The sequence below is a fragment of the Ammodytes marinus genome (genome assembly GCF_949987685.1).
Source record: "Ammodytes marinus genome assembly, chromosome: 14".
Lineage (NCBI taxonomy): Eukaryota > Metazoa > Chordata > Actinopteri > Uranoscopiformes > Ammodytidae > Ammodytes > Ammodytes marinus.
Window position 1 is genome coordinate 19,640,215 of NC_137218.1, and position 71,459 is coordinate 19,711,673.

General features: G+C 40.4%; 5 protein-coding genes and 1 long non-coding RNA gene across 22 annotated transcripts in view; 2 read left to right on the plus strand and 4 right to left on the minus strand.

The window, feature by feature from the left end:
• Positions 1 to 1,473: 1,473 nt before the first annotated feature.
• On the minus strand, positions 1,474 to 3,702 carry LOC307261090. Its single transcript, XR_013845206.1, has 3 exons — positions 3,251 to 3,702; positions 2,364 to 2,440; positions 1,474 to 2,274 (listed from the first exon to the last, which is right to left on the minus strand). It is a non-coding gene; the product is annotated as an uncharacterized lncRNA (long non-coding RNA).
• Positions 3,703 to 11,729: 8,027 nt separating this feature from the next.
• zc3h12b (zinc finger CCCH-type containing 12B) lies at positions 11,730 to 22,664 on the minus strand. The gene is made up of 5 exons (XM_080041326.1): positions 21,961 to 22,664; positions 21,663 to 21,802; positions 21,142 to 21,376; positions 20,927 to 21,033; positions 11,730 to 20,641 (listed from the first exon to the last, which is right to left on the minus strand). The coding sequence occupies exons 1-5, from the start codon at positions 22,530 to 22,532 to the stop codon at positions 19,200 to 19,202; spliced, it is 2,496 nt and encodes an 831-aa protein (XP_079897452.1). The 5' UTR covers positions 22,533 to 22,664; the 3' UTR covers positions 11,730 to 19,199.
• A 4,408-nt stretch (positions 22,665 to 27,072) lies between these two features.
• Positions 27,073 to 33,538, minus strand: LOC307260929 (APC membrane recruitment protein 1-like). Its single transcript, XM_080041304.1, has 2 exons — positions 33,099 to 33,538; positions 27,073 to 32,134 (listed from the first exon to the last, which is right to left on the minus strand). The coding sequence occupies exon 2, from the start codon at positions 32,037 to 32,039 to the stop codon at positions 28,986 to 28,988; it is 3,054 nt and encodes a 1,017-aa protein (XP_079897430.1). The 5' UTR covers positions 32,040 to 32,134; positions 33,099 to 33,538; the 3' UTR covers positions 27,073 to 28,985.
• A 421-nt stretch (positions 33,539 to 33,959) lies between these two features.
• Positions 33,960 to 44,111, minus strand: gab3 (GRB2 associated binding protein 3; the record flags this gene model as incomplete). Of its 2 annotated transcripts, none has more annotated exons than XM_080041330.1 (10): positions 33,960 to 34,736; positions 35,058 to 35,177; positions 35,575 to 35,659; positions 35,756 to 35,846; positions 36,234 to 36,486; positions 36,898 to 36,947; positions 37,132 to 37,592; positions 38,083 to 38,239; positions 39,853 to 40,153; positions 43,959 to 44,111. In XM_080041330.1, the coding sequence occupies 10 exons, from the start codon at positions 44,109 to 44,111 to the stop codon at positions 34,620 to 34,622; spliced, it is 1,788 nt and encodes a 595-aa protein (XP_079897456.1). In that variant the 3' UTR covers positions 33,960 to 34,619. The 2 variants fall into 2 exon arrangements, with proteins under 2 accessions (XP_079897456.1, XP_079897455.1); XM_080041329.1 differs by having other exon boundaries at positions 33,960 to 34,739.
• A 3,933-nt stretch (positions 44,112 to 48,044) lies between these two features.
• aifm1 (apoptosis inducing factor mitochondrion associated 1) lies at positions 48,045 to 59,468 on the plus strand. Of its 16 annotated transcripts, none has more exons than XM_080041309.1 (27): positions 48,045 to 48,267; positions 49,577 to 49,707; positions 49,934 to 50,039; positions 50,210 to 50,233; positions 50,663 to 50,707; positions 50,866 to 50,934; positions 52,127 to 52,198; positions 52,981 to 53,052; positions 53,351 to 53,422; positions 53,663 to 53,734; positions 53,902 to 53,991; positions 54,185 to 54,256; positions 54,385 to 54,462; positions 54,564 to 54,644; positions 55,091 to 55,212; positions 55,316 to 55,446; positions 55,572 to 55,662; positions 55,846 to 55,930; positions 56,013 to 56,089; positions 56,527 to 56,635; positions 56,736 to 56,843; positions 56,967 to 57,055; positions 57,141 to 57,281; positions 57,490 to 57,632; positions 58,404 to 58,528; positions 58,721 to 58,911; positions 59,012 to 59,468. In XM_080041309.1, exons 1-27 carry the CDS (start codon positions 48,180 to 48,182, stop codon positions 59,081 to 59,083), a joined length of 2,556 nt encoding a protein of 851 aa, XP_079897435.1. In that variant the 5' UTR covers positions 48,045 to 48,179; the 3' UTR covers positions 59,084 to 59,468. The 16 variants fall into 16 exon arrangements, with proteins under 16 accessions (XP_079897435.1, XP_079897444.1, XP_079897443.1 ...); XM_080041318.1 differs by having other exon boundaries at positions 54,388 to 54,462; XM_080041317.1 differs by having other exon boundaries at positions 52,130 to 52,198.
• Positions 59,469 to 61,186: 1,718 nt separating this feature from the next.
• LOC307261034 (glycine receptor subunit alpha-4-like) overlaps positions 61,187 to 71,459 on the plus strand; it is a gene marked incomplete at both ends in the record, with an annotated part of 15,226 nt that continues 4,953 nt past the window's right edge. The window contains 3 exons of the mRNA XM_080041471.1: positions 61,187 to 61,245; positions 61,691 to 61,818; positions 62,597 to 62,664. Of these exons, the coding sequence (XP_079897597.1) occupies positions 61,187 to 61,245; positions 61,691 to 61,818; positions 62,597 to 62,664 (255 nt within the window). The remainder of the gene's footprint in view (positions 61,246 to 61,690; positions 61,819 to 62,596; positions 62,665 to 71,459) is intronic.

Consider the following 71,459-nt stretch of genomic DNA (forward strand, 5'->3'; position numbering starts at 1 on the left):
AAATAGGGGCTACGAGTTCACAAATCGTTGTTACGGGTGCACAGATCCTATCCTGTGCATCGCAACTTCAAAGAGTCATGCGATTGACACTTTTGCTACAATCATTGCAGCACAGTTGGTGCAAAACACATTTGCACACCCGTGTTTCATAATGTGAGAACATGCCCAACATTTGTGCATTCGTAAACCCAAATGTGAACTAACGCATCAGAAGTTGCACATCTGTGAAAAATGTCCTCACAAATAAAATTATATCGAGCACAGCATTTTAATGAGCGAGCACAAATCCATCGATACAACTGCTCGAATCTGTTCCTACAAGTCTAAACTGAGGGTTTTCTCTGCTCGAATCTGCTCCTGCAAGTCTCAGCAGTGGGTTTTTTGCAGGTAGATTTGCACCACGTCCAGCTGCTATGTTTGGTGCAAAAGTATTTCGTACCTGTAGAACAGAGTTGTATCCGTAGAAGGTGGGCGGGACAACATTGTCGTATCATCCAATGAAAGCGCCGGTTGGGACCTGTGACGTCAGCATTTAAACAGACTGAGGGAAAGCCTGTTTCCGTCGTCTCCCTCATATGTCCATGGCTGGTCCATGGTCGTCTCTTTTCACCAGAAAATGTAGGAAATGTAATAATAAGGGAATTGAATAAGAGGGAACTACAGCGGAGCCTTATGCCAGTAGTGAAAGTCATAAACAAGTTTACTTTAGCAGATATAAGGGCCAGCGTCGACGTCAGTTAACGTCTGCTGTGTGATTGGCACTGGTGTAACTGTTTAAACCTGCTGTTTTTCTCTTTAAAACCTTTACATTTTAATAAAAGTAGTTTTATTAAATAGAGAATGAATTTCCATTATATATTTTTTTAACCTTTATTTATACAGGTATATCCCATTGAGTCCGAAGACTCTTTTGCAAGGGAGACCTGTTCCCATTTACACGTTACCATTCACACACATTCATACACCGATAGCAGGTTAACTATCGACAATAGTTTATTGTCCCGCAGCCGCTGTCAAGGCTCCTGGCTGTTAAAACTATCTATGGTTAAAAGTTAAAACACACCACACGCAGGGGGTGAGGAGGACGTTGCAGGCATTGAGGACCAAAGTAAATAAAGTAGGCCTACATATCTTGCTGCAGAGTATTCAGCATGTATCTAAATCCAGAAATATGCTTATAAATCATACACTTAGTCTTCTAAATGTAGTAAGCTTAATTAATTTAAACGTGTGAATAGTGAAGTGAATAAGTAACCTACTCTACAAGGCAATAGAAAAGTATAGAGGACACATTAAAACTGAATTGGAATAATTGTTCCTCTATCTCACATTTTCCATGTGAAATTATCACTACTTGTATCACAAACTGATAATTAGATGATCAGGTTTAACTGTGTGCTTATCCCCAGACAGTTCTGCTATACACCTTACCTCATGTGACGTGTCCAGAAGAACAGGGTACAAAGCTTCATATAACCTCATTTCAGTGATTACTTTAATTAATCACAATCACAAAGTGTCACACCATAACATTTTATGCAGTTTAGAACATGTTAATTCAGATCACGTGCTGCATTAATAAGTAGGTCTGCATGCTGCTAAAGCAAGACTAATAAATGCCCTATATCAATTATATTTATGATTTGCAGTTATCACATCAAAGCACAATCAGTACAAATGTATAGTAAAAGCTTACCCCACAAACAAATCACAAGATTTGGACTTTTTAAAATATTTGTGGATTTACTAAACATATACATACGGTCAAAATGAAAAATACAAATCAACCAGTTTAAAACTATAATGCACTCACAATTGCATACCTCCAAGTAAAGTTGTGTATGGCGTTATTTTATTAAGAGAAAATGAACAAAATACCCAAAATGCTCTGGCATGTGCCGGAACAAGACTTTATAAAACAAAACATAAAACTAGTAACTTAGTCCTTGGTCTGTAGCCCAACTGTTTACCATATTTAATCAAAATCTCCCCTACCTTTTTAATATGTCAAACAAATAAACATGACTGAGTATGTCACCTCATTTACTGCAATCAATATGATTATGAATTGAGTATGATCTGACTTTGTCTAGATTTATAATAATCACAATCTAAAAATTGAAAACAAATTGTGTGTAGAGTGTAGAGTCAGACTGATGTGCTGTGACTGCCAGGTGAGTTCCACGCTGCTCCATCTTCGGAGATCTTCTCAAGGCAGCAGGAGCAGTGAAGTCTTCAGTTATCTGGAGTGTCCTTCCCTCAGCAATGCATACACTGGGGACGGAAACAATTGTTAGATCCCATTAGTGATGTTATAGTAAACACATGACGGATAATAGTTAGGACTGACTGTAGCTGCTCACTGTACAATGGCTTCTCCCTGACAGGGTGGAAATCCCAGACACTTGTGCAGGCCTTGTGCAGGACAGCCAAGATGAGTCTGTGGAAAAGCAGATTGTGCCATTCAGATGTTAAGATAATGTCACAAAGCTAAAAACTAATCAATATAGTTTATTATAACAGCCCTGCAATTCATTCTCTTCGTGGGGGGTATCTTGTCATTAGTGACTTTTAAAATGAGTTGTAAATGTTTTTTTTCAGGCTGGAAAAACAGATATAAAATATGATTTAAACACGATGGAGCTGCACAATTAAAAAAAAATCCTTTGCATAATGGGACGCTTGTCTACCTGTTTTTATTCAGAAACAGCAACATGATGTTGAGACGGGCTGAGCAGAATAGTATACTGCTCACATGTGTTTATTTGGATCTTCATAGCCACTATTAAGACAGAAAACGCTCTATATGAGGTCGACACATGCTAACATTACATCCTGATGTAAAACTAGTAGGCTATGTATGAAGGTGCCGATGTCCCAGAAAAGCAGACATACAGACACGCTGATTATTATTATAGCAACAAGACTCCAGTATTCAGCTGACTCATATTTCCCTGGCTAGCGCCGGGATTATTTTAACTGATTAACGGAAGGATTCATTGGTCAGCCTTCTTATTTTACGTTAACAGTTAATTATTAACATCCTTAGAAGTGACCAAATGCCTTAAAAAACGGTACATCCTTTAAAAGAATATGCTAACGAACATTAGCTGTTATACCCATTATGACTTGTTAGCTAGTGGTTAGCTATGCTGCCTGCAATACATTATAACCACACGTTGCTTCTCATCATTGAACGTATTATACCGACCAACTTTGAAGTTTAAAAACATAAGAAAACCAGACTTACAGTTCATAGTTTCCGTGGGATGGCTCCGTGTCCTGTAGGCTCTAGCTAAACCCTAGGTCTGTGTCCGACCGTGTGTCCGTGACCGTCAGTCCAGACACTGCTGCGGCTCCGGACAGAGATTGTGAAGCAGCTCAATTGTTTATTAAACCACCGCAGGTCCTGGTGTTTAATGGGTATCCCCTCCTCAACGTCACCGTGTCACATAATAAGCCTCCTGTCCTGTCTAAAATGATCGGGAAACCACCTCAAAGCTAGCTAACGCGGCTTATTTACTGTTACAGACACCTTGGACTACTTTTCCTCAAAGGCTGGAGTACATATAATGTAATTCTCCATTACTTAAAAAATGCAATGTAAAACTACAGAAAAAGAGTTCAATTCACTACTACCTACTACTTCGCATTAGTTTGATAGTTGTTGTTGCTCATTTAGTCATTTCCTACAATTTCTGGTGAAAAGGGACGAAGGAAAAAGGCTTTTCCTCCGTTTGTTCACATGCTGACGTCACGGGTCCCAACCGGCGCTTTCATTGGATGATGCGACAATGTTGTCCCGCCCACCTTCTACGGATACAAATCTGTTCTACGCATACGAAACACTTTTGCACCACATTTACCACCTGGGCGTGGTGCAAATCTACCTGCAAAAAAACCCACAGCCGAGACTTGCAGGAGCAGATTCGAGCAGAGAAAACCCTCAGCTGAGACTTGTAGGAACAGATTTGAGCAGTTGTATCATCGATTTGTGCTCGCTCATTAAAATGCTGTGCTCGATATCATTTTATTTGAGAGGACATTTTTCACAGATGTGCAACTTCTGATGCGTTAGTTCACATTTGGGTTTACGAATGCACAAATTGGGGGCATGTTCTCACATTATAAAACACGGGTGTGCAAATGTGTTTTGCACCAACTGTGCTGCAATGATTGTAGCAAAAGTGTCAAGCGCATGACTCTTTGAAGTTGCGATGCACAGGATAGGATTTGTGCACCCGTAACAACGATTTGTGAACTCGTAGCCCCTATTTTGTGTCCACAATGGTAGAAAAAATATTTACGACTTCAAATTTACTGTTACACATTTGTGACTTTGGAGTACACATGCAAAACAAATATTTACGACTTCAAATCTACTGTTACACATTTGTGACTTCAGTTTACGCATTCGAAATCTGCAGTTACATGTGCTAAAGACTTATGCACCACATATACCTTCATACCAGACAACCAACACCTAGGTTGTGCCTATAATAATCCTAAATGATCCTTCAGATCCTTAAAATGTCTTAAAAGGCACTGAGTCAGTTAATTAATAAAAAATACAAGGCCTTAATTAGTATTTCAAAGTCTTAAAACAATCGTTCTAAAGTCTTAATGCTATAGACATGGATCCTAGGATTGTAGGCTATCATTTATTTTCTGATGTTGTAATTTAAAAGTTAAAAATAATTGGTCCAGTGTGTGTTTATTAGTTTTTTAAATTTTTATAACATACAAATGCCTCTAGCATAAAAGGTCACACAGATGTTGAGACATTTTAGGGACACATTATTTCTGGCTTGGTGTGTATTTTGAATGACCTGAAATGAAAAAATTACACACCAAAATAAAAAAACATAGGCTATTTTTTCAACACTTGAAGTGGATCTTCATTGGACCGAAGAGGTCATGTTTAAGGCAAACATGTCCCAAAATAGTTGACGTTGTTGTTGTTTTTTTCAGCAGTTTGATCATTGTAAAGTTGGTCTTCTTTAATTTCATTCAAAGTGGAATTAAAAAGGTCTTTAAAAGCCTTAAAGGTGGAGTCAGCGGTTTTGGAGAATGCTTGTGAAATCATGATCCTCATGATCCGTTACCTGTCTGTACTGTGTATGTGTGTGTGTGTGTTTGTGTGCGCTGAAAAGAAATCCAGTGTTATTACACAGCCAAGGCTCTGTAAACTAGTATGTAAACAAAGGGGGCCCACCGTAGCTAGCAACATGCCCTTTTAGAGAGCATGTCTATTAATACTGGATTTTTTTTCAGCACACACATTATTGACAAGTAGTGGATAATGAGGATATTCACTCATTTTGACAAAAAAGTGATTTGGATAACAAGTCCTTTTCAGAATCGCTGACTCCACGTTTAGATATTTTTTTTATAATCGATAAGTGGTGTTGAAGCAATTTTTTATTGATTAGTTTATTTTACTCTTTTCCCTTCATTCATTATTTGATAATTATATGATTGTTTTCCCTCTCATCTTTATTTCTGATGTATCCTGTCTGGACTCTTGCTATGATTAAATCAGATGGGGGGTGACATCATAGGTGTTGGGCGAAACCCTAAACTTCCTGAAGGGTTTAAAATAAACCCATCATATCATTTGCATCATCCTGGTATCCCCCAGACTCAAAATAGCATTGAGTCATCAAGAGCCAGACTTGATTGATCCATTGTTAGTCTTCCTCTCAGCAGCTTAATTCATACAACTCAGACAAGGCCCTGGCATTACTCTGAGCAGGATGCTCTAGTCTTCTCTCCATGCATGAATGCGGACCATAATTATTTGTATTGTCTTTTGAAACTAATTAAAGATTTGTTTTCATATTGGACCTGAGTGAAGTGTTCTTCAACAAAAAAAAACTTATTCTACAGTGGTTCAATGGAGGGGTCTTAAAGCTCCCATATTATACACTTTTCGGTTCTATTATGCCTCGTTTCCACCGAGTAGAGCGGGTCGGATCGGAGCGGTTCGGTCCGGGTAGTTTGGCTTTTCATTTGCCAAAAGTTGGGTAGGGTACGGTTTAAGCGCACCTAACCGCTCTGAGCCGCTCCCGATCTCAGTACTCCTCCGTAGGGGTACTAGCCGCCTGAAAGCGGGCCGAAAATGCATGAGAAGGCGGAGCTACACACTGCCGTCATTTGATTGGTCGAAAGAATCATTTCCGCCATGTGTAGATCTCGGCAAGAGTGAAGAGAGTCTTGTGTTTTGGCGAAAATGTGAGCACAGCTCTGTTTATTGTGTGGTGTTTTTCCTCGTCAATAAATTAATCAGTTGGTTACACTGTGTCCCATAGTCACGTAGCTGCCGCAGCCAGCACTGTTTGTTCGCTCACTGTCTCTATGAGTTGCGCCGAGCGGTCTCTGTGTGTTTACGCCATAGATAGTAGTAAAATACACGCTCACAACAACACGGGGGGAATAAATAAAGAAGCGGCTGGTTTGAATCATTTCCGCCGTTTGTAGTCACCTCGGCTAGAGTGAAGAGAGTTTTGGCGAAAATGTGAGCGCGGCACTGTTTATTGTGTGGTGTTTTTCCTCGTCATTAAATGAATCAGTTGGCTACACTGTGTCCCACTGCTACGATGTCACGTAGCTGCTGCAGCCAGCGCTGCTCGCTCACTGTCTCTATCAGTTGCCCCGAGCCGTCTCTGTGCTCACAACACGGGGGGAATAAATAAAGAAGCGGCTGGTTTGACCAAGCAAAAACGAGAGACCGCTGGCTTGACCACAGTTCCACAGCCCGATAGTTTGACCCACTTTCTGGCGGCGGCTATCGCAGTCCAGCCTAAACCCCGCCCTACCAGTAAGGGTAGGGTCGGCGGTGGAAACAACACCGAGATTCTTAAAAGTGAGCTGTCCCGCTCTGAGCCGCTCCGATCCGACCCGCTCTACTCGGTGGAAACGAGGCATTATACACCATATTATATGGTCTTAGTGGTCCCTAATACGTTTTTCTTTAATTGTTTGCTGAAAAACAATTGGGGGTTTCAGAAAGGGGGAGAGTGAGAAAAGGAGAGATTGTTATTTTTTTTAAATATTTTGGCAGTCTCTAGGCACACCTTGGACCCATAGATATGTTAGAAAACATTTAAAAAGTGCATTTAGCATAATATGTGACCTTTAACAATTAAAATCTACAACAAAGGCTACTTTTTGACTAATAGAAAGCTCAAGTATTTCAATCAATCTATTTATTTTAGCATATCATTTCTTAGGTTGCCATATTTGCACACACACGTCTTGACATTGTATTTGACATCCATCATGTAATTCATGTACTGTGTGCAGCATGAAATCTGACTTGGACTTGGATCTGTTTGTTCTCTTTCAGTTTGGGGACAAAAAGGAAGAGGATGCAATGAGTAGTGCAGTACCATAGCGGCCACACCAGCGATCATGCAGAGACAATGCAGAGATGCTGCACCTAATCCAGATAAAGAGGGTTTTTGCTTCTGCATGTTGTTCCATTACTTTTTGGCAATAAGTAACTCCCAGGCTCTTTATAATACCAAATATCATAAGGAAAAATATCACAAATGTGGTGGAGACCATAACCTTACCACATACATTACAGATGCTGTGATGCTGTACATTGTGATGGACTGGTGGAACACATTTGGGCGCTTCTCTTTACTCTCCCTTGCTCTGCCAGGTTGTGCCGGCCTAAACTGTCCCACTGTCCAATAAACAAAAACATGTCTCCTTTTAACCACTTCACCAGTCAAAAGTGAATTTTCATGTGTGTCTAATGAATGCTTGATGCTTAAATTGTAACTAGGTAACCTGTCTCTGTCTGCTCTGCATTCCCTTCCTGCTCTTTCTGTCCCTCCTCTCTCTCACACACTCAAACTCACACACACACACACACACACACACACACACACACACACACACACACACACACACACACACACACACACAAACACGCCCTAAGTAGTCTCTTCCACCCCTGCTGCCATTTCCAGGTCACCAATTAGCGGACTTTGGTTTTTCACATTTTCCCACCATTTTCAGTTGGTGTTCCTTATGTTTTTAGTTTTTAACCTTACCACTGAGTATGTCCTCTAACAAATACATATCCCCCCACACAATTTTTTTTACAGTAGTAGAAAGAGTACATGAAGGAATCCCTGGAGAGCAGCTGGTGCTTCCTAGAGAAAGAGAGAGAGAGAGAGAGCACAGCACAGCACAGAGACGTCCCTGCCTTTCTTTTCTATGTTGACTCATCCCCACACACTTCCAGGGCAGGATGACCTCCCACAGTCTCAGCCCACCGACTGAGCTGCTCACTGCAGTCAAATTAAAAGGCAAGATGGCGGGTGTTTCTCCAGTGTCGAGGTTGATGCTGACCAGACCTGCTGTGAGATTGTGGCAAAATCCCCCTCCGCTGACCAAAGAGCACAGGCATGTCCCATCCTCTTTTATCATGATAACTGTGTTGAATGCATCACAGTCTAAACAAGTGTAAAAGTTAACTTTATTATCCAAACTGTCAGCTGTGCAGGATAAGAACTTGTGTGGAATTCAGTGTTATCTTGAGTCACCGTACATTATTGGATCGATGGTAGGAATGCATGATATGAAAGCATGGTATGAATCTGGAAAAAAATAGAAAAACTAATCTGGAACTGACTTAAATACTGAGTATTGTCTCTATTTAAAGGATGTAGAAACTATGGAGATTTCAATGTGTTAACATAAAGTAAGATTGTAGATTTGCATGGTATAATCAGGAAAGTCTGTTTACATGCTTGTGTGAGTGTGTTAATGGCACATGCCCTGCCCTGAGCTATTGCACCATTTAGCCAGCAGATAGTGTGCATGTGCTGTGTAACCTGTTGCACAGGAGGCGGGCTGAAGGCATTATATAGGCAAGAAATAGAGCAACAACATGGGTTTGCTTGTGTCAACTTGTGAAGTACCCTACAAGTTACACAGATTTCAAGTCGAGCTAAAGCTTTTATATTATCATTTCAGAGGTTTGAAGTGATGTTTGACATCATGTACATTAGCTTCTGATTTGTTGCTTGCGGAGTGACTTTTATTCAATGCCACTACCAAACTTTTGAGACCATTACACGAGCAGTCCAAAAACATTTTTATTATTTTGCTGCATTGTTCCCAATTTATTTTCCTTTTGTTTTAAATGTGAACTGTTTCAAGCCATCATCTGCCATAGAGCAGGCATTATGGTAGTAAAAAAAATCCAAACTGGATTCATGTAACTTTTATTTGTTTTGTTAAAGGGTAACTTAGTCTGCATGTGTAATAGTTATTAAATTGTTGGTACAGGAAGGCATGAATCCAAGGAAATGTTAAAAGATAGGTCAGTGCAGAGCCGGTCCGAGGCATAAGCGAACTAAGCGGCCGCTTAGGGCCCCCGACTGCCTGGGGGGCCCCCTAAAAAAAAAAAAAAAAAAAAAAAATTTTAGTTTTGTGTGTTTGATATTAACATCATATTATGCAAACGTGAGTTATCATACACAAAAAGGAATAAAATGTTTTGGTCTAGATAATTAATAGCCTAAAAATGTAATCAGTTCATCTGGGAGGAAATCCGAAATTATCTGATCATGTCACGTTCACATCCATGCACAGTGTGTATTGAGTTTATTTAAAAACAATTGGAAATGGGGCTGCCCTCAGTTGCCCATGCACTGTGTATAGTCTATAGCCTATTTCAGCCTTGTCTGTGGAAAAAAAGATACAGTAGCTGGACAACAGAGTCCTTCTGCTTCGTTCCTCACACTGCATTTAAATGCATTCACTATATTACAGAGAAATATGTCCCGTAAAAGAAAAAGAGCTCCAAGCCCAACCCAGAGGACCCTCCATAATATTTTATTTTATATTAATATTTTTATGGAAAATCCATGTGTCCTTCTTCAATAGCTTCTAATTCATCTGACCCAGTGTCTCCAAATTATTTGTTCACACAAAATTTCTCAGATTTAGCCTCTTAATTTTCCTCTCAAAGTGCACCAGATTCATGCATTTCACTTTAAAAAGGTTAAAAAAATCTCCCGTGGGGGCATACCCCCGGACCCCCTAGGAGGGTTTGAATCTCGGCTGTCTAATATTTTCGCACAGCCGCACAGTGGAGGCACTAGCGGAAAACACTGGGTGTGTGAATAATATTTCAGCAGCGCTATCATTGGAGAGGGGCCCCCTAATCATATTTCGCTTAGGGCCCCATGAAGCCTTGGGCCGGCTCTGGGTCAGTGATTCTTGAGAAGAAAAATTCAAACCCTATGTTTTGGCAAATTAAATTACATGTACTGTATGTATCCAACATATACTAAGCTACTGAGCTAAGCTTTGACACAACCTCCCAGCTTTTTTTTTTTTTTACCGTCAATGGCCTATCACCACCGTCAGATGTTTGTTTGTTTGTTTGTAACCTTTATTTAACCTCGAAAGATCAATTGAGGGGTGACCCTCTTTTACAATGACGTCGAGTTTGTACAGATACACAATATACAATGAGAATACATAACAAGTTTACACACACACACACACACACACACACACACACAGACAACAACAATTTAAAACATTCAGATCAATTGAATGAAAGATGTCAACTCAGTGTTGACATATTTAACGTTTCTTAAACATAACAAATGGAATTTATCTAGTAGCCATTTGGTTTTTCTGTTGATGTTAGGTGCTAGTATGAACTACTTCAGAAAAATAAAAAGATCAAAACATTTCGAATAACTTCTTCCGAAATAAGTAAGTCGGTGTTGACATATCATGGTTGTATCATGGTTGTGACACAGGACTTTCAAGATTTGGAATGTAAGGGGGCGCCCTTAGCTCAGTTGGTAGGGCGTCCCCCCCATGGGCCTCGGCCAGCAGCGGACCTGGGTTCGATTCCAGCCCGCGGTCGTTCTCTGCATGTCACTCCCCTCTCTGCCCCATTTCAACTCTGTCTCTACACTGACAATAAAAAAAGCATAAAAATGCCAAAAAAAAATTGGAATGTAAAATATTCTAAAACTACAACACTTATCAGAGCCTGTCTGACTCAAATGTACTCTGCAGAGGTAGAATTTGACAAGAGGTCCTTCAAAGTGACAGCTGCCCCTTATTTCGCCTGATTTTATTACATTTTACATAATGAAATGTCTGACGGTGTTGACTTACAGTAAAGTGGTCCCACTCATGTTATAAAACATGAATGTGTTGTAGAAAAACAATTTTTTTTGATATGAGAGATTATTTAGTGTTGCTTTTGATGAAAAAAGCACTTTTTAATCATTAAAGTACATTTTTAGTAGGTTTAATTGCATATGAAAGATTGAAACCTTCTGAGGACACACTGTTTTGGATGTCGTGAGAAGATAACAAGTGTCATATATTTGACATAATGATAAAATTAAATTTAAAGCGATAATTGTGCTCCAGACATTCTATTCTTAATCCCTAATAACATCTACAATTTTAAATATTTTTAGTTTTAAACATTAACAGCAGTTACATATGGAAGACGGCCTTTTGTCCCTTTTGTGTTCTCAAGAATCACTGAGGTACATATTTTCTTACCTTTTTTCCCACTTAAGGCATCAAAATGTATCGGTTTAAATATGTCACTATTCAGGTAAATGAATACAGATGCCACACACAACTTTCAACACAGTTGTGCTTTTGTATTCCGGTCATATCTATATAAAAAAGAAGACAAAAACACAGTTTGAACAGAACTTTACTTTATTTATGAGGAACACACTTTGTCATTGAGACTTACATTTTGTTTGAGCCCACGGACCCAAATAGTCTATTTTTGTATATGTTGGTCTAAAAAAGCAATGTTTTCCAGTCAGTGTGTGGATAACAATACTGCAGATTATCACAGCACAAAAAACCTTTGCCTTGTATTTACCTTTTTACATTGCAGACACAACGGTCTGCGCAAACAGGAGGCCTATACACTACTTCAGAAATGTGACCACTGCGCTTCTCAATGTTAGAAAAAACAACCAAGCAAGTGATTTATAATGTATTTGTGATTTAACCTGAGTATTAAACTGTACATATGCACAGTCATGTTCAAATGTGTGTACCTCTTGTCGTGGCATTGTGTTGTACATCAACAATTAAGTGTTCATATTAGCACAAATTGCGAAACATCAAGGGGTTCACATTATCTGACCAAAACTGTTTGTGCGTGTGTGTTTGAACCAATGATCATGACAGGAACAAAATGTGTGCACATCAAAATTCACTTTGGTCTTAGCCATAAACAACTGACACTTAACTAAAGTTAACACTATTATGACAATATCAGTTGACACTTCTTGAAAATAGCAGTAGTCTAATTCCCATAGGGCCAGCTAAAACCTTCAGACTGTTAATTTCAAACCACAGTATGCAAACTGGCTTCAAACACCAAAATTACAATTGAATAGTTCATTAGTAAAATAAATCACAATTCAACACACATCTGCTTTGTCATCATACAGGGTTAGTCATTAAATCAACTGCCAAACACTCCTGTAAATTCCTTTTTTAAAAAGGACTTGTCTTGAAAGAGCATTAAAAATCAAACACAAATCTGAGTAAAAAAACGGGCATTAAATACTGCCGTTCGCTTCCTGTCGATGTGATGACATCACCTGCTGGCACCCAGAAATCCAATTCATTTTCTGTATAATTTTTTAACCGTTAGACCAGTCACAGCTTTGTGTTTGTTTTATGTTGCGCTAACTTTACATTGTGTGGAAAATAAATATTTTTTCCCCTGCAATATGTAATTCATTGCATGACAACCCATGTGTTGAATCACAAGACAATACATTTGACAAAACCACCCAAGAATAACTTTGGCATGTTTAATTAGGCAAAATATATTCAAAAATATTGGAACTCCCACCAGATTAGCATAAAGAAGACATGTCAATTCTGAGGAAATTGATGCACTTAATCAAGGTGCACAGGCTACAACACATACATTATTTAAGTATCTGAACAATTAACCGAAGTAACTTACTGTTACATTTACAGTTCACTTTCTATGTATACACACACACACACGTGTGACTATTTACAGAGAGGACATGATGCTTACTGCTGTACACAGGGCACCTGTGCACTTTAATGTATAGCACATAAATGCCCCTGTAGGTTTACTACTGTACCCAGTAAGAATAAGTACATACCAATGGGCTACTCCCTGTGACACACAGTGTCACAAACATTATGGCATTGATTTTTTCCCCACCCATTTATTTAAATAAAACTAGTTTCCTATAATACATTTCATATTTTGTTACATTCAAGGTATAGATACAATTTGTATCAACAAGCAAGTCAATTCTAGACATTTGTGGCTTAGTTGTTTGCGGCACTTTCAAAGGGAGGGTGGGGAGAATGGAATGCCATTCTGGTCTTTAGCGTAACCTTTCAGCTAAACATTAAAGTACTGCATTGTTACATTGAAATACTTTTGTAGCGATAGTGAGGGCTTTACTTTTGGCTTGGAAATAGTCCATTACCCGGCAAAAACAAAGAATGTCTCTGGAAATTGTCTTAGGGACACAATTTAAATAAGTAATAAATAATGTAAAATAATTAAAGACATAGCAGAAAAATGCATGCCCCTACATTTCTCTTTCTTTTTATTATGTGTGGAAAATGTCAAAATGGAATTTGTGAAAGCAGAGTCTAACCTTTAGGATTAAGGCAGCTATACCATCAATACTATTTTAGCATGAAAGACATACATTTAACCACTGGTGTCCTTCGAAAGGGAAAATGCTGGAAACTTTTCCAAGAGTGCATTTTATCTAATCACAGATAAGCTAGTAATGTAGCACTCTTACAGAAATAGTAACACACAAGTGTGTGAGCAAAATCAGCAGTTACAACTAAACCATGTGTGCACATATTTATGAAGTCTGAAACTAATTGTGCTTAAACGATAATATAAAGATCTATCCAAGTTTAAATTGAATCAACATCAACATCATGTCCTGTAAATGGAGCCCAATCCAATGTTTAGCTATAACGTTCACCATGGCGATGACTATTCCAGTGTTCAAGTTAAAGAAGGATCTCACTATCGCTTAGAAACAGATAATACTGTATTGATGATACTGTATTACCATATTGGAAGTCAAACCAATAGCAATCCTTAAATTGTCTCTCCATCTACAACCATGTTGACGTTTCAGTTTAGTTCTTTTATCAGCAACGGCATACAGTAGTTCCGTCTTTTTGCACTGAGAACACAAATTTCTCAGAAACTAAGACAATTCCACCATCCCAAGGGAAAAAGGAGGGCACGCAAACTTTTAGCCAAATGCCAGAAACAACCTTGACAGCAGCCTTGCAATCTGATTGTTTCACATGAAGAAACATTTAGGCAGTATGTTTCACCTTCTCATGAACAGACAGCCGACCTTAAGTGGCCCTGTCTCTTTTCATGAAAAAACAAAGTCGGCAAAGCCCAGGATTCATTTGGGCAAAACACATTCAAATGTTTTTTTTTTTCTCTTTAAGTCTGTTCATATACCACCATGATTGTACCTAATCAATTTTTTTTCTAAACACCATTGATGAGAGAAAATCTGGCTCACAGAATTAGCCCTGTTAAAGAGTAATACCACTTAGTCTAAAATGTCTTCCTAAATCAAAAGGACAAATATTCAGGTCCGAGATCTCATCAAAACATTGTCTGAGGCTGCACCATTTTACTACCAATGGGAGTCCAACTTCATAAACTTTGTGTTCGAGCTCTATATGACTTGCCGTCTTTTTAAATCATTTATTAAGATAATAAAATACCTATCTCCCAGTATCTTGAGAAGTCTTGCAATCCAATAGTAGGCCTAAGTTTACCATACCTGAATCTAAGTGGCATTTCCCTTTTAAGTGCAATCAAAGTATGATCTTGCTAATAGGGCTGGCTTTACATGCTACAAGATTTATCTAATTGTAGGTTGAATGTTTCATATAGGTGGCACTTTGTCCTGAGGTTGGGGAGGATTAAAGAAAGTGAATCATTGAAATCACGGGAGTTGATCCTCTTGGGAGCATGGATGCCCCATTGGTTCAGGGTTATATATATTATTTATTATTAGGATATGACCAAGTCAAATGGTCGTTAAGCAGTTTAACATCTATTTTTGCTGCATCACGTAAAGCCACCCTAATAAACCAATTTTTTTCTAGATCTCAAGGTGCATAACAAAGATAAACACAAAAAATTACAAAGTTTTGCAATGCCATCTCCACATTTCAACTGTACATAACTAACTTTCCAGGTACTACATGTTACATGTAGGATTTTCACAAAATATATCACTGCAAGATCAGAGCAGACTCTTGCCAGTAACCACTGGTTTTTGGCAAGGCAAGACTCAAAATTTGAAAATTGAAAGCATCCTGAGAGCAATGTGCTGCAAGGCACAGCCAAACCCTTCAATGATCCTTGGAGACTGGCTGCATGTAAGCGTGTTGTACATCCGTATTTGAGCAATTCAGCCTCCCATAAAAAGCAATACAGTAAATTTCAACCAACAATCTTCAACATGCTTCAGCATTCATTTCTTTTTTCTCTTTTCTTTTTTTACACAATTAGGAAAATCTCATATCACAAAATGAGTCCTATTTTAAACTCACTCTCTGGCTAAACTGTTACAGCCAGATTACTATAAATTTTATCTGACAAATGTAACATTAGTTAAATATTCTGTCCATAGCAGAATTCATTGTGCAAATATTTAAACTTTGACAGTAAACACTGATTCAATCTCAAACATTTCTTCAACTTTCCCTACCTAGGTCACATTCAGTGAAATCAATTCTTAGAAGTGTCACTACATTTACATGCACATAAGAAAGCAGAAATCAGGTTAAGGAATGACATTGGAAAACTAGTTAAGATGCACTGCAATACTGATTTCTTAAAAATTACAGTTTAAATGCAGTTTGTCAGAAAGAAGGCATTTGAGACAAGGTTTGTTGTTTTCAATGTATCTAATATTTTAAAGAAGAAACTTGTTAAGAAAATACTTTGTTTTTTTTTGATAGGATGGGCCCCATCATAGGATAGGATGCTTTACTGTGAGCATGTATTAAAATTGAACAAATTCTGCAATATTTCAATTTAGAAACAGACTGAGCCCGTTTGACAAAATAAACCATAGGGAAATAAATGGGGTTATTTAGCATAGTCTGTGCTTTGGGTGTTACACTAATAAAGGAAACTAGGTTTCTCATTTATGCATTGTCAATGACAAAAGGTGGTAATCATCCAACAATTTAAGTGCATGTAAACAAAATGAGCCTGCCGCTGAAAACAAACTGCTCTGCTGACAACTTGAAGGAGTCCATTAGAGCTACTGTTTGAAACAAAGATACTTTGAATATTTTCACATTGAAAAGAATCAGCAGAACACATTTGACAAATATATAAATAGGAAAATCCTGGACGTAGCATCCAATAATATCAGAAAGGTAACTATACTACACCATAGGAAATAATCCAAACACGGATGCTAGTTACATAATAATCCAATCGATTCTGTTAACCAAAAATTTTAAGTTATGTATGATACTGACACTAAATAAATTCTATCTTTTTTTGGCATTATTTAGCAGCTTATAAATGACTTTGAAATCATGGCTTTTGTGTGATTATATTTACATAGATATGTGCACATGTATACAAGTCAAATCTCTTTTTGGCTTGCTTTGTGCACTGTCAAATTCTACCAAAATAGTAGCTATGTTAAGTGAGGCTGAGAAAATATATCTCTTTAGATAATGAGATAGTGCTTTACATTTTAAAATAGGAGGCTTCAATGAATAAGACTTTCATTGAAACCAATCAGACAATGACAAAAGCGTGAGGTCATTCAGATATAAGGCCATTAAATGTCATAGTTCATGCTGTGAGGTATGTACCTACCTCCCTCTTACTTCTCTTCAAAATAAATGCACAACAAAGTCATAAGAATTATTTACAGCAGAGGCAGACCTAAGCAAGGATATTTATAGTTCCACTGCACCAGAAACACTTTAGATGCCTTTCATAAACACATTCACAGGGCCTGAACAGGAGCTTCATAAAAGCTACAAGGTAGACACATGTTGACGTTCTCCAACGTATGTCAGATTGAATAAGGCAAATTTGAGAGATGTTGCTAAGTTATTATACTGACCTAACTAGCTAGGCAGGCTCATGAGCTCAGATGTACAGTTGTGTTCAAAATAATAGCAGTGTGTTTAAAAAAGTGAGACAAGATCAAAATCCTTATCATAGCTTTTATTTCCAAACACGCAAATGCATTGGGGACATTGCACATTAAATTCCAACTCCACATATGAAGAAACTTTTGTCAAATGTTTCTTCATCTTTACAGAAAGTGAAGAAAAAGGAATATTAGAATGTTCAAAAAAATAGCAGCGTCTGCATTTTTCTTCACTCAAACATTTACTGTATCAACTGAAAAATGCATGAAGATTTAGCTTTCCTATGAATCACTGAACTAATATTAAGTTGTATAACCTCTGTTTCTGAGAACTGCTTCACATCTGTGTTGCAGGGAGCCGACCAATTTATGGCACCTGTGAACAGGTGTTTCAGCCCAGGACGATTGGACTACAGTCTACAATTCCTTTGGATTTCTTGGTTTTGCCTCAAACAGCATTTTTGATGTCACCAAAAAGGTTTTCTATTGGATTAAGGTCCAGGGATTGGGCTGGCCACTCCATAACGTTAATCTTGTCGGTCTGGAACCAAGATCTTGTTCGCTTACTGGTGTGTTTGGGGTCGTTGACTTGTTGGAACACCCATTTCAAGGGCATTTCCTCTTCAGCATAAGGCAACATGACCTCTTCAAGTATTCTAATGTATCCAAACTGATCCATGGTATGCGATAAATAGATCCGACACCATAGTATGAGAAACATCCCCATAATATGATGCTTGGGCCACCATGCTTCACTGTCTTCTAAGTGTACCGTGGCTTGAATTCAGTGTTTGGGGGTCGTCTGACAAACTGTCTGCGGCCCCTATTCATACAAGGTTGTCTAGCAATAGAAAACCTATGTGGTGACATCAAAAATGCTGTTTTTGAGGCAAAACCAAGAAATCCAGAGGAATTGTAGACTAAATCTTCATGCATTTTTCAGTTGATACAGTAAATGTTTGAGTTGTAAAGAAAAATGCAGACACTGCTATTTTTTTGAACAGTCTAATATTCCTTTTTCTTCACTTTCTGTAAAGATGAAGAAACATTTGACAAGTTTCTTCATATTTGGAGTTGGAATTGAATGTGCAATGTCCCCAATGCATTTGCGTGTATGGAAATAAAAGCTATTATTAGGATTTTGATCTTTACTAAATGTTTTAAACACACTGCTATTATTTTGAACACAACTGTATAACCAGGATCAAATTGTAAAGCTATTGTTAGCTAGCTAATATAGGCTTGAGCGACCACAGAGAAAATACTTTGTCTTTCTGAGTGTAACACAGCATGTGTCTCTTTGTCTGAGGAACAACTTAAGAATCAAACCAGCTGAGGTACCTCTGAATGAGCCTGCTGTCATAAAAAAGTGACATTAAATAAAGGGCAGCAGGGAATTAGGTTGTGGGGTTCAATTGTGAAGTTTAAAAATTAACTCTTACAAAACTAAGGAAGGAAGGAAATAAGATTTCATAATAGAATTTTTTTTTTCCAGTGATAACATAATTACTTATTTATCTATTTAATACTAAACATTTTGGAGCTCCATAAATGCTTTACATAACATGTTATGAATTAAATGAGCAGGAACACATGCATACTTGATCTAAGGGACATTTAACAGTCCTGACTCAGTAGCACACTATTCTGTAAAATAATTTCAGAATGGTTTATGGTGAACAATGATTCAGCTCATCGTGATATGATACACAGCTGCTGTTCAGCTCCTGCTCAGGTGGTATGAATGTGTTATGAACCAGATTTCTAATAAGGTGTAACCATATCCTTTATGCTGATTTCGGTTATATCACCTTACTTACAATCTGATTGCCAGATTTCCCACCCAAGATATTGAAAAGAAAAAAAATCCCCTGAGGGCAGATGTTACTCATCAGCAACATTTTCACAAGTGCCTATCTTTGCAAATCAAATCTTGTATTTCCCTTATTAAATCACATCCATGTTAAATAAGATTAAAACTGCTCAACGGCATGACCTCAGTTTTGTAACAATGACGGCCGCGAGTTGCTGGGGATCTGTCAAATGAGGGTTCTTCTCCATGACAGAGTGGACTACATAAGCAGGAAAGATGTTACAGAGGTTCCGGTAGGTTTGATACTGGTGGTCTGGGATGACGTACCGCTCGTGGTGTTCGGCCGCGGCTGGCGTTTCCCATGGCGAGTTCCAGATCTGCTCCATTTTGTCTGGCATACTGCGGACCATCACCCGCTCGCAACACGGCATCAGGTTGTTGCTAAGCGGATACGAATGATATCCATAGGACTCGTTACCGCATGGCAGAGGGTCCCAGCTCGCGTGCTGCTCCCGGCACAGTGGGGGTCGCCTCTGTCTCATTGGGTTACTATCGTATAGCCTCGAGTCCGATATGCTGTCCATACGAGTCATGCCGAGAGACCGCGTGGGCTGTGAGGACAGCGGTGGCAGGACATTCTGACTTAAGGGATAGTCTCCAGGACAACTGGACCTGGCTCCCACTGAAACATGCTGGATGTGTGGCGCTAGATGAGATCCAGACTGCTTACGCTGGCACTGTTTGGGTTCCTCTGGTCCGTAACTCTGTACCCTACTTAGCGCTTCGTGACGAAACCCGTGGGAGAAAGTTTGCATCCTACTTTGTGCGGGAGACTGCTGCTGCTGCTGCTGCCCCTTCATGCTCTCCTCTAAGCTACTATCCACTGAGCTTGGGTACAGGTCCCCATAAGAGGAGAAGGAGTCACTGTTTGAATGGCTGAGGCAGGATTCGGGGCAGTGGCTGGGGTTTCTCTGATACACACCATGCTCGTGCTGCTCCATGCTACAGAAACTGTCGGCGTTTTGCATGCTGCTCATGCTCATGGTTGAAAAATCACTGTGCAACGAATAATATCCATGGTCGCTAACCACCGAGTCATACTTGGGGAACTGGTTCCCGTATGAAACGGAGGCGCCGTGACTGTTGGTTACTAAAATAGGAGGGTACTGTACACTAGACATGTGCTCCAGAGAACTACGTGAGAACTGCAGAGAGCCTGGCACTGGGCTGCTGGCTGAGCGTGTGTTCAAGGCACCAGCTGCGTGACTCTTGGCAGGCTGCATGGTGGGCACACTGAGGGCAGACACAAGGGAAGGCACTGAATTTGCCTCAGACTTCCTCATCGCGGACAGTACCTCTGGAGGTTCGCAGGCCGGCGAGCGGATGCTGGGGTCGGACTGACGTTTCGGTGCCACACGTTTTACCTCAGAGTTGCCGTCCCCCTTTACGGTAGCCGGCGCGGTACCACATTTAGCTAAAGCCCCCTCACTCATCGTCTTCACCGCAGACAGTTTGGCAAAGGCCCGTAGTTCATCGGCCACGGACCGCTGTGGCTGGTTGACGCGCTCTGGATGGTAGTACTTGCACTTATGTCCATATGTGCACTTTTTCCCTTGTTTTAAAGAAAGAATAGGCCATGTCAAGAAAATAGAAACACACAATCAGTCGAACAAAATGTGACATTATATCACACATTTTTTTAAATGTGCACTATGTAACTGTGTGTTAAACAAGTGAAAATATTGTAAAGGTGTATTCTCATAACTGAATAAACAAACTTTCCTCACAGGAGAATTCGATCTATGGAACACTGTTTGAAAGCTACCTAAAAGTTACTGTTTCCTCCCTCCCTTGAAACTGCATAGTGCACCTTTAAAGAAACAGTGACAGAACTTACCATAGGGGCAAGGTTGTTTTTTGTGCTCTGGAACAACGGGGCGCTTCCGGAGAAAATTTTCTAAGCTTGGACCGTGTCTTCCCAACGGATCATCAGGTGGCATAAACCTATTCAAAATAGACATTGAACATTTTCCAAAAAAATCAGTTATATTTACCCGCATAAACATTCCGTACCAAAAATATATAATAAATGGATGCATCATGGTTTCTTACTTGTCATTGACAAATGAGTACATTAGGAGACGCTCTTCTATGAACTTCTTCCACTCTGGCTTCTCATTTTGTAAGTCCCTGTAGTTGTCGTTTGACACAATAATTCCTTCAGAATCATAAGCCAGCTTCACTATGAAGCGATCATCATAGCACACCACCCGCCTGCCTTGAACTCTCCTAGATGGGGTGAAAACCAGGATCTTCTCTTTCTCCAGCTTGCGTAATATTTCTTGATCTAAAAAGAGAAGTTTAAAGTAAGTTTGGAAGTTGATTGAATCATAATTGCTTTATTAAAAAACATCCAAAACAAATATCCCAATACATTCAGGCATATTATGGTACTTTTAACGAATACAGTTGGAATGGTCCCAACATCCCCTTCTTGCTGACCAGGACCACCCTAAAAGGTCACGCTTTTGTTGACTTTTGTTTTATCCTACAGTTAATATTCATACAAATGATAAACTAGCATTTATTTACTACTATATAACTTCAAATAGAAAGTACCTAAGCTTTATTACCTGCAATGAGGGCGTCAGGCCTTGACTGTTCCTTTCTCCAGGCTGGGACAAACACAGTGATGTCTTTGTGTCGTTTCTCTAAGAACCATTCAACAGCAAGTTGGATACCACGGCAAGAGAATACTTCTTTGTTTCCATGGCTACAAAACAAAACAGAGTGGAATAAGGTCTACTTAAACCTTTATGAAAAGCACACTTATAAGGAAAGTTTTTCACAACCTAAATGCAATCAGTACATTATGTTCTGTCTGAATGTACAGGCCAATTAAATATGAATGTTTTTGTTTGTGTCTCTTACCTCATTGCAACATTTGAACCATCAATTACGATGGGCCTGAGGTTATCATAGGGATCCACAGAGTCATCTTCCACTGACACCTCTGGACTAACAGTCTCTTTGACACAGGGGGGACGTGATAACGACGTGGCCGTACTGCTGCAAGGCTGACTTTCAGGCTCTACTTTGTTTCCGAGCCTTACTAACTCTGCAAGGATGTCGTTAATAAGTGCTGCAGCCCCCAACTTGTTGAGCACGGTCTCCACCTGCTCTCCCGAATAGCCCAACTTCAAAGCAAATTCCATCTTAGTCTGGTACTCCTTGATCCCCGGTCCAACAACGCTGGCCGCCTCATCATCACGCAATTCATGCACAGTGCTACTTTGGGAAAAACTGGGCCGGTCGAGGCACGGAGAACGACAGAGTTGTCGGTGAGGTTTCGCGACAGCCAAGGGGTCCCTCTTCCTACACCTGCCGCTGTTCAACTGAACCCTAGGGCGTTGCTGCCCATCCGATTCGCTTTCTGAGCTGCTCACATCCTCAGAATCGTCAGTGGCATGCAGCTGGGACTCACTTGAGTCAGGGTTCTCCATTTTGAGCTTCTCCACCGTTGACCATACTGTCGTCACGTTCGTCTGGACACCTCAGATTTACGACCCATGCTTTCTCACCCCCGCCGCAACCAGGGAATCATACTCAAAGCTGGACGTTAGCGCTACAGGCTCTTTGTGTCGAGCCAAAGTTACACAGTCTCCCCTATGTGGGCAGGCAAATTCTGAACTGTTATATCCTGAAATAGAGCAAAAACACATTGGAAAGTTTTCAATTAGTAATATGTGGTACACCTATTTACATGTTACATTCAAGTCTGCTTGGAAAAGCATTTTAGAGTGTATCAAGAAGGTAGCGTCTAGTCAAATGAAACATCCCAGTGCAACAATTTAATATTAGCTTGATAATCGAAAATTTATTTTTTTAATTAAATTCATTAAGTATAGGAAGTAATATAAAGTTGTAAAAACATATTTTTCTCTCAGTCTCAGCCCTCCAGAGTAACAGGCAGTTTTTCTCTCCCCAAAGATGAGCTTTTCCCTAAACCGCCTCTAGAGTGGGTACATCTTAATGCTGGCTTAGTGTTTTTGTTTGCATGGGGAAACGCAGCTTTTGCAAAGCTGTTCTCACAAACATATATACATTGGAACAACTGTAAAGTGCATTCACAGGAAAATGGAAGGACTTATCTAAATATGGAAATGTGTTTTGTTCGTTGTGTTTGACTTTGTTTTGGTGTTTGAGGTTCACAACGTCAGCCAAGACTGCAGGCTATATAGGGTTAGGTACTTTTTGTCTGACCGTCAAACGTTGTGTCACACCCGAAACCCCATTGATTCTTACACATTTACAAACAATGATCAAGTATCACAGCTGTGCACTGTAAGCAATAGCAAATTATAACTCTAGCACAGCATCTACAGCAGTGCTTGCTGCATCACCAGTGCACTTGTTTGCCCGAGTTGTTATTGGTATGCTATCCAGTTAGACAGTTACCAACAAACCCGAACAGAATTGTAAACACAATTGTACTCACTCGTGTTAGGTGGTCATTGCATCGCATCAGCATTGGTATATTAAAAAGATTGACTTACTTGCTACTTTTCCCACAATTAACAAGTACATACAAATAAATACACGTCACTGATTTACTGCTTTTAGGTGAAATATGGAAAAATATAGAAAGAACATACTTTAAAGTCTCCAACCGTCCCTGTCTCCCTGGTTTACTGGTTATAAAATAAATCCGCATTCTTCCTGCACAGAACATGTTAATGTACTGCAGAAGAAACCCTCACCTGCACTAAAGCCATTCAGCCCTCTGACGGACATCTAAATCCATACGCAAATACAATTCAATTGAACAGTATTCTCTTGAGGGAACAAAGCTGTGTTATGATAAAGCAGAACAGGCAAACATGCAACACCGTCAATGGCCCCGAGTGTAATTTTTACATATGCATATTGGTAATCAAATAATCTTAACAACAAGTGCATAAATGAAGAAAAACCTCTACACGACACTCTCCCCCAGTCTTGCAGGGAATAGAATAGTGCCAGCTTCGAGCTTCAAGAGGCGCAGCCCATGATGTGCGTTGCCTAGCAACAGAGCCTTGTCATCAGCTAACTCCTTTTTACCAGTCACGACTAACACAAACACAGCTCATCGTCTCTCTTCAGGCAGTAGGTAAATGCAGAACACTTACAGCTCTACACTAAAACTCTAAACTAAAACTCTTGAAGCAGCACATTTTGCAATACAAAACAAATGACATTACTTCGACCTATATCGGTGCTTACACCCTCTTCAGTTATTACAAAACACAGATAACCATGGAAGATCCTGAAGGTTGATGGATATCTTGAGGATCAATCTGCAGCTACAAATGCACACCTTTTAATGCTGGTGTTTTGTGTTTGCTTATATCACAAGTGAAGCACACAGGCTCCATACTGATCATAACTTCACAGGTTCTAACATTTAAAACAATTACCTGAAACGAGGAATACTGCATAGACACACTGCTTTGTGTCTATGCAGTGAATTCAACAGTAAACTCTCACATAGCACACTGCCATTCCAGCCATATCATGATGACCACATCAATGTTTGTTTATGGAAGCAGCAGAGGTCTTCCAATCTTTTCCCTTCCACCTTCAGATTCACAGGCTTGGACTCAGCAAGGCCTCCAGACTATCTCTCTGCACATGCACAGACTCGTGTAGCTCTGTTTCATAGCAACAAGTGGAAGCAGGGCCCGGCCTGCAGCCATCTTTTAGATTGCTGACCCAGCATAGCATCCAGCATGAAGAAGAAGGTATAAACTGCACTGTGGTCAGCGGTGGCTCCATGTACCTCTTGGCCAGTTAGATGTCTTGAACGCAAGACTGAAAAATGTATTAGTTTAATTCAGCCACCACCACTGTCCAGAAAATGATCCAGCCGTTATTTCACGAGACAGGGCAGTGACAGAATGGAACACTCTGAATAAAGTAATCATTATTAAAAGGGGAAAGGTTCCTCATTTGCTATCTGTTCACCTCAAAACTACAAAATATTTTCACCTCAGAACTACAAAACAGCCCTACTGCAACAGCAAAGACCTACAAAACATGAATAAGAGTGTAAATCTGTGGTCATAAATGAATACTTCAACATAACCATATAGGAAAGTCACAGTAAACTATCATCCAGGACAAGAAAAACCATACAAATCTTATTTCCTTATTGATATCGATTAGCTGATGGCACTACACTCCACACAACAAATACATAAGTTAAAGTACATGCATGAATTAATGACTACACTGCAAGAATGAGGACACGCATATGAATTTGACCCTATGCCACAACTTGCACTGTATGACATTTTTATTTTATTTATTTAACCTTTATTTATACTTGAGATATCATTCAGGGGTGACCCTCATTTGCAATGATGTCGAGAATAAACACATGACAAACAGACATATACACTGCATTAAGTTCTAACCATCTTTGCAAGTGTTCCTTCTCATAATGCATATTTTTAGACAGAATTCTAACTTTTACAGGCTTACACACGCTTAATCACGCTGGAAACTAGAATTATTCCAAAGTTAAAGCTAAGGAAACGCTCGGTTCAGATATTGACTGTAGTGAATAGAGCAAGCAAAAAGAAAAGTGATGATTGATATGTACTATCTATTCTATTTGGCCAGTTATGCCTTGACTCAACAGCGACCCAATCACTGCAATACTCCCAGTGACAGTGAGCATACAAGGAACCTGCATAACTGTTGAATTAACTTGGATGCACTGTGATATTGCATTCATCAGCTAACTCGGTTGACACGTCAATACATTAAAAAAAACTGAAGAGCTTGATACCATTAGCAACAGCATCACGACTTGAGAGGGATGAAACAATATGACACACGAAGAAATCTCATACTTACAAAAGCCATCTCCGAATAACGCTATGACATTGCTACTGCACACGACATCCCCTTCGTGGTTAAATTTGATTAGAGATAACTGCATTGACCCCCTTAGGCCCCGAGTTACGGTTAGCACACGCTAGCAAGCTAACGTGTACCGTTACTTAGCCAGCTGGAGAGTCAACATTTGAGCTCAGCTGCATAAACTAACTCGCCTTCTTTGGTTTATCTCGTCGGTCAGTTCCTAGAGAACAGTTACATAGCTTTTATTACGAGCTAACCCTAAAGCTTGTCATTCAACCCCGGTCTCTATTTAGTTAAGGGTAGCAAAGCCAAGTAATTAGCTAACATACAGTAATACAAGCCAAGTCGATGGCTCCACAGGCTAACTTCAACGTCGGGTTGCTAACATAGTTAGCTTTAGCTGCTGAGCGTCTACTAACGTTTTTGCCGGAATAATACAGTAACTTCAAATAAAGTTGACAATAATTCAATATGTCAAACAGATGTGAAACAACAGCAACAAAACCTGATTCTCTACACAATCTCAGCGTACATCATTCCCAATCGTGACTTCAGACGGTGCCCATCTCACCTTATTGCTATCATCCTCCTCGCCTGTTAGTTATGTTTTGCTGCCATTGGCGCTGTCGCAGTTTGGCCAGGGTTGCCAGATAACGCGACGGAAACAAGTAACCTAATCTGTGAAGACACCGAGGGTCAGAAAACCGTTCACTGGATTCCTCCCACCCGCTCCGTAATCAGACGTTTCATCAACGCAGAGCTCTTCTTTTATTTTTTTTGCATTCTTCGTGGCTTGTGACGGTAGTTTGATAACTATCATTATCCCAACAGGCTACCTGTTTGAATGCTGCATACTGAAAATAAGGGACATTTCAGAGAACAGTGAGCCCTGCAAACAAGCAGGGACTGACTTGTCATAGATTGCTACTGCAGTACTTAGGATAAGATGTAATGTATTATAAACTCATATTGGGTTGAAAATTCAAAATTGAGAAGCTTGAAACTATGGACTGGACTTTGTAGTGTAGTGTAACTGCTGATACATTTCAGTGTTGCCACCGTTTCCCTGCCTTTGGTCCCATAAATCAGGAGAAAATGAAATAGGCCTATGTATTTTTTTGTCGTGTAATTGTTTATTATAAGGCAGTGTTCTACTGAGACAAAACAGCAACATATTTTCAAAACTTTCAGTTGATATTTCAGACAATGACATAAAATAGTCCAAATTTTAAAAAGAAAACTGAAAAGAAACAAAAAGAATATTGCCAATTTGTATTTAACCGTTTTGAATAAATTGTCACAGTACAAATAGCTGCTGAGAATATAAATACTAATTATTTGAGAATATTCTTTTGAATATTTCATCATAAAAAACGACATCATCCAATAGCTTTACCTCTGACAGATCAAACATTAAATGCACAAGAAAATGATACAAAAAAATATCAGTTTATCTTTAGACAAATCATTTCAATCCCAAACAAAACCAGACTACTTTTTTTTTTTATCTCCGCAATCTAACAGTAATGACAAATTGTAGTGCATAATTTCAGTGAAAGTTCTGCACTTCACAGGTGGTCAATCTGTTGGAAATTGGACCAAAATAAAAAACCCAATAGATATAGTAAGGCCAAATTGGCAAGCACACAGTACATTTGATACTACTATAGCTCTTTTCTTAAATTTGCTTTCCTCTACCGTTTTATAGATATTTTACTTTTGGACATTTTTTTTCAGTGTCTTATGTGTAGAGCACTGTCATACATTGGGGAAATGTGTTACACCATACAAAAGCGTTTCTTTATCTTCAATGTTAAAATGAAATGAGATGCAAGTCCATCTGTACATTTCCTAGATCTGTCAGGCAGATTAGGGGAAGCTGTTTTGAGATGAAGCCAAATGTTCTAATTTAATGCATGGGAAATATACCCCGCAAAAGGTAATAGGAGACATGTTGTATATTGTGGCTTGAGCTATTCTCCTCAGACCGTCCTCTTTTGTTGTTTCCTAAACTCAATCTGGCACTACATAATGTAAGGCAAGACAACAGCAAGACACTTTGTTTGAGCATCATGATAAGGCCAACATAAACACTACTGAAGCAAAGAGAGGCTGTCAAAAAGCAGTAAACACTAACATAAGCTGGCACAAGCATGGATGGGTTCCGGTGGCAAAGTAAGCAATATGTTTGGCCTTGCTAGGGAAACCAGGTAAATGAATATCCATTAAAGGTGCACTATGTAATTTGGGGTGTGTCAGAGAACTGACCATTTTCTAAGGTATGTTCTCATAACTGAATAAACAAACTTTACTCACAGGAAAATTGGATCCCTGGAACGCTGTTTGAAGTTAGAAAGTAACTTACAAAGTGATTGTTCAACTGTTGTTTGTTTACAGCAACAGGTCCCACAGTTTTCTTTACAAACATATTCTAGCTTTATTCTAACTTTTTTTCGATTCATGAATTTTAGAATTATTTAATACAAATAATTACATGTCATGTAGAGATACCATGTTTTGTAAACTAACTGCAGGCTCTGCATATGTATACAAACACCCATCCCCTGAAACTGCATAGTGCACCTTTGAACTAAGTGGCATTCCTATTTAGATCTGGATACTGAGGCTTCATATGGATGTAAACATTCTAGTCAAACTCAATATCTTATTGAAATTAATCTGTGAGCATTTCTGATACAAACAAAACAACTACTTGTTTGAAAGAACTTTTGGACAGACTGACATGTATGCGACCTGTGTAAAAGAAAGCAACTGTTACCGTGCAAATACATCAAATCCTTTTTGACTTTCCAATTAGACAGCATTGTTGAACTTGACACAGCCTGATGGCACAGACACTACATTTCAGATTAGTTTCAATTTTAAATTCATGTCCTCCTATCAATCACAGCGCACAACAACTTTTTCAAAGCAATCAGTGGTGCAAGTACAAAGTAAGCAACATTTTCTCCTTTGGATGTAACATAAAAACACTGATTGGCACATATGTGTTGTTTGATATTAATGCCAACTGTATGACTGAGAGCCATTCAATTAAAGGTCGCCTCTGGGAGTTTGTTGCAGGCCACGGGGCACGCAGCACCCCTGGGTAATCTCGTTTCACTGAGGCAAGCCATTTCATCTTTAAACACAGCTGCTTTCAGAGGACTCCCAGCATGGGATATCCCTTGCCTGCTAGCCAGCGCTCTGCTTTTACCGCACTGATTATAGGATTGCAAATTGGAGGCAGCATTACAAAAAATGTCCCCAGCAACGTCATCTGGTACCTCCTCCACCATTTCAGAATAATCAAAGGTGCTATGAGGTACACAAGGGTCTACATCACAGGACACTCTGCCTGTAACATTAGAGCTAATACGTTGTGTTTCGCTGTTGGATGAACCAGAAAATATTTTGTTTTTTACTTGGCTATGTCTCTGTACTTTTCCAGTGCTTTCCCCATCGGCCAGAGGAAGGGGCAAAGACATTTCTGACCTTGTTTGCCATGATAAGGCCATAATGCTGCTACTGTCTCTAACCTCCGAAGCACACACATGTACATTCTTTTTGTAATATGGCGATGAATCTCTTTCGGGGTCCTTTTCAGTTTGAGAACAAGAAACGATAGCAGCTCTGTTCTCTCTGTATGTGTCGGGCATCTTCAACTCGGGGCTTTCCGTGTCCAGAGACCGACTTCTCCTGTCTAGAGACAGTGGATTAGGCATGGACTGAGAGACTCGTGTAAGGCCTAGGTGCCGTGGCAGACTAGCGATTGCCCATGCATTACTAATCAGGTTCTGCTCATACATATCTAACATTTGATAGTCACATTCGGCAAACGCATCTTTTTGTAGGTAGCTTTCTTCAAACTCCTGATAGGGCGATGATATGTCCTCCTCCAGCTCCATGTGAATCTGCTCATCGTATTCGCCCTCATTATGCATGTCCACCACATCAAACGTGACTATGGTAGGTAAGGCCTGCATATTTGGAGTGAAGGCAGAATGTGATTCCATGTCATCCACATTGCTGTGCAAGTTACTCAGCAGCTGAGAGTTTTTCGTGTAGTCCACAAGTGCTTGAGAGAAACACACAGTTTGTCCATCATCCAAATCACTGTTGCAATCTGGAGACTGGGAACTGTTGTTCCTGTATGGTAAAGCCACGGGCTTATTTTCCTCGAGATGCTGCTCTTTGGGTTCACAAAATGTTTCGAAATCTGGGTCGGATGTGCTTCCGAATGATATGCTGCTGTGCCTTTTCTCACACTCTGCATTCATGGATTTTGTTCTTTTCTCAGTGGAAACAAGCGTATTTTTCTTTTCATCAAATGTATCCGATTCTATGTTATTCTTGCTGGCCGGTGCTTGTGGTTTTGAATTCAAATTACAGTTCTTATTCATGCCAATTTCCTGCAGACCAACCACATTTAGGGACAACTCAGAGGATTTGCTGCATGTGCTCGGCCTGTCTAGAAAACCGCGAACGTCATACAGTGCCGCACTTATTTGTAGTCGATTCATTTCTGGGACAAAGGCCGAATCGCTCACGTCGTCTGGCTCGCCTAAATAGTCGCACTGCTTTGAACTGGGCAGTTTTGATTTGTTCTCATAATGTGGACTGATGAGACTCTCGTCAGGCGCAAACAGCTCATAGAGGGCATCACCGCTGTAACTGTCCCTGGGTAATCTTTCTGTCCTCAGTCTGTCAGTCTTCTCCTGCCCTTCGTCTTGCCCAGGGGTAGTTGAATCGTAGTAGCCCTCGTCACTATTCGGAACCGATTCTTGATGCTCGCTTTGAGGAGTTAACACATCAGCCATGGAGGAAGTGTCCATGCCACTGCCTTGCTGTGCACTGTTACTGTTCAGTAGGTCCATAGTGTGAGAACTTGTCAGGTCAGCAGTCACGTTTGTGTGATCTTGGTTGCAACTATAGCAAATTTCCTCTGACGCATTACTTTCCCAGAAATCATTAAGACACTCCTCCTCACCAAGATCGTCGGGGGAGGCCATTTCTTCTCCGCCACCCTGATAGGTTAGATAAGAAGAGGCCCTTTTCCCTCCGTTTCTGTTCCTCTCTCCAGAGACGGTGCTCTCTGAGATGCTGTCATCCTCCTGATCCGCGATTATATCCCCACAGCCAGTGAGTGAATCGAAGCTCTTTAATGATGCGACGTCTCCATAAAGCAGGTTCAACTGATCCGACGAGCCAGCAGGTGTTTGGGACTTGAGCCGAGGCTCTGGCACCTCCTGAAGCTTCAAACCAGGCTCGCTGCTTTCTCCTGAAAGCTCCTCATATTCACAGGAGACCACGGCGGCAACAAAGTTCATCACCTTCATTTGAACATCACATATCTGCTCAGCAAGGTCAGATTTTGGGCTTTCTTGCTCCACGCTCTTCTCCGATGCCACCACATCGATACATTGAGGACCAATGGAAGTATCACATGTAACATCTGCAAAATCAGGCACGTCGGGTTCAGATACCAGGCACTCTGTGACATACTGCTTGGTGTTGTCCTGGACAACAGGCACCTCTTTCTCACGGCGAGGAGAGGTCATTGCAATCATCTCAGTTTTATCCGATCCAACATTCCTACTGTTTCTGTGATGCCTGAAACTGTGAAAAAGACCCCTCAGGCCCTTTTTCTGCCGGGTGACAGTCAGGGATTTTTGGTCAGCAGTGGGGTGACTACATTCATTGTGGCAGCCACCGTGGAGCTCTACAGCAGAGTCCCTCTGGCTGTGGTACTCGAAATCTGCAGCTGAGGTGTACCCACCTCTCAGATTGTCATCGTGACTAACAGTACATAGCCCATCGTGCGTTCTGCTTTTGGTGATTCCTTTCTTAGACGACCACTTGTTGGGATTTTTACTCCTTCCTCCAAAAAAACTCGGTAAAATACAGATACCTTTACGAACGCCAAAAAATTGCAAGGCAGTCCTTCTAAATTTTCCAGATTTCGGGGATTTCGCCGTTGCGTTCGTCGTATCCGGCTGAGGCTCTTCGGCAATGTCGTCGTGGCCGCATCGGGAGAGCTGTTCAGAGACTGAAGCCGATTCCCTGGCGTCCCTTGGTAGCTCATCTTCATTGCGAGAAGCCATGGTAACCACGTTCACAGAAGCAGTCCAACAGAAGGCATAGCAGCTGAAATTTCTAAAACAGCAGCGAGGAATCTTTTCTCCATCTGTTATGAGCCCTGTGTTGAGAAAGTTGAGACAAAAATTAATGATCAATTCAAATTAAACATCAGCCACATTGATATGAAGCAAATACATTGCAAATGTTTAACCTTATTTCAGTATGGTGGACATCACCCTTTTTAAATGTAGCCATCCACTGTATTTTGATACAAGACATTTTTGTCAGCCAAGCTTAGAAGGACTTAGTTTACACAACAAATACATTTAAATTTTCTTGAAGTGTAGATTTTTACGAGCTTGAGTTTCCCTTACTTATGTTCCCCATGTCCATTATACATCTGTATGACAAGTTACACTGTGGGTTATCCTCTGTACTGCTGTCTCTGGGCCTTTTCTCTTTTTCAGACGCATGTGGTTTGCAATTATTTCACGTGACATGAACAGAAGCCCCAACTTAATTCAAGTTTTTATTCATCTGTAGTCTGTCACTCTATTTTACTGTAAGTTTAAACTTGTTACCTAATGCACCACCAGCACTTGTCCTTTTTTTCTCCAGCGCACACACACAGTAAGGACAGGTAGCGGATGTGAGGAGATATTCATTGAACTGATTTTGACAAAGTGATTGGTCAACAAACATTCTCCAGAATGACCAATTATGCAATTGCCTAGCCTATATCATTGACAAATTGAAGGTGAAGCAAAGACAACATAACACTTGTATTGTTGATGTAAAAGCCCGGGCGATGAAGCAACAGGAGATGAAACAGCTACAGTTGTGAAGTTGCTCTGCCACAATGCAGACCAGCAGTGGGAGGTGGGTGACAAATACTCAGCAAATGTAGGCTACTTCAAATGAGAGCCATAACAAAGACACGAAACGTAAGATATTTAGTTTTCAGTCCAACTAACACACATAGCATAGTTTGAAACCTTAGTGTTCACGTAAACCCAAAATAAATGCCACATTAGCACATTGAAACCATGGAGCTAAATGAGTCATGAAGTCAACAAACTTACCAGCTAAAGCCCAGCTATAGCAGCACGGCGCTGGTGTGGGTTTCTCGAGCTGAAGACGAGGTTTCCTTATTCAATGCATGGTTTGTGGTAACGCTGCCTTGGGTTTGTACTGCAGATGACCCGCGAGCGGAGATCGAGCCCCGGAGCAGCTCTGACCGGACTCGGTTTCATTTGTTTCCACCAACAGCTAGCTAGTAGCCCGGGGTGCTGCTCGCTAACAACAACGCTCCACACTCACCAGTGTGTGTGGCTTTAACGTGAGTCTGACTCTTGCTAGCGGTGAGTAACGTTAAACCACATCGCAGCAGATGTAAAAATACGCCACACAACTACACAGGGGGTTGGATTAATGTTCAACAACAAAGCACTGGCGATTTAAATGCTGGTTGATGACTTCCTATGCCGATTTCTCAGGTAATTTCCATTTCCCCAAATCTCCTTTCCTCCTGACTCCCCGCTCGACGCACGCTAGTGACGCAACATGTGTGTGACGTGTGTTCAATAGTGTTATAACATATTCATTATAATAATAATAATAATACTAATAATAATAATCTTTAACCGACAATCATTTAATCAACACACATCATTTCATGCTTAAAACATGTAATAAGCTACCATTATTATTTCCTATAGGCCCTAAATAGGCATCTGTTTTGTAAACAAAGAAGTGTAAAAATCAAGTCAATCTCTTCCAAATAGATAGCCTAGTTAGATACATTGATTGATTGATAGCCTATAGGCTTAATTCAGGTGTAATAAAATAAAAATTGTGAATAAGAGAAAACACCTTTAAAAAGTATTTTTTTAATAGAAACTTTATACATATTGCAGCATTTCATGAGAACATACCAGTGGGGGAAGACACATACACGATAAACATAATACAATTGAATAAATAACGAAAACGCAATAAATAAAAAGAACAGGCTTGACCAACTGCCCTTTGGTTCAAAGAGGAGGAAATTATTTCAGCATTGTTTGATGATTGTTGGTTTACATATTGAATTTTAGAATTTACTCATGGTTATTTGCAACAACAACAAAAAAACAGGTCCCAGAAACAGGGACCAGTTTGCTTCAAGTTGAGGAGAAGGAGGAAGCTCTGGATTGATCATTTTGATTCAATTTCATTCATTAGAAAGAGAGAAACACTTCATCATGAAAACATTTATCTTCTTTACAGTTACAATTACTATACACAGGCTACATTTACAGCAAGTATCACTGATATTTTCTTTCACAATGAAGCAATATCATGCCCTTTTCAAAATGTTGGGTAAAACATTATGCTACAGTTAAAAGCAGTGAGATACTACAGTGCACAATCTGGTATTATTTACAGCACTACTTAGAACAAACTAAGATATTACAGTGCAATTTTCACCAGTTTCCAACCAGCATACAAGCTCCTTACTGCTGCAAGAAGTACATTATTTATTCCATGTTTTTCAAAGTGCTTATTGTTGGCCTTCCTGAAAACCAAGTGTTCTCAATTGTTTTAATCGTTTATTTTTCCATTTATGTTTTTGACTGCCTGACATCTGTCCACTCCATTTTGGTGTTTTGCAGTGCCTGAGTCTTCTTCTCATCCACCTTCACGTAATCCACTCTGTGTTCATCCGACAGAAAGGGCTTCTGCTGGACACAGAGAGGGGGAGATAATGTGATGTGGCTGCACTTTTTAAAAATACAATAAGGCGGTATGTGTATGTGGGGAAGGGTGAGAGAAAAGGTGATAGCAATCTTGTCTTGTCCGGTCAGGAAAAATAGAGAAGTCTGTTAGTGTTTACAGTGGCTACAGTTGCACAATGGCACAAAAACACAGAGTCAGCACTTAAAAAAAAATATTTTTTTACAACATTTAATATTGAGCCTAAACTGTATAGCTATAATAATAATAAGCCAGTGTCAATATCTGTCATTCTATTTAATATATCATATCTGATCAAAACATACCTTCTGCACAGGAGAGGGTGATGCAGATTTGAAATCCAGTGACAAATAGTCAAGGTTGGATCTCCTCGCCCACGGTTGAACCGCTCCGTCAAAATTGAGAGAGGCCAGTTGTATTGACTCCTGTCAAAGAAAGAATTCTTATGAAGACATTGCCTTTGGAGAGCCCGGCTGACCAGCACATGACTAATACGCTTTCCTGGAAACTTTATTCTATGAAAAAATTGTACTTTCCCGGTAAAAAATGCTCACACCCTGCAGGGTTAGAATTTGATGAGCAGAATATTTTCGACGCACAAAGTCACTGTTCACACCCACATTCTTATCTCTGGAAATATTTGATTTTTATTACTTTTTGCAATCACAAATGGTCCTATATTGCAAGAATGTCATATGTTGTGAGGTCCAAAATGATCTACAAAATGGTTGGGCAACATACTGTACAAGTCAGCCTATACACTAAATACAGTATGTATTGCGTAACTGTGCTTTCCCTGCAGCTGTAAGTATAGATTTTTACCATTGTTGGGCAGTTTGTGTCCTCATTTCTTTGATTGTCCTCATTCTCAAGTCTTCCTTCAAGAGGTAAACAGCTCAATGGAAAGCTGCAGGTAGAGAATGAAAACAAAAACAGCATTATGTTTGTGATCACGTTTATAGAAAGGTATATAGATTACAATTTGATGCATTTTTTTTCTCACCATGATTCAGTCATCGCTCTGCTCAAAGGAAGGTGAGTGGGACATTCTGTGATTGTAGAGAGGCCTCTCAAGTCAAGAGGTGGGGGTCGAGCTGTGAACCAAGAAAGGACCAGCTCATTGGATTGGTTGCAATTCTCTAATGTGCCACTGAGGGGCCAGCTTTCAAAAAGTGAAGTGAGGTAAAGATCACACTGTGTGAAAGGAGTCTGAGTATATGACATTTTCATAGATCATCATCACATTTACCGCTTTATATCAGTGTCACAATGGTGCAAATGACTAAACGGAACTAGCATGAGGACAAGGATAACACTTTTCATTGTTTTAAATTAATTTATACTTTTGTGAACCGTGTTTGAAGTTGAACTAAGACGACCTGCTCAATACCACCATGAAAACATCCAGCCTTCGAGTTGTTTGGCTGAGTTGAAACAAAATAGAAAATGTGACATGAACCAATCAGGGCTGTGACTCTCACCTCTCCTCAAACAAGGTTTGAGGTGCCGATGAACCGGGGGCGGTGCAGAGTCTCCAGGTTGACCAACTACTATTGGGCAGAGAGTCGTGGAGGATTCAACTTTGCATTTTGGATTGAGGAAAGTGAGTTTCATGGGGCTCATTGGGATGTAACCGTCACATTCACTGGTGGTAGCAGAGGAGCACGGAGGGGAAGCCATTGGGACGTATGACTCATCCTGGTAGTGCTGAACTTGCATGGCATTTAAAATAGGCTGTTGAAAGACAAAGCGTCACGAGATCAGACGGGGTGCACTGTGGTGTTATTTTGGTACAAGTGGAACATTTGTTTAAGCCGCTGTATGTGGAACTATGTGCGTATAGCATCGTTCCATTTACAACAATGAAAATGTTTTATTTTAAGAAGAATTATACTACTCCTTGGGTTGCTATAGCACATTTTGGAACTCTACAATGGCTTTAAAAAGAATAGTTTGACACAAGTAGATGAGAAGATTGATACCACTCTCATGTCTATATGTGTACATATCAAGCAAAAGCAAGTAGCAAGTACTGTGAGCTCCAGCAGAAACTCCAAGAAGTGCTTGACAGATCAAATAAATGAGTTATGTACTTTTAGCACTCCTTTTTACTAAGCTAAGCTAACCGTTTGTTGATCCTCTTACCAAATTAAGACTCTGCCTCCTGTTCCTTATCGCTCTACTATCAGCATCTCCTAAAAAAAAAGATATTGAAAAATTACTTTTAAGTTTACGTTCTGGAACGCTACAGTCATCCATTATTAATGCACTGCTCCATTATAATAGCACCAGGATTATGATTCTCGTTTTGTTTGGGCCCATCTTTCTCAGCTTTTGTATTAACTTTTGTATGACAGCTTTCTACTACTAAGGACCTACCAAATCTGAAATGGTCCAGGCCTGACAAAGAGGTCCTCCGGGGAAATAATCCAGCTGGAGGGTTTGAGAAATGCCGTGCACTCATTGCCCTGGGCCCTGCATTCATTGCCCTGGGCTGCTCTGGCAGGTGGCTGGGCTTGGGTGGCAGCGGCGGAGGCGTCAGCCCCTCAGTCGAGGCCTCAAACGATGCAGGAGAGTAAGGTTTGTCAAACTGGAAGACGCTTGTGGCGCAGTGACACAGTGGAGAGGACGAGGCGGACGGTAAAGCCATGGAGGGGCACGGAGCGCTGAATGGAGCAGCGTTGGTCAACCTCCCGTGGGGGACACAAGACGGACTGGAGCCGGCGTGGAAGACAGAGGACGAAGAGGAGTTGGTGTATAGAGGAGAGGGGACAATGTCCTTGACGTCGTCTGATGACCTCTGCTCCAGAGACATGTCGGAGTTTGAAAAACTGTCATGTCTACAAAATGAAAAGGGAATGAAAACATTGCATTTGTTAAAGCGTCCGGAAACCTGGTCTAAATCAGTGAAAATCACATATGATTTTGAAGATGGGTGTCTCAATAAGCTTTAAACAAATCTGATGAAAATAAATGTTCATAAATATTGTAAAACTTAGTTTAAAAAACAACTTTTTTTAACTGTCTAGAGACCGTTTGAGAAGACTGTGTGGACGAGGCCATACCAAACGGACTCCATGGCTACAAGCATTGTTTTTATAGAACGTCTGGGCAGAAAACTGCCGCGATAGGTTCAAAGTACTTATTGTGTCTTCGGAACCAGAGCATAGCCCGTCTCATCTAAACCGAACATCTGTCGAGTTTATCAAAACTTAAATTTAAATATCTTTAATATGGATTGATACTGTAGATATGGATAATAATAAACATGAGCTGTTGCCATCATTTCCTCTGATGTGTACGTTTTCACAGATTGTACAGTGTACATACCTACTGGTTCTTACACTCCGTGTCTCACACTGCGAGAGTAAGAGGTAGTCCAGTGGATGACTGGAGTCAAGTTGGCTGGATACAGACGCTCGGGCTGAGCTGTCAGGTGACGGCTGACGAGAGGTGGGGGTGTGAGGGAAGCTTTCTTCAGAACTCTCTGTTGAGAACAAGCAGAGAGGAACAGAGAGCATGTCGTTTGTGAAATGGGAAAACCACTAAGCAGTTATAAACCTAACACACTCACACACACACACACACACACACACAACACAGGTTTCTCCCAGCCCTGTGCTAAAAAATATACGGAGGAGACTCTTGCAAGCACGTTGAAAGAAAACATGTGAGCCCTGTTCCTTTCTTTTGTTTATATATGCTTCAATCTTTTAGTCACATTGGCCCTCTTTCAGAAATGTATCTCATTCCATTTCACTCAAGGCCACTGAGTCAAGGCTGTCCCTGCAGAACTCCAAAAGCCTTTGCGTGTTTTCATGAAACATTTGCTGCCCTTAAAAAGATGTATCTGCTCTCTTGTGGGTACCGAACAACCGTTTTAACTCCTGTGCAAACGTTCTGAGGTACCATGGAACTCTTGTCTGGAACCTTGTCTGAAAACACTTTTAATCAAAGCAACATTATTTTATTCCAAGATTCTACAACAGCTGTTAAGTGTGTCGAGTACAATTTTGCATTACAATCCACTTCTTGTCTGTGTTTTGCAGAGAGCATTTGTTGTGACTATAAGGCAAGGCAGCATTTCAGCACCTTTTTTTTTTACAATTGCTCTACCTCCTCCACAGAAATGACCTTCTTAAAGTCTCCTTACACAATATCACGTATCAACAAAGCGTCGCCCTGGCAATGGCTTGTATGTGAGCAAAAGAAGTGTACTTTAAATGTAGTAAAAGCAGGAAAATGTACCCCTTCTGTGGTGCCCCAAAGGATGTTCATGGATGTGATCCAAAAATCGTATTATTTATTGCTCAATTTGAGTCTGACCATAGCTCCTATTTTATCTGCTGTTATCTCTACTAATACAGCTGCAACACTAATATACTTGACAGGCAAGTGTCACCTGCAACATTTTGATGTGTTGGTAACATCTTCTGTGCACTGTCATTAAACCATGTACATTGCTTGACTGGAACACTGATCCAAATTAATTTCCATTCCGGAGTTGTTGTGTGAAGAACTGCATGCTTAAAATAATGTGACGTGTGTATGCAGTCGAAAGAAGAACAGATATTTATCAAATGCTTTTTTTACCACAATGTAATGAGCTGAGAGTGCAGGTGGTTTAAGGTGCTCAGTTCTAGATAAGTTTGTCAGACTGCTGTATGGCAAGTGCTGTACATTTTTAGACTTTTCAGCTCATTTAGGATTCGTGCTTAGGGTTGGAGCCCTAGCACGAATCGTAAATGTTGCTGGAAACTTGTATCTTCAGAATATTTAGGAACTCCACTGAGATTTTAAATTAAATACTAGGTTCAAAAAAGGTGCGAAAGAAATGAATGTGAAGTCATCAACATCCTCCGTGGGTACATCTTAGTTAAAGCCACATTTTGCAGAAGAAATTGGATTGTAACACTGAGAAGAACCATGTGTGTTGTTGGTAAACTGCATCTTTAAACCGAAAACCACAGCAAATAAAAACTGTTTGTTTTGACCTCATTTTCAAGTTCATAACTTCCTGTGTGGTGACAAGTTGCACCAATTTATTGTAGACCAGCGTAGTGAATTTACTGAACTGCAACTGGTGCTTTGAGTTTGTACCTGCGTCCTCCAGGCTCCCACACTGGCAAATGCGACTGATGCTGCTTATCCAGCTGTTCATCTCCTCCTCAGTCTTGGCCACCAGGTAGAAAACGCGAGACGATGTCTTGACCACAAAGAGGTGTTTCCCGTGGAAGTCTCTCTTGATCCTGAGTTGCCCGTTGAGCATTTCCACCTCACACTCCTTCAGGTCGATGGTGCGCAGCGGCTTTTTAGAGTTCTTACTCTGGTAGTACTCCAGCACATCAGGATTACCGCTCATACGACCTCTCCGGAGCACGAACCAGCGTTTCCTCCACGCCTGCAGGACAACAGGGAGAACTGTTTGTTTTAAATCAGAATCTTTTTATTTGGTTTTTGGTATAACAAAGTGCCAGGTTGTTATTTTGCTACAAACAAGTTGGAATGAAAAGAACAGATACAAAACTTATGACACTTCAAAACAAACAATAAAAGAAACATAAAAAAATAAATAATAATAATCCCTCCCAAGTCACTGCCAGTTCACAGGGATTGAAACGAGCCCAAAAAAGGTCCCCATGCTTTCTGGAATCCCGCGCTTGAATGCCGAAGCGAGTAACAGGGAGAACTGTTTATTAAGGAGTTGCTTTTTGAGTTTGTACTTTGTCCTCATACTTTATATTAAAGGTGCACTATGCAGAGTGGGATTTGTATACATTTGCAGAGCATGCAGTCAGTTTTCAAAACATATTTTCTCTATGGAATTTTTCGTATTGAATAATTCTATGCATAAAAAAAAATGGAGGAACCTGGAACCAAACCTAAGACTAGAATATGTTTGTGGGCCCCGCTGCTGTAAACAACAACAGTGAAACAGTTACTTTTCAGGAAGCTTTCTAACTTCAAACCTTGTAATGCAATTTATATCATGTAATGTGTATGTATTGTATGTCCAGTGTGGACCCCAGGAAGGGTTGACTACTGCGGCATCAGCTAATGGGGATCCTTTTTTAAACAAATAAACATAAAAACAAAGAAGTAATGAGTCAATATTATATTATCCACAGTACAGCACAATCCCAAAAGTAATGTCCGTCTTTCTGATCACCATTTTATTAGTCATGATCAGTCATGGGTATCATGATCATGGATCCCGCTGCACAACAGCTAACTTAGCAACTTTAAACTCCCTTTTCTTTTTTTTTTGCTCTTGATTTGGTCAGTAAGCGGAACCTCAACTCAAATTTCCCAGAAGTGCTAAGAAGAGGAAGTTGACTGTATTTAGCAAAAAAAAATGTGTCTACCACAACGAAAGAGCTGTTTATATAGTACCTCACTGCTTTTCCTGAGGACTTACTGAAAACTTAGTACAGAAACCGTTAGTCGGTATTTATAGCTCCAAAGATCTACTTGTAATATGTAACGCCTGAGCCCTCCCTACATAGAGGGTGCAGCTCAGCAACCGTGGTATAGGTTTTATATTTTATATGACAAATAGTAACAATTATAAAAAAATTAATAGGAATAGTAATGGTATAGATGTAGATGTCATTTTAACAGCATTGTCAGGGCAGGGTGGAGCATCTCCTGGTGTTTTTGTGATGCAAAAAAGAAAACATTTTTTTTTGTGGTGGTTGCGGTGGTGGTTGGAACTTGTGTACAAGGAAATGCTTGAACACACAACACTTACTGCCAACACACCTCTGCCACATTTAAGAGGAAACCGTAACTAGACAGATGGAAATTTTATCCTGAAGATGTTCTCAAAATGGTTACAAAGTTGCCACTGAAATAAGTTGTTTTGTCGATCCAGGTGCATCTAACAGAAGCAGATTGTAATTGTAGAAGATAATTTTTTTTTTTTTTTTTTTTTAACATTTTATTTAGCTCTTTCAGAAAAATAGAAAGCAAGTTAAGATGTGTAAGTATAAGTAAAGAGCATTTTTTTCTTTCTTTACCCCTCACAGTTGGTAACGTTTGTATAATACGAGGACATGACTAACTGGGACTGTGAGCATCGCAGAAAAAAACGAGAAAAAAAACTTAACTCTTGGTTTTGCTTATTAGTTTTATTTAGTGTCATTTACTTGTCATGTGAACATACTATGGGACTTTGCATGAAAGTCATTGGTGGTGACACCTGAGCAAACCTTACCCACAAACCTTACCCACCGAGGGCACTGTGAGATCGGGTTGTGAACACTAGAAAACGCAAGTAGATGGGTTTTGGTGTCAAAATCTCAAACGTCAACAATGACAGTTCCCGCTCAAGCTGAAGTTTGTATTGACATCCCTCTAAAAACATAATAGGTCCTTGTTCACAGCAGAAATTTTCGACTTGTCATAGCAGGAAAAAGTACCACGCAGGTGGTGTCACACGTATAAGGTTAACAATGGCTCTTTTCTATTCAACTGCCCACGTGAGTCATGGCATGGAGTCGGTGGCAGTGAGCCTGAAACTGAATAACAGATTTATGGAATTCAGCCATCATTCTTTTGATTATTTACACTTATGACATGTCAAAACATCTTCTGTGGAAGAGGAGCATGCATGTGCAGGTTAAAATGTTATCTACTCTGATAGGTTTAAAAACATTGTGGTAATAACAATGCTCCTATGAATTGATAGACGACCACACAATCTATTGAATGCATTTTAATTTCTCCTTCAATTTGTCATTTTCCTGTTTGACCTTAAGAAGCTAAAGTAAACTGAATAAAAAAAAGTGTGGAAGACACAACTGGTGCTATTTACATGACCTTCAAATGATTTAACAACAAATGACTTGATTGTAAAGGCCTCAATATAAGAAATACTTCTTTAGCAAAATTGAGCAAAAACTCTGCAGTGGAATGGACACAGCAGTAAATGCACTTTCTTCATGGCTGCAAGTGGAAATGGAGCAGTTATGAGATCTGCTTACAGAACATCAGAAAAGATTAGATCTGTGTCAAGAAGTGTGTCGATATACTTCACTTTCTGAACACTGTCAAAAAAAACAAGAAGCTGCGGCCATATTCAGAAACACACAGCAAAACAAAAACACACATGGAATTCTGAAGATGAAAATGTCCTTTGAAATGACTGCCACGCACTGTGATAAAGCAGATTTTGCATAATGCGAATGTCCCTGTGTGTGATATTTGAATGTTAGGGGCAGATAGCGTGTGCCAGTGTCCTAGGAGCAGTCTGAAAAACACCAACAGGATTTGCATGGTGTGCTAAAATAGGTTTCTATTTCCCGCCCCAGACCCCAGCAGTGCACACGCACACCTCCGCCCACCCTTTCCCTGCGCTGGTGTTGACAAATGGCCCGCTTTCCTCCTTCCCCTCCTCCTCCTCCTTTTCTTCCTCCTCCATTCGTACAGAGGAAGTGCAAACAGCCATAATAAAGCCGGACTATTTCTGCTTGTCACTTAAGAAGTCTAAAGCGTCTGGCTGATACTGACATGACTTCCCATCTTTCACAACACACACGCTCATCACACACACACACACACACACACACACACACACACACACACACACACACACTGAGACACACAAACACACTGAGACACACACACACACACACACACACACACACACACACACACACACACACAGGCACACGGAGCAGAGGAGTGAGGAGTGAGTGGCCAGCCCAACATTATCACATGACCCCCAACAACCACAAAACAGTGAAGGCTGTATGCTGTTCTTGGAGGCACTGACATTACACTCTTTCCAATGTCTATCTGAAGTACATCTGAAGTTTATGATTTGTTATTGTCGACACACACACACACACACACACACACATACATACATTGCCGTCACAACTATGAAGGGTATCCAGCAGCCGGAGCACTGTAGTAAGATATGAGGAAGATGATATGAAGGAGATAAACAATAGCTCAGATTAACAAAAGCACACTAACCTACAGTGTGTTTCCAAATCATTATTCCACACACAAACACAGATTCACACACACACACACACACACACACACACACACACACACACACACACACACACACACACACACACACACACACACACACACACACACACACACACACACACACAGACATAACCTCTCATTGCTGCTGCTGTGCAGAGGGCATAAACAAGCGGTTCAGACCGGCATGCACTCCTACTCACAAATCTCTTCAGCTTCTTTTCCGGGGGGGATTTAATAAGCCAGCCGAAGCACACCACATCCCCAGCACTCATCTTGACTGCAGAGCGTGTCGTCCTCACGGCGGCTGCTGCTGCTGCTGCTGCTGCTGTGAAACTGAGAGCACTGCGAAGCATATCCTGTGTTCTGGTATTCAGCCTGGTAGCCACTCCAAAAGAAGGAAGTCAAGAAATTGATCGCACTGACAGAGAGAGAGAGAGAGAGAGAGAGAGAGAGAGGAGGGGAGAAAGAAAGAGAGAATTATGTGAATATTTTTTTATAGTGCTCAGGGGCATGTGGACGGTGCTGTTGTTTACCTGAGGGGGTGTTAAAGGAGAAGGATGCTACACATAGATAGTGAAGGGTTGACAGGTGCCTTTCACTGATCGGTAAACTGGTGGATTCACATGCCGTTAAAAAGATCCTATCTTGTTAATGTTTAATGATAAACTTATCCATTTTGCGGTTGTAATGATGTTTTTATGTCCATGTGGTTACTGAATTCTACAGAAAGCCAAAGCGGTTTGCACAGATAAACTAATGCACGCTTATTTCCATATGAGCTTTCAGGGAGCTGCACACTATCACTGTAACAGTCACTGTATCACTGTAACAGTAGCAGACAGTACTTAAGCTATTATGGTTGACTTTGCTTTTCCTGCCATGCTCAGCCCTTGTCAAACTGTTAATAATGTAAATTTAAAGATTATTGGCCATTGCCCAAAGCAGGTATCCAAATTAATATGTGTTGGTGTTACGTTAGATCCCCACTTTAAAGTTGAGAAACATGTTTAAATGGTAAGACATTTTGCAAAGGCAAACACTCTCTGGAGAGTGTTTACAGTTTTAAACCGCAATAGGGTTTTATGCATTCCGTGATCTTTTCACATTTAAGCCATTATGTAACTTCTTGGGTCACAAGCAGCTTCTGCAACAATCCATCCTCTGAAGATGATATATATAGAAAAAACCATGCGGTTCAAATTTTGCATATATGAGGCCTGAGAAGATTCCAGGACTGCCCTGCTTCTGATCATTTCAGTATTTGCCAGTATTAAACATGTCCTTACATGGGTGCACTTCCTTCTATGCTCCAGGATATCAATATGTGGAATTCATTATGGGATAATACTACACTCAAGTTGAAAGAGCTTTTAAAAAAGGGGTCGGAGTTTTATGGTAACATTATTTTATTATTGTTTATATTCTGTGCTGTTTTTTAATGTTCTTTCTTTGTTGATTTTGTGTTTATGTATATCCTACATTTCCATCAAGGAACTGGTAGACTATTTTAGGGTAAAAAAAATTTGGTATGTGGTTTATGCTATGTACAGTACTACAAAAATAGACATCAAATAAAGAGCGGAGTAGTACTGTAATCAAAGTACTAATAATAGTAGGTCCAGTGGTAGTAGTGTAACAGTAGACTTAAAATGACTGTTGTTGGTAGGGGCCACTTGATCAAATGCGTTACTATCACATCAGATACACATGGTAATGACAAAAAATGATTATCTTTCATCCCGCAAGAGAAGTTTGATTTATAACTGCTGTTGCCAGTAATAGCCAACCACTTCTATGCAACCAATCATCCATATCGCATCATTACCATCTTAGACTTCCTCTCTGAAGGGAAGCACATACTCCTCATAGTCAAACTGAAAATGATTCCCTATCATGAATAATCTTTTGCCTTAATATATTTTTTTTTAAATCAACAGATAAAAGGGCAGAACAGTTTAAAGCTATAGTGTGAAACTTCTGTTGCCCCCATGAGAAATTCAGAGGAAAACAACACTGTTGGTGCATCTACATGAGGTAAGCCTTCAGTGAGCACGCATGGATTTGATACCTTCTGCTGTATGTCCAGTTTTCTTCCTAGCAGTAGAATCAACAACTGAAACATTTCTTGGGCGCTTGGGGGTGACACCAGTTTATAAATGCTGCCATACTGACAAATACAGAGAGGGACGGAGAGAGATTTCTTTGGAGCTGATAGCTTTGATCAACTTTCTGTCGACTCATTTGGCAATGGCTTGAGTGTAAAGTACATTCAGGTTTATGAATACGCTACGTACTATAACTTTAAATTTCACTGCAGAGGACAACATTATGAAGGTTTGAAATGAGCATTGATTACAGCCAATCATTAAAACTCTCATCTTCTTTTTGTATTATATTAAGCCACCACCAGAGGGCAACATAATGCTGTAGTGCAGGGGTGTCAAACTCTGGCCCGCGGGCCAAATCTGGCCCGTTTCGATATTTAATCTGGCCCGCGAACCAATTCGGCAATTCCGTTAAATTCGGCCCGCATAAAAAAAAATTAAAAAAAATTCTCTCATGTGGAGCCTGTGCCATATCTGCACGTCGCACACGCTCCCAACCGTTAGGACACTCGCATAGCTTACCACTAGGAATGTCTTCTGAAAGTTCCACAGCTCAGGATTTTAAGCCATGAATTGATGAACTTGCATTGAAGAAAAGATGTCAGTTTTCTAATGGCTGTAAATAGGCCGATCTATGTAGCTAAATAGTATGCTAATATTGATGATTGATTGTGTCAACTGTCTAAGGATGAATGCTAACATTATCTGGTTTCTAACTTTTGCCTCAAGTTACAATATAGCTCGCTAGCTAATGTTAGATAGCCGCTGATAGCCCACCCCTTTTGTTTCCAATGGTGGCTTTGCATTTCATTACCAATGTAAAGTGTCATAAATAGTTAACACTGGTGCTGGGTCATGATTCCTATAAAAAATAAAATAAAAAAACGTGATATGTTTTGAATGTGCAGAAAGTTTAGAAAAATCCAAGAGAAAACATATTGTGGCTCAATCCAGGATGCCTGAGAGCCTTACTGCATTATAGTCCTTTATAATTGTTTCACCAGGAACCTGAATGTTGTCTTTTCCTTTAGAAAAATAAAGACATTTCTACAATAAATTAACGCAGAAAACAGAAACAGAATAAACTACCAGAATACAGGAAATTAAGTGTTTGATGCACAAACATTTCTGGGGGAGCACCCCCATACCCCCCACCTATAATTTGTCCCCCAAAATATGTAAACAAAACCTAGCCTATGCCCCTGTATGTACGCAGGTTATATACCTAGATATGTTGTTTGATTTTTGGATTAAAAAGAAGGCATGTCAGTAAGCGACATGTCTGGCCCTTCGTGTGATTATCAAGTCGTAATTCGGCCCTTTGTGAAAATGAGTTTGACACCCCTGCTGTAGTGTATGATGGTATCTCGTCTGTCACGGGGGAATTTTCATATTTCAAAATCATGACTCAGTGAAAATCATGAATATTTGTCTGCATAATTTACATGCACCCACATGTATTTGCCAACATTCAGGCCTACACAACATGATGGTTCATAACATTAAAACTGTCTGCATTAAAAGCCAAGTAAATATTTTTCTTCGATTTGTACCTCGTGTTTTTACATGTTTTTTGAAGACATTAAATCCTTATTAGTGTAAATATTATTAGCCTCCTCAGGTGTGTACTTTACATTTCGGCATATGCTTTATTTTCACTTTTAAAGCATGTTATTATGGACTATACTTGCCTGCTATACAGTACATGCCTCTTCTTTAGTGTTCGTTTCTTCATCGTTAAAAACTGTCTGGAAAACTTTTCTTCACCGAGTTACTGTATGTTCAATAAACTGTAGAGGGCAGCAATCCACTCTCTGCATAATGGCACAATGTCAAGAACAAGAACCGGTTTACGACAGCTACCAAAGAGTCTTGAAGGAGAGAGCTTGAAACAGCTACAACACACTGTGACGGCCTTTAAATACACAGCTTACACCTTAAATTACATTAACGTTAATCATGTAAGTGTTTACTGCAGGGTTATAAACATTTTATTATCCACCATGGGACAAAAATAACAATGCAAAAATGTCCAGGCTTTAAATCTTTACAGAACTCATGTCGGCGACGCCATTTTTCTTTCATATCAAGTCACCCCTAGTGGTGGCCAATCTCTGCCTTAAAAAAGAGTCTCTACAATTACCCATGATCCCCCTGAAGCGTATGACCTGTCTCTGGCCTTGGCGTGTAGCGCGGTGCTGCTAGTTGTCAGCGTGTGTGCTGTCCTGTCTGTCGGTCTTCGTTAACGGTAACTGGCTTGTGTTCCTTTCCCGACAACACGGCTGGTAAACTGGGAGCCGTCACAGCGGAGCCACAATGCTGAAATGTAGAGCAGTGTGGAGGAAGCTTGCGCCACTTGCCAGAGCTTCTTCCACCGTATGCCGGCAGAATGTGACAAGAACAGGTTCGTAACTAGTTACAGTAACTTACCGCCCCCTTTATGAGTTGGCCTAAATTCACTCCTAAATTGTTCGTGAGGCGACATTTCACAACGTCGTGAGGTTGCTTAACCAGACAAGGGAACATTTGGTTGCTCGGTTTGAATGATATGACCTTCGTCTTGCTGTCAAAAAGCTAACAATAACTGAGCTATAGCAAACAGTAACATGCAGGCATGGGTGACTAGACATAGCTACCTAAACCACATTGCTCTTCTCTTATTGTACCTCTTGTCCAATTATATAAAAGCAAATCTAGTGAATGATACGCTCTTGTCCCTGTCACACGTTTTTCGCATGCACGGATTCATTGACGTGGTGGTCATCACAGGTGTTACATAATATGTGGTTACCCGTCAGATATTGCCATTCTTTCAAAGGGTTTCAGCCATGGACATATAAAGAGCGCCTTGTGACCCTGTAAGTAGGCCTATAGGCACAACGTCAGAGCCCCCTGCACAGTGTGCCTATGAAGAAATGGAGCAGTGGGGAGATAAGGAATTCATCAGAGGGGTTGGTCATCTTGAGGACTCAAGCTTTTAGCAGGCGTGGGTGGGTGTATGTGCTCGCGCGCTTTGTTGGATTCATCTTATTACAAGCGTAGCACCAAAGTGTGCCATTCATTTGCATTAGGAGAATGTCGAGTCAAAGCTCATGCTGTAATATATTACCTTGCACATGAACAGAATGTGTGCACATCAGAGCTTCTCATTTTCATGTTTACGTTGTCAACACTCACATCACAGGCATAGTCTGCAAATAATATCATACAGCCAGAATCATTTATTGTACACAAACTGTGTAAACCTTTTAGAAATTATAAAGTAAAGTGTTTTACTCAATCATGCAGGAAAATATACACCAGGGCTCGACAATTGATCACAATCGTAATATGACCTTGTGCATTGTTTCATATCGCAGAAATGTGCAATGTTTGTTAAAGGCTAAATGTATGTCAACATACCAAATGAAATATTGGCATGCTACAGAGATGTCCTGCCTACACATCATATTTTACAGACCAAAGTAAAATGTATTTCTTTCCCACAAGGAAAATGAGAATAATGATGACAAAGTGATAATTCCCTTTTAATAACGCAAATCATATCGCGATTCGCAATTTCATCCACAAAAAATCACAGTTAAACATTTATTCTAAATCATGTAGGCATAATAAAACATGACACATGTCCTCTTTAAGTTCATGGATGTACTGCAGCAATGATTGACCTCTGTCTGGTTGTAAGATTGTGTTTTGTGTTGAATGTGTTTTAGGGTTGACCCATGGCAGGCTCCCGACGCGCGTCCCTGCGTCTCACATGTCCAGCGGGCCTGCAGGGGGAGGTCGGGAGAACCAGCTGTACGTGCTTCTGGTCGGAGCGGCCTGCGTCGGTGGTGGAGTATACGTGAGTAGGCTCAGTCATTCACCCACCTCATAACCTACAGTACAGGCACTGACATGAATAAGGAGTGTTTGTGGTTTGGTACCTATCCCTTGTTTTGCCAGCTAGCTTTCATCCAGGAGGTCCTGCCCCACTACTGACTCGGGTTCTGATTTACAGACTCAAGGTGTAATAGTGTAAAATGGTTGTCAGTAAATGGAGAGCTTTTGTTTTTGCTTTGTTTTCACAGGCGTACCGAACTGTAAAGGGAGACTCACAAAGGTATCAGGAACGTATTGATGAAATTTCATCCAGACCATATAAAGGAGACTCCCTTATCCAATTAGAAACAACTGGTAAGTAACTGATACAATGGGGTTAATACAGCTTTGACTGTTTTACTTTTTTCCATGACAAAGACTATAAGGCTATTCATACTAGAGCCACAGCATCTCATGGAGATACTTTCTGTGTTGTTGTTGTTGTTATGATTTCACCCTTTTCATACATTTTGTTTTGTTTTTAGCTTCGGAAGCCACTGCGACAGACGGTGAGTGATTTCCTTCTCATTTTGACTTTGTTCTTTATCTTAATATGTATTGATCAAAGTCCAGCTCTGTTCATAATGTAAGGGTCAGTTAAATGTGCCTACAATGAACAATAACTTGTGTTAAGCTTAAAACATCTTAAAAACAGTGCCTGTATTTGCTGTTTAATGGGTTTGACTCAAATAGTGTTGTTATTAAATCCCAGTGAACAGTTATTTGGTGTAAGAGTAGGTTTGGAATCAACTGACTCTGCAATGCATGGTGTAGCATCCTCTTTTATTAAGACTGCAAAACAGACTTTAGTCAAAACCGAGTGGTAGATTGATTTCAGTGACTTTTCACCATCTGAATGTCTCATAAAACAAAATACATTGAATTTCAGTCCAAGTTCATAATTCCTGTTAAATTAATTCTGTTCATTTCTCTCTCAGTCGCCCCTGAGCCAGTACCAGAAGCAGAAGTAGCAGCTGAACAAGGTAGTCTTAATACTTTCAATACACCTACATGCATGCCTAACATATGCCCCTTTATATAAACAGTGTGTTTCTAAACAGTCTAAAAAGTAATACAAAATAAATAATGTGGAATTGTGTGAACCCTTGCACTTGTTCTACTACACGTTGCACATGTGTAGTAGAGCCAAGCCCTGCTGCCCCTGATGCTGAAGTAATCGCCCCTACTGAAACAGCTGAACCACCCCCAGGTAGTCTGCATAACTTGAGTATGCCTACATGCATGCCAAACAAGTGCCTCCTGTATTAACATTGTGTTAAAAAAAAAAAAAAAAAAAAAAAGTAATAGAAAAGAGCTTAATGTGGATAAGTGTGTACTTGTGCACTTGTTCTACTTTGTACACGTACTTTACTCAGAGACCATAGTTGTGTGAGATGGCGACACCAACTGGTCAAGTTAGGCTAGTGCAACAAATCAGCAGGCTGTAAAACACAGCTGTCTCTTCTTTTCTCTTTATAACCTGCTCACAGTGAGTTGACCCACATAAGTGATGTGTTAAAAATACAATCATGATGTAGACACATTTTCTACAGGAGGCCTCTTGATGTCCTCACCGCATATGTTATTGTCTGTTAATAGTGTCCAATGTCCATAATAAGAAGCTAAGAGGTGTACTGCATGAACTGTGACCTTTCCTTCTTGTTGCATGTGTGTATTTTTCATTCACCTTCTTGTATTTAACAATGCATGTGTCAAGCCCATTGTAATTGGTTGTGTCATTTAGTTTGTGTCCACTAACCGTTACACCATACAACTTTGGACACTTACGCACTCTAACCCTCATTCCTACCTGTAAATATCTCAGTTGTTTTGTGGGACACAGTGGTTGGAGTTCTCACAATTGTTTACACAAATATGTTGGAGCCTTGTGTGTGTGCTTTGTTGTCATAAACGTGATGGAAAATGTCCCTCCTCCATACCCCCTCCTGTCCGTCATTTTCTGTGAATGTAATTTTGAAACTATGTCCTGTCCTGGGATATACTCAAAAGGGTCTTTTTACTGTGATTTTATTGTTCATAATTGGAAGCTGCCCTTTTGAAGTGGATTACATGTTTTGATGACCTCAATGCTATTTTGTGCTTTGTGTAAGATCTCATTTGAACACTTAAGTTCTAACACGGAAAAGTCTCTGGAGACATGCTCGAGTAGAAATGTGCATTAATACTTCAAAAAATCTTTAATTAAAAAAATACAAGTTAAATAAACCTTGTAGAAGTTAACCACAAATTGGGCAGCATCCAATTGTAGTTGTTGTTGTCTTAAGTGTGCATGCATTGCAGAATGTTCCCAGGGTAAAGCTGATGAAATGCATGGATCCTGATGGTCTTCCTCTTCAGTTCTTTTGTTGAGAATGTATCCTAACCCATGATTAACCCAACAGCAGAAGAGCCAGTGGTAGAAGCAACCCCAGAGGAGGCAGCAGAAACACCTGCTGCACCTTTAGTAGAGGAGGGTAAGAACTGAGGAGAAATGGTACTCTGATCCAAACCATTTACTCATTCTATTGGAAGTATTAGACTTTGCTGAACATTTTGTAAAATTACAATACCACTTCTGCTTATCCATCCGACCTGAGTCTGCATACTACAACTCAGTAGAAGATGGATTTCACTTATGGCTTGTTCCGATTGGCGATCAGATCGTTTATCGGCGAAGGGATTTATAATGATTTTTCTTTCCAAAGATGATAGGATTGCCTATTAAGGCACCTTTTAACTAATTTACTAAGTTGTTGTTAGAAAATAATCTCTATAATTTGCACCCCCTGCATGTGTAAGATGTTGTTTCTTGTGGATCAACAAGTGTCCCCGGGCACAGAGCAGTTAAGGAGTACTTTGACAAGTGAATTTAACCCCTCATTTATGACCCAGTTTGCCTACAGTGTTTCTTTCCAGTCATGTTAATAACTGTAGACTATTGCTTGCAGAACGTTTTTAAAGGTTCGGCTAGTTAAAAGCGCCCCCGTACAACCACGCTCAAGATAAAAGTGGCACACACAACCATTGTTCAAGTCTTGCAGTCTAGCTGCATGCAGTCACTTGACTCCTCCAACCCCATCACACGATTGGATCGTTTATATACGATATCTAGTTAACATGATTGAACGATCTGAAAGTAGAGCCGATTGCCCAACCGTAATTACATATACATATTGGCTGTTGTGCACATTGGAGGATAGTCAATGATCTTGTCAGGAAATTCATCTTAACCCATACTATGGATTTCCCTAAACAGCTGAACAGCCAGTGGTTGAAGCAGCCCCAGAGGAGGCAGCAGAAACACCTGCTGCACCTGTAGTAGAGGAGGGTAAGAACTGAGGAGAAATTATACTCTAATTTAATCCATTTACTCATTCTATTGGAAGTATTAGACTTTTGATGACAATTTAGTAAAATTAGAATTCCACTTAGCTGCATGCAGTCACTTGACTCCTCCAACCCCATCACGCGATTGGATCGTCTATCTGCGATATCTATTGAACATGAAAGTACAACTGATTAACCAAACCTAACTCTACAATATTAGCTGTAGAGTGCATTGGAGGGTAGTCGATAATCTTGTCAGGATTTTCATCTTAACCCATACTATGGATTTCCCCAAACAGCTGAACAGCCAGTGGTAGAAGCAGCCCCAGAGGCGGCAGCAGAACAACCTGCTGCACCTGTAGTAGAGGAGGGTAAGAGCTGAGGAGAAATGATACTCTGAACTAATTGATTTAATCATTCTGTTAAAAATATCAGACTTTTGCTGACGATTAAACGATAAATTACAATTCCTCTTTTCCATCTGAACTGAGTCTACAAACTACAGCTCAGCAGAATATCAATTTCACATGTTAACTATAGAGGTACATTGGAGGATAGTCAATAATCTTAGGAATTTCATCTTAACCCATACTATGGATTTCCCCAAACAGCTGAACAGCCAGTGGTAGAAGCAGCCCCAGAGGAGGCAGTAGAAACACCTGCTGCACCTGTAGTAGAGGAGGGTAAGAACTGAGGAGAAATTATACTCTATTGGAGTATCCTTTCTTTTGGAAAACATTTTAGACTTTTGCAAAACAACTAATGTGCTGAAGAGCACATTAGATGATACTATAGTCAATCATCTATCTAAGAATTTCGTCTTGACCCATACTATGGATTACCCCAACAGTAGCTGAGCCAGTGGTAGAAGCTGAGCCAGTGGTAGAAGCAGCCCCAGAGGAGGCAGCAGAGACACCTGCTGCACCTGTAGTAGAGGAGGGTAAGAGCTGAGGAGAAAGGATACTCCCATCTACTTATTCTATTGGAAATAAAGAATTTAGCAAACAATTCAGAAAAATATTACAATACCACTTCTGCTGTACCATCTGACCTGAGTCTGCAAACTACAGCTCAGTACATAACATCTGAAAAGCAACTTAGATGATACTATAGTCTAATCTTTGCCCCAACAGTAGCTGAGCCAGTGGTAGAAGCAGCCCCAGAGGAGGCAGTAGAAACACCTGCCGCACCTGTAGTAGAGGAGGGTAAGAGCTGAGGAGAAAGGATACTTATTCAGATCCACTCATTCTATTGGAAATATTAGACTTTTTATGACAATTTAGTGAAAATTCCACCTAGAGGACAGTATGTAACTTTGCCACTATACTACCAGAAGCAGCAGCACCCCTCTCTGAGCCGTCCCCTGCTGAGCTCACAGAGCCGCCAGCCCCTGCTCCTGTGGTAGAGAGTGGTAAGCGCTCAGTCAGACCTGTTGCATGGAACCAGCGATGTACATTTCTACCGCAGGCGAGGGTTTATTTTGTCCTCCTAACGCGTTAATTACACTAACAGAACCCACAGAAGCAGCCCCGGCAGCAGAAAGCCCCGCAGCAGAGCCGTCCGAGCCTCAGCCTGAAGCTGTGGTACAGAGTGGTAAGACCAAAGTCTGGCCCCGGCTGGAGCGGGAAAGACACAACACCGTTACCCTATGTTCCCATTTGGATAATGTTAATGATAATAATGTTAATGTTAATTGTTAATTTCCAACACCTTTTTTTCTCCCATTTATCGGTTTAACTTATTTTTCATTTCAGCTTTTTCCTCGTCACGTCCTTTTCCACATTGTTTGGGTTCTTTGTAATGATAATGGTAAATCTCACTCACATGACAAGTTTAATTTCTTTTCCCATTCACTCCTTTCAGGTGTTAGTAGTGTTTACGTGGCGGGTACTGATGACCATCCAATGTCATACCATAGACTGACTGTGTCTCTCTCTCTTGCTTTTGCTTTTTTGCCTTTCCTTCACCTCTTTCTTTCTCGCTCTCTTTCTCACTCTCTTTCTGTCGTGCTTGCTGTGGCTCTTCCATGCAAACTCTAGTTGCAGACGCCACACCTGCCACTCTCAAGCTCCCCGCACACACACCCTACCTTCTCATTGGTGGAGGTACCGCCTCTTTCGCCGCTGCCCGCTCAATTCGAGCCAGAGACCCCGGTGCCAAGGTCAGTTCCCCACAATCAAAACCAAGCTCAGGATTTACTCCTACACTTTTGTATCTTTTCAAGTGACACTACCTATACTATATTTTTAAATGATTGCTACCAGGTACTGATTGTGACTGAAGAGCCAGACCTTCCGTACATGAGACCACCTCTTTCAAAGGAACTGTGGTTCTCTGATGACCCCGCAGTGACGGAAACGCTGCGTTTCAAACAGTGGAACGGAAAGGAAAGGAGGTGTGTTCATTTTTCTTGGATAGTGCCTTGTGTGTCTCTTGGTGGCTTTATACACAAAAATAAATTAGCAGACTTTTTATAAATTCGATTAGAAGATTTTAATGTCTTTTGTATTTGTTTTTCAGTATCCACTTCCAGCCTGCATCATTCTACATTGATCCATTGGAATTGGACAGTGCAGAAAATGGCGGAGTGGCTGTTCTCACTGGCAAAAAGGTTTGTTAATATTTGATTTCCTTGAACAGTCAGACACTACAGTATGCTGACTTCATACATATACACAGGACATCAACTTGGTTGGATACATTATTATTACATGAACAATTTTGTTGCCAGATGTAAATGCACATTTTGATATATCTTGTGAGATTTTTGGTGACATGATTGGATCCGTTGCAGGTGGTTCACATGGACGTGAGAGGGAACAAAGTAAAACTGGACGACGATACTGAGATTTCCTATGACAAGTGTTTGATTGCGACTGGTAAGCCCCTTTTTAAAATACATTTGTTATCACCATATGTGGCTTAAACCTGGTTGAAACCGTTTTGATCTGTTCTCATTAGGTGGGATACCAAGAAATTTGCAAGTCATTGAAAAAGCAGGAGAGGAGGTGATGCAGAGGACAACGCTATTCCGCAAGGTCAGTGTTTAACCACAAGGGGGCTATAGGGAATTTCTGGCTGATAGTACAAAGCTAAATAAAACTGTCATTTTTGATTGGGGGGAATAGAAATGGAGGACTAAATGGAATTATTTAAATGTCAATATAAATGACTCTGACTAAGTTATTTGGCAGTGTTGGAAATACACTCTGAAAGTAGACCCCACCCCTCTGGAATATGAGCAAAATACTAAATACTTAGTTTCATTATAAATGAAACAACTTTAAGTCAACTTAATTCTAAACCTTTTTCTTTTTATTGCTTATATGTGTTTAATGACATATATACAGTAATTTAAATGACTTCAGTAACTCCAGGGTCACCTGTTCCTTATGATGTTGTATTTTAAAGAGGTGTGACATAAATATCAGAAAAAGGGATATACATTTGATTTAAATGTAGTTCTCCTCCACAGGTCGAGGACTTCAAATCGCTGGATAAGGTCTCCAGAAACGTCAAGTCCATCACAATCATTGGAGGCGGCTTCTTGGGCAGCGAGCTGGCCTGTGCCCTCGGCAGGAGATGTAAGACGACAGAACATATTATCATATACATGTATAGCAGAATTAAGTTGTTGCTGATTTGTTGGATTTCTCATTTTCATTCTCTTTCTCTTTACTACAGCAACTGATACTGACCTTGAGGTGGTACAGATGTATCCTGAGAAGGGCAACATGGGCAAAGTGTTGCCGGAGTATTTGAGCAACTGGACAACAGAGAAAGTCAAGACAGGTCAGCGTCCATTCTGTTCTCTCTAGCATGTCTGAACTTTAATATGTAGTTTAACAACCTCATTTAATCGTCTTAATTCCTAATTATTTCTTATGTTAAATATTCTCTCCATGGTTTTTCTAGAGGGTGTGAAAATAATCTCCGAAGCATTGGTGAAATCTGTGGCCTACAAAGACGACAAGTTAGAAATCCAGCTGAAGGACGGTCGATTGGTAGGTGCAGGTTCATTATAGAGGTTCAGTGTAATTCAGGAAAGCATTTCTTAGTTACTGATTTATCTTGTGCTTTGCCTCTTAGGTGAAAACCGATCACATCGTTGCAGCTGTTGGCCTGGAGCCCAATGTTGACCTTGCCAAGTCAGCAGGTCTGGAAGTGGACTCTGACTTTGGTGGCTTTCGGGTCAACGCAGAGCTGCAAGCTAGATCTAATATTTGGGTGGTAAGTTATTAAGTTTAGAAGGTCATTGAAGTATTGCACATTTCAACTGCTGTGCAGATTAAGCTGAAGAAATGTCTTATCTTCAGTTATAGTGCCCTCCTCAGGCCAACTCAGACTATGATCCAGAAACCATGCAATTCTTATACTGTATATATTGTGTTTGTAATTGGAACTCTATCCTCATTCTCTTGTGTGTGACTGTGTTTAGGCAGGAGACGCTGCGTGCTTCTATGACATCAGACTGGGCCGCAGGAGGGTGGAGCACCACGACCACGCTGTTGTGAGTGGGAGACTAGCAGGAGAGAACATGACCGGAGCCAACAAGCCCTACTGGCATCAGTCCATGTTCTGGTGGGTGTTTGAATACTTACTGTGTCCTGCTAGGGATGCTAAATTGAGGTTTCCATTGGTCACATATTAGAAAAATTATTATTATACACATTTTTAGCAAGCCCTGCAATTAGCTTAAAATGGAAATTAAGGGAAACGTTCAAGAAGATCCAGTCTGGATTTTAGATCTGTGTTCATTGAAAACATTTAAATAAGCAAGCTTTTGGGCAAGGATTTACAATGCTGCAAATGACTCGGATGTAATCCTTTTAAAAGTCAGATGAGCATGCATGATTGCTTGAATACCATTTAGTTCTGAAATATTTAGAATGCCTTTGGGAGGACATCAGGATAGAAGTAACCAGCAGAGGGCTGCGTTTCTCATCCAGACCTTTGTAAGCCTGTCACCAATTGACAAACATTACTGATATGATGACAAGAAGACTCCCTACCAGATATTCTGAAAGTTGCTAAAAATGTAACCAAAGTGTGGAGTGTGTTGCGTGCTACACACTGTGACGGCATGCTTGTAGCGGCTGCTGAAATATGACCAACTGCTGACAACATGGGTTCACCGCAGTTCCAAAATAAAACAAAAAAAAAATAGTCGACACAAAATGACAGTGTCTAGCTACCGTGTCAATATATAAAACATTATAATTGGGGTGTGAAAAAAGTTTCTCTTAAATCCTTGTTCAGTTCTATGTAGCAGGAGAAAGAGTTTGTTGCTGAGAGCTTTTGAAGCATGTTTTTTCCTCAACACCTGTTCCAATCTCCTGTGCTTTCACACAGGAGTGACCTGGGACCAGATGTAGGCTACGAGGCGATTGGCATTGTTGACAGCAGCCTACCAACGGTGGGAGTGTTTGCCAAAGCCACTGCCAAAGATACACCCAAAGCTGCTACAGAGAAATCAGGTTAGAAACATTCACTATAAAAGTATAACATCTTAAATCCTCTAAAAGGTGGAGTCAGCGATTCTGGAGACTGCTTGTCATCAAAATCTCTTTTTGTCCAGAATTGCCCACTCCACCTTTTCAAGCAAAAACTAAACTATTTATCTTAGGACCAAAGTTCAGATTTAGTCTCACACGGTAAATGTTTCACAGGAACTGGAATCCGTTCAGAAAGCGAGACCGAGGACACAGCCACTAGCCCGGTGGCTTCTTCAACCCCAGCCCCCGCTGCAGGACCTCACAAAGACGACTATGGGAAGGGAGTGATCTTCTACCTGAGAGACAAAGTGGTGGTGGGTATTATCCTGTGGAACGTGTTCAACAGGATGCCCATCGCACGGAAGGTACGCACTGTCCCATTATAAGGAAAACACTTGAAGACATAGTCAGATTTAAAACTAAGATCTGTTTAATTTTTAATTTTATTATTTCTGATATTTATAGATCATCAAGGATGGAGAGGAACACGCAGACCTGAACGAAGTAGCCAAGCTGTTCAACATCCACGAGGACTAACATGGCGGAGGCTGACGCTGGCTCCAGGGGAGATGGGTTACCATTCATGTTAAGACTGAACTCTCACAGCCTCTCAAAGACACAACCGATCATACGTACAAAACAGAAAGATTCATGTAAATTATGTCATTTTGCTGAAATATTTTTCATATTTGAAATCTGCTGCATCTGTTTTGTTGCTTTGTTGTTTTCACACATCTCATTCTATCTCATTTCCCACAAGACGTTTTTTTTTTTTTTTTTACAATCATGGTCAAGAAAGAAGAAAGTCCGATTTTCCTCATCATGCTGTAAAGGTCAAAAGGGGATTATCGTTTTTCTGTGTGTGTGTGTGATCCGAGCGGCTTGTGTGAAACGCTGCAATAAAAGCTATTTTTAAATTGGACTGATCCCATTATTTTGCCCCTAGGTAATAGCACTGATAAACGGTAAGTTGACCTGCATTATGAGCTGTGGTGGCTGTTCAAGTGTGTCTTGTTGAGCTCATGTGCCATTTTAATATGTGTATACTGCAGGTCATACATGTGAACTTTTATAATAGTGTCTGGACCTTTTGAAATGGAGTGAGGTGAAGGGGCTAAAAGCACTTTTTGTTAGTTCAAAAGGGAGCAGGCAGGGTTGTTGAAAGGTCAACTGACACGTATGGTTTACCGCCTGTGGAAGTGCGATGTAATTAAGTCGAGACAATGTACCCTCAAAACCAACATTTAAAATGAAGCCTGGCCTACTTGTCTTGTCCAGAGCTATGGTCCAGAGGTAAAAATGTTCAAGCATGCGGAAATAGTTTTCCTAGTAGTAGTCTCTCGCTCTCTCTCTCTCTCTCTCACTGTGGGCTTCTTCCTATTAGGAATGCACTCATGAGTTGTACTTCTCACACATTTCTTATCTCATTTGACACTGTGTGCTCTGAAGCGAAGGGCCAAGGCGCCTCTCAAGTGTGAGACAAACACGTGCAGCCATAACGTCCCATCGCTTTTCTTTGACATTAATTTTTCATGAGTAAATGGTTGAGCTGCCTTCCTTCTCCGTATGGAGGAATAAACATGGAATAAACATAGTGTTCGAATGTGTCTCGAGAAAGATGAAATAATTGGACCAGAAACTTTGGACGGCTCATGCTAAAGATAACCCCCGGAAGTATGCTGACACTTAAACAGACGTGTTACCCTTGAATTAATTAAGACGTAATGCCTTTAATCCTTCTCCCCTCCGGCTGTGACTGCACATGGTCTTATAATTGTACACCACAATGTCCTAACTTAAATGGTCAGAACATAAACATCTGTAGACACATTTAGAGTAGGCTTACGCTAAACTCACTCTAGGAAATTCTATTTTGGCCATTCCGTCTTTTTGCGCTCCACTTCGTCAACAATTTAATCATCCAAATGTTGAATACAGAGTTAATGGCCCCAATGGAAGATATCATTTGACTCACTGCACTATCATTGTAATTTAAAATATCTGTAAATTAGCTCATTTTAAGTACAACAAACTTCATGTGTATGGCATTGGAAAAATGCAACTGAAATCCAATAGTATTTCCCACTCAGTGTTTTCTATCAAGTTTATTTGATTTAGGTTTAATAATAACTTGCATATTTCTAAAAAAATATATATATTTGAAGATATTTGAAGAGCATCAATATTTATTTTGATAACTTATATCAGTTTTATTTTTCATCAAAACCTGATAGTGCATATAACACACTGGAATCCCAAATAAAATGTGCTAATCTGATGCTGTCAAGAAGATCAGTGCTTCACAAAACGGTTCTGTCCCTTTAAATATTCTTGCTGTAATTCCTTGAACATGCATATGGCCATAAAAAAAGAGATAAAGCTAATCTTCACAAACACAGGCAGAAAGAGGAAAAGAAAGAGGGAGGGAGGGAAAAAAACTTCCCAAGGATTTTGAATTATACATTAGCAGCAGCTTCCTGTATGTTAACACCTGCAGAGACGGGACGGATGCTCAGCTGAGTTCACAAGACAGATCCAGCCTGGAAGAGCAACAGCAAATTCTCTGCATCTCTTTCGTTGTTATTTTCTTTTCATTTTTTCTCCCCTTCGTTTGGTCTCTGATCTCTCGTTCTACTAAGAATGCTATTGCACATCTTGTGTATGCTGTGGACTTCATCTGTCATTTTTCTGCACGGCGGGTAAGATACTTTTAATTAACTATTAAATCAACCTTGCTGAACTTTCTGTTGGAGAAATTTAAGAAAGTAAATGCTGTTTTGTTAGTGTTGATAATGTGCATAATATGCATGAACAAGATGCTCAAACTTATTGTCTTACAATCATGCATGAAATATGTTCTGATCTTTTCTTAGAGAAGACAATTCCATTAAGGGAACATTTGTTTAGGATAAAGGATTATACTAACTTCTCATATATTTTTTTTTGAATTGCTTAATTATACACGCTATCTGAATACTTTTCTGTAAACAGCTTTAGAATACAATATGCACATAATGACAACCAGCTAAAAAAAATGTCAGCAACATTTAGATAAGCAGGAATTAAAGGTTTTAAATATCAAGTTAAAAAAATAAAACATATATCAGTGCATCAGCTACATGGTTGTCCCTTGTCGCTTGGCAGGTCTGTGCTGTGTAAGGATGTGAAGTTCCCCAGCAAAGCGGCCAAGCCCCCCTCTCCATCTGACTTTCTGGACAAGCTGATGGGACGCACATCTGGCTATGACGCCCGCATCAGACCCAACTTCAAAGGTAACGCACTATTGCAAACCTCCTCTGTCCGTGATACAGGTGTGGAGAAAAAAAAGTGCACTGCTGCTTTTGGCACAACAATCGGGTCAGCCGAGTAGCACAAACCATTCACAGATGGGTTTCGAAAGTGAGAGATGCTGCAGGCCACGATGTTGCTCACACAGGAGGCTTGTTCTTTTTTGTCACGAGTTATTAGGCTAAATACTGACCCACAGCCTTAGGTTATGGAATTTGTACATACTATTCTGTTTCAGATTAGTATTGTTTTTCGTTTTAGTTGTCAGAAATGTGCAGTTACCCTTGTACTTTTACTCCACAGGCGTATTTCAGTCCAAGCTTTGCTCTGTGGTTGTGAGTGAAGCCGGCAGATTCTCTCTGACATACTTCCCCCTCGCTCTCTGGGGGTCACATTTCATATATATTTCATAGTTGCTCCACATCCTTGTCAGCGCACGCCGCTTTAAATCCCGGCTGATTATGAAGAAACACACTAATGTAACTAAAGGAGAATCAATAAATGATTGCCTCTTAGGGAAAGGAGTTGCTGAAATATTTAAAGTGCGGTGGTCGACAGATGGACTGTACAGTACATGCAGCGTGTACTGGAGATGACAACACAATTTCATGCTAGATAAGTCTATTCATCAGGACAGAGGAATGTGCACATGGGGAGAATAAGTTGATGTTATTCTGCTCTGCCTTTTACCAGCTTCAATACTTTATCAATGTTGTTTTTAGAAACCAGTGTGACCGTGACATTGTGTTGTGCTTCTGACAGGTCCTCCAGTCAACGTCACCTGTAACCTCTTCATCAACAGCTTCGGATCCATCACTGAAACAACTATGGTGAGAATTCTCTTTACTATCTACCCTCAGTGGTGATCCGTTCATTTGGATGGTGTAATGGTGACAAAAAAGATTGCAGCATGTGAACATCTGCTTTAATTTTTTGTTGTACTGTACATACAATGTTAACAGAATAACATGCATTCTTCTGGAGAATGCTTGTTGACAAATTAACTTTTGGACTTTATGGACTACCTGCCCGTACTGTGTGTGCGCTGAAAACTAATTCAGTGTTCAACACAGCCTAAGCTCTGTAAACTGGTATGTTGTTTAAGGTGTCACTGCATGAAGTGCACCATGACAGACATTTCCTCAACAAATCTAACTACAAGCAGCGGTTCTGGTCGTCAGGCCAACATATAACGACCTAAAAGACTTCAAACCTAGCAGTAGAGTAATGTATGAACATCAGCGATGTCAATGTTCAAGCTTTTTTGTCAGTGTGAATGGTCGACTACTACAAGGTGTATGGATTAAGTCGATTTGATGTTCTTTCAACTGCAGTTCAACTGTGCATGAGGTTGCTAGACAACATGGAAAGGAGAGGTTTTACAGAACCCTGTAGTAAGGAGTTTCTCATGATGTGCTCTACCCTGTGATAGGAAGGAACTATTTAGATGTCCATGGAATCAGTTTCGAGTCATATCATTGTTCAATATCAGTTTCACATTATTGTCTCTGTGTTACAGGTGGTACACTGAACTAAAATATATTTTTTTCAGCAGTGGTGGATGCAGTAATCATATAGTTTAAGTAAAAGTATCACAGTGTAGAAATACTCTGCTCCAAGTAAAGTCATGCAGCAACATCTTTACGAAACTACATAAGTATTAATATCAAAATATACTAAGTACCAAAAGTAAAAGTAGTTGCAGAATGGCCCATTTCACAATAAAAAATTATATATTATTATTATTATTGTTAAAACATCACTTACATTTTGCATCTGGTAAAGATGGGGCTTATTATAATTACTTGATATACAGCTGTGAAGCTTATTCTATTATGATTCCGATCATACTTTATTTAGTTGATTATATGATATAATATATAATAAACAGTAATCTGAAATAGAAGAATAATTAGTAGCTGATGCTTTCAAATAAAAGTAGTAGAGTGTACAGAACATATAGTTCACTCTGGAATGTAGTGGAGTAGAAGTATGAAGTAACAAAACATGGAATTACTCAATTAAAGTATATGTGCCTCAAAACTATAGGCTATTTAAGATCAGTTCTACCATCAGCCATGAAAAACGAGAACTTCTAATAAAGCCATTCATACTGACTTTGAGATACACATACCGTTAATGTGTGTGCTTTCTTCAGTTCACAAGGTTACTACTATCTAAATGAAATGCAACTGAAATATTTAGTAACCCATTTTGTTTTGTTTTTAACTTTCCCTAAACAACATAGTGAACATTACTCATAGAAAACAAAGAGTGTCGACCAATGAGTCACGCATCAGAGCTGATTGATTATATTCATCTGTGCTTAAAACAGCCTCAGCTGCTTTCACCGGCTGCCAATGCAGGGGATTTCAGTCTGTGTTATCTGGACAACAGAGCTGCCTAACGCTCATTTATCAGATGCATCAGACACTTTGGCATTTTATTCATTCAAAGCGTTTCTGGCTCTCCTCTCTCTGCTGCCAGAGGCCGTTTGGAGCACGTCACATGACGCCTAAGCTTACTGTCATTAGATTATGACTTATAAATGACTGTAAACACCATCTTGTAGGTTCATTACGTAGTGTCAGTTGTGATTTTCTCATAGCTCTGTCTCTGTCAAATGAGGGACTATCCTTTATTCATGAGGCCCGCGGAGAGTATTTGGGGACGGTCTTGTTTATTTTCTTTTTCTCTTTTTTCGAGTTCAGAGTTAGGGAGACTCATGCATTTTCTAAAACGCCTCAAGGGGGGTCATCAAAGTTTAATTCATGGTGTAGTAAGTGGAGTTTTCTGTCGTTCAAATTCCGAGCACTCAAGACTATTTGTCAGCGTTTTTGCTTGGATTTATTTTGTCTCTCACACAGTTTAGAGTTTGCGTGGGCACACTACAGTGTTCCTCACCTGAACTCTGTAGGTCCATGTGTTTAATCCTGTTCACTTGATCCTGTGCTTCTCCATAGTTTTTTTTTTCAAATGACACCATCATTGTATGCATGGATAAATGTAATTGTAGGGGCCAAAATTGTTTATTTTGAAAAGTTACAAACACTTCCGTTTTGATTGACACATGTGGGTGTGGGTGTGGTTTATATACCGGGGCACTTGTGGCGGGCGAGGGTTAGGATACAAAGGGGGTTAGTGGCGCACCTGTTTTATTTTCTGTTTACCGTCAACTTATCGTCAACTTATCGTCAACAACGTCAAATAACCTTCAATTACAGCAGTATATATTTTATTTGTTTATTTTCAACACCATCTACATGTTCTCATTCATCCGTTGTAATTCTGCCTTTCATTTATTAAACTCTTTAAACTATACCCATCACCGGAGTTGGAGATTTGTTTGGACGCGTAACTGCCTGGAGCCCATTAAGCCTCTTAGCGGCCTTTATTGGAGAGCAGTCGCTACAATTAGTAAACAGAAAATCAATCCAAAAACACCACGGCATGGACGGGATTCAACGTTGCTCTTACCGCTTGGATCTCGATGTTTTGGACTGAACGAATTATGCAACATTGGACTCTTTTCCACGGACGCCTTGGATCAGAGACACACAATTGACAGCAGCAGCGGTGTTACGCGCGAGTGACAGCAGTGCATCACAGCCATCAGAAACGGTATGTTTGTTGATCCTTCTGTGTATTTGTTTGAAGTTGAACACAGTTTGGAAGGCTGCCGTTTTGTCCATTGGGGACTGTTTGTTTTGGCTTGTGTTGCGCGTGCTTGGTTGTCGCGATCGGCAATTGTTTGGGCTGATTTGACCGCGTGGTGAGCTGAGGCCGCCGCTGTGCTGTGCTGTGCTGTTGTGTGGAAATCGCATTGTGGCTGAATCAATGTCATTGCGGATTGCATTGTGTCTGTTGCTCTGTGCTTTGATGAATTGTGAAAATTGAAAGTTCGCATAATGAGTGACGCAAATGAAATGGAAAATACGGAGAAGAGAACGGTCAAGCTTACAGCCAAAGCGCTGGCTTGCAAAATGGAAACTCTTCAAAAGCAACGTCAATCTAATGTGACAAAAATGAAAGAGCTCTCACTTGAAATGAAAGGGCTCATGAAATGTGATGAAAATGCAAAGAAAGTGCAATTCAAACTGGATGAACTCATACAACTGCATGAAAATGCAAATGCAACACATGAGTCAGTGATGGTTTTACTTCCCAAAGAGGAAAAGGTAACACAAAATGAATGGTTTGGACGCATAATAAAACACAACACAGACTTCACTGATGATGTCCAAACATGGCTCTCTGAGATTGAAGGACCCTGTCAGCAAGCAAGAAATGTGACTACAGATGTGTTAACTGCACAATCAGTCATCTTTCCCATTCCAACTGAAGAGGAGGCACCTGTTGAATTAAAGGGAAATATACCACACTCTGATGTTCAACCTGCCATTCCTTCCCAACAGAATAAAGCGATATCTGACATGCAGGATGAAATAAATCCAAGTGACAGTGTGTCAAATATTACAAACCGGAGTCACAAATCACATTCTTCATGCTCAAGATTGTCCACCACCTCATCTGCATGCATCAAGGCTGAGGCTGAAATGGCTGCTCTTATTGTGCAACAACAAATGCTTAAAGATAAACATGCCATAGAAGCACAGGAAGAGCAGCTTAGGAAGCAGGAAGAGCAGCTAAGGAGGAAAAAAGAGCAACTGGAACTGGATGGAAACCTTGCTGCTACAATGGCAAAAATGAAAATTCTCAGAGCTTCAAGTAGATCTGGTGTGCGTAGCCACAGATCAAGAGCGTCAGATGGTATGAACTCATATATGGTGAAGAAACAACATGAAAATAGAACACAAATGATTGCCACTGCTGACGGAGACATTACGCAAACCCAATCTCTCCCCACAGTGCCAGTGACAGTACAGTCAAATACATTGACTATGGATGCACATGTTACAGTACCTACAACATTGCCTGCTCCAAGCAATGGTGAACAGAGTAATATGATTCATATCATGGAAAAGCAAAATGACATCACTGCATTAATGGTCCAGCAACAGTGTCTCTCTTTAATGCCCAAGAAAGAGATTCGTCGTTTTGATGGTGACCCACTTCAATTTCAAACATTCATAAAATCCTTTGAACACAATATTGAAAGCAAGAACCCAAACCCCACAGATTGTCTTTATTATCTCGAACAGTATACAGAAGCACAACCTAGAGAAATGGTGAGGAGCTGCCTTCATATGACAGCAGAAAGAGGATTCAGGAAGGCAAAGTCCTTACTGCAGGAGCACTTTGGCAACGAGCATAAAATCGCTACAGCCTACATGGAGAAGGCTCTTTCATGGTCGTCAATAAAACCAGATGACACAAAAACATTACAAGCATACACTCTGTTTCTAAGAGGATGTTGCAATGCCATGGAAGATGTCAACAACATGCAGGAGCTCAACATGTCTGCTAATCTGCTAATTATCATAAAGAAGCTGCCATATCGACTGAGGGATAAATGGAGATCTGTGGCATGTGATTTTCAGGAAAGGTACAAACAAAGAGCTACCTTCAGGGATCTGGTTAATTACCTGGAAAAACAAGTGAGGATTGCAACTGATCCAGTGTTTGGAGACATCAGAGACACTCCAACACCAAGCAAGGATGGAAGGAGTTTTATGTCAAAACCACAGCATCCAAGAATCAAAGGAAGTACATTTGCAACCACTGTGACAGTTGCACATGAGAAACATGGAAATGGACCTAGGAAAATGGAGAGTTGGCCGGCTGTAAAAAGGTGTATGTTCTGTGGAGGTGGACATGCTTTGGAGGTGTGTTTCCTATTGGAAAAGAAAGCACATCATGAGAAAATCACTTTCTTAAAAGAAAATGGAGCCTGCTTTGGTTGTCTGCAGAAGGGACACATGAGTAAGGACTGCAGGAAGCGACTCAGCTGCAACATATGCAATTTGAAGCATCCTCGGATGCTGCATATCCACCAAAGAAGGAACGAAATGGACAAACATCAATCTCCAACAAAAGAAGAAGCCGACAACAGAGCCATAGCCTCGGTACAGACAAGTGGTCTTACTGGGGCCGGTGAAGACAACTGCAAACTCTCAATAGTGCCTGTGAAAGTAAAGGCAAAGAAGGGGAACACAACAGTGCATACATATGCATTTCTTGACCCGGGAAGCACTGCGTCATTTTGCACATTGGGGCTAATGACTAAACTCAATCTCCAGGGAAGAAAATCAAATATTCTTCTGAGAACAATGGGTCAAAGGAAGGTCGTGGAAACCAGCATTGTTTCAGGCCTAGAGGTAACAGGACTGAATGGCACTGAGTTCTGTGATCTCCCATGTGTGTACACACAGAAGACAATGCCTGTGCACAAAGGAAACATCCCACATCAAAATGACATCAAACAGTGGTCTCATTTGAAGAATATTCACTTACCTGAACTGGACTGTGAGATTGAGTTGCTGATTGGCTCTGATGTACCAAAGGCTCTTGAACCACTTCAAGTCATTAGAAGTGTGGGAGATGGACCGTATGCCGTTAAAACATTGCTCGGCTGGACAGTTAATGGACCTCTGGGAGGAAAAGATGATTATGCTCAGGAGCAGTCAGACATCAGTGTTAACAGGATATCAGTTGTTACACTTGATGAGCAGTGGGAGCAGCAGTACAAGATTGACTTTCCTGAGTGTGTCAAAGATGACCAAGAACCTTCAAAAGAAGATCAGAAGTTCTTGGAGTTGGTTTCAGCATCTGCAAAGCTGGTAAATGGACATTACTGCTTTGGCTTACCATTGAAGGACAGGAAAATCTGCTTGCCTGACAATAAGAACTGCGCTGAACAGAGGACACTAAACTTAAAAAGGCGTTTCCAGAGAGATCCATGCTATCACTTGGAGTACACCAACTTCATGTCTGACATGATATCCAAGGGTTATGAGAAAGTACCAGAAGGGATCTTGGAACGTAGTGATGGCAGAAAATGGTATCTACCACACCATGGAGTTTTGCATCCACAAAAGAAAAAACTTCGAGTAGTCTTCGACTGTGGAGCTACATATCGGGGAGTTTCACTGAACTCTCAGCTCTTACAGGGGCCAGACCTCACCAGCACCTTGATTGGAGTCATAGCTAGATTCCGTAAAGAACCTGTTGTCATTGCTGCGGATATCGAAGCGATGTTCCTCCAAGTGCAAGTACCAAAGGAAGATCGGGACCTGCTACGGTTCGTCTGGTGGCCTGATGGAGATTGTAGTCAGAACATGGTGGAATACAGAATGACGGTGCATTTATTTGGAGCAACATCATCTCCAAGTTGTGCAAATTTTGCCCTGAGGAAATGTGCTGAAGACAACACTGGCCAGTTCAGCCCACAAACTATCAACACCATCTTGAACAACTTTTATGTGGATGACTGCCTCGCTTCAGCAGCTTCAGAAGAGGACGCAATAGCTCTTTATCACGAGTTAAGAGCCATTTGCTCCAAGGGAGGCTTTGTACTCACCAAGTGGATAAGCAATAGTCGTCATGTATTGGCTGCCATACCTGAAACGGAAAGAGCAAAAGAAATGAAGGATCTGGATTTGGACCATGACAAATTACCTGTGGAGAGGATGTTAGGTGTACAATGGTGTGTTCAGTCTGACGTCTTCAAGTTCAGAATCATCCTCAAAAACAGACCACTGACAAGACGAGGGATTTTGTCGACTGTCAGCTCTGTATATGATCCCCTTGGAATGTTGGCACCAGTAGTCCTGACTGCAAAAAGGATCCTACAGGAATTGTGTCGGGAAAAGACTGGTTGGGATGATGTGATACCAGACTCTTTTGTGCAGGAATGGATGAGCTGGATTCAGGAACTCCATAACTTGGAAGACTTTAAAGTCAATAGATGCTTCAAACCTACAAACTTCGGAACGGTAACATCTGCTCAGCTACACCATTTTGCTGATGCATGTCAGGATGGTTATGGAACTGTGAGTTATTTGTTACTGCATGACAACCATGGCCAAACACATTGTGCATTTGTGATGGGAAAGGCCAGAGTGGCTCCTTTGAAGCCAGTCACCATCCCTCGCATGGAGTTGACTGCTGCTACCATGGCAAGCAGAATGGACACAATATTGAGGAAAGAGCTGCAGATGGAACTAGCAGACTCTACATTTTGGACTGACAGCACCTCTGTGCTCAAGTACATAAAGAACAGGACCACACGATTTCGAACATTCGTGGCTAACAGAGTGACTGAAATTGCCAAAGCCTCAGATGAACATCAGTGGAGGTATGTCAACACAAATGACAATCCCGCAGACATGGCTTCCAGAGGTGTGAAAGTTAAAGCTTTCCTAAAGAAGGAAATGTGGGTGTACGGACCTCCGTTTCTTCTTGGTCCTCAGGAAGAGTGGCCTCAGAACCCTGATGGATTGGATGCAATTTCACCAAAGGACTCTGAAGTCAAGAGCATAACCGTAAATGCCGCTCAAATAACACATGAAGTAGTGGATCCAACAACCAACTTCATCCATTACTTCTCATCCTGGAATCAGTTGAAAAGGGCAGTAGCATGGATGCTCAGAATTAAAGGACTGCTTCTGCAAGGAGTCAGGAAGAGAAGAACGACAGAAATGGTCCAACATAAGACGCAACTTCACCCCAGGAGACATCGTCGTCATTGTGGATGATTCAGCACCTCGCAACTCCTGGTTGACTGGAAGGATTGTGGAGACCATGATGGACAAAAAGGGACTTGTACGTCAGCTTCGGATCAAGTCCAAGACCGGATTTCTGACCAGGCCCATCAACAAAGTCTGCCTACTACTGGAGGCAGAGGATCATTGACTGACCCAAACAAACTTTTGACCTCTTGACTTTGTTCCTGGAGACATGACTTTGACTAATCACTCTTTCTTTGGATTACAAATAATGAAGAAAGAAGATCAAGAAAATATATTTACTGTGTTGATTGTCATGTCAAATGTGTAATTATTATTTGAATTTGAAACATAATAATTAGGGGCCGGAATTGTAGGGGCCAAAATTGTTTATTTTGAAAAGTTACAAACACTTCCGTTTTGATTGACACATGTGGGTGTGGGTGTGGTTTATATACCGGGGCACTTGTGGCGGGCGAGGGTTAGGATACAAAGGGGGTTAGTGGCGCACCTGTTTTATTTTCTGTTTACCGTCAACTTATCGTCAACTTATCGTCAACAACGTCAAATAACCTTCAATTACAGCAGTATATATTTTATTTGTTTATTTTCAACACCATCTACATGTTCTCATTCATCCGTTGTAATTCTGCCTTTCATTTATTAAACTCTTTAAACTATACCCATCACCGGAGTTGGAGATTTGTTTGGACGCGTAACTGCCTGGAGCCCATTAAGCCTCTTAGCGGCCTTTATTGGAGAGCAGTCGCTACAGTAATAGTCCCATTTATTGAGTATGATTCTGCTATGAAATGGATTCAATTGCAATTATCACTTGTGGCTATTTGTTTAGTTTCTACAGGTGCATCTAAAAGAAAATGTATCATGTTCGTATCATTAACTTTCATATATTTTACATTCATTACACAAAGTGAAATATGTCAGGCCTTTCTTTTATATAATTTTTTTTGTAATTACAGCTTACAGCTCAATATAAA

What these genes read in the sequence shown, in the direction of transcription:
- zc3h12b (XM_080041326.1), bottom strand. Translation starts at nt 22,532, where the DNA reads ATGGAGAACCCTGACTCAAGTGAGTCCCAGCTGCATGCCACTGACGAT. An exon ending in GGTTCAAATGTTGCAATGAG is followed by an intron (nt 21,803 to 21,960) that starts GTAAGAGACACA and finishes TTTGTTTTGTAG; the next exon opens with CCATGGAAACAAAGAAGTAT. An exon ending in TACTCATTTGTCAATGACAA is followed by an intron (nt 21,034 to 21,141) that starts GTAAGAAACCAT and finishes TATTTTGAATAG; the next exon opens with GTTTATGCCACCTGATGATC.
- LOC307260929 (XM_080041304.1), bottom strand. Translation starts at nt 32,039, where the DNA reads ATGGCTTCTCGCAATGAAGATGAGCTACCAAGGGACGCCAGGGAATCG.
- aifm1 (XM_080041309.1), top strand. Translation starts at nt 48,180, where the DNA reads ATGCTGAAATGTAGAGCAGTGTGGAGGAAGCTTGCGCCACTTGCCAGA. An exon ending in TGCACCTGTAGTAGAGGAGG is followed by an intron (nt 53,423 to 53,662) that starts GTAAGAGCTGAG and finishes TTCCCCAAACAG; the next exon opens with CTGAACAGCCAGTGGTAGAA. An exon ending in GGATGCCCATCGCACGGAAG is followed by an intron (nt 58,912 to 59,011) that starts GTACGCACTGTC and finishes TGATATTTATAG; the next exon opens with ATCATCAAGGATGGAGAGGA.